This window comes from Cyphomyrmex costatus, unplaced genomic scaffold (assembly GCF_001594065.2).
Source record: "Cyphomyrmex costatus isolate MS0001 unplaced genomic scaffold, Ccosl1.0 scaffold55, whole genome shotgun sequence".
NCBI classification, from domain to species: domain Eukaryota; kingdom Metazoa; phylum Arthropoda; class Insecta; order Hymenoptera; family Formicidae; genus Cyphomyrmex; species Cyphomyrmex costatus.
The window spans coordinates 1079815-1151903 of record NW_017279708.1 but is presented as its reverse complement, the minus strand read 5'-3'; the positions used below and the strand labels follow the sequence as shown (position 1 = coordinate 1151903).

Genomic DNA, 72089 nt, shown 5'->3' with positions numbered 1-72089 from the left:
CTTATTCAATTTAGCCAAAACTCGTTCTTGATGAGCCTCGTATTCGTCTCTGCTCGGATAGATTTTTGAAATTAACAAATCAAAGTTTGGATCAGGTCTGAGAGATCTTTTAGAAACCAATTTCTTTCTGCATGTAGGACATTCCTGTAATAATGCAAAAGTTTAAAAACAATTTAGTACAGATAACACAAACAAATTCCTTGTATTTCACTATAAAATACTACTACATACAGAAAAATAGTATTTACTTTTATTGAAGATATATATATTCAGACTAATTAATATTTCATTTGTCACGCAACAAAAAAAATTTCAAATATGTATGTTGATTGTATACGTGGTTATAGGATAGTCACTGGATAGACATTGAGTTTCTAAAAATTCTGTATTTTATAGCGAATGAATTACGAGAAGAAAATTTGTGATACAACAAATGAAATATTAACCTTATATAAAGTAAACACAGTTGTAACAAAAGTACAGCTTTCCAAATAACAAAAAGTGAACTACTGGCAGACTACATACACATGCATACCGTATTGTATACATGTACGAAAATTGACAGGTAAATGACATTGCATCTTGTAGAAAAAATATGAGATAGTATTATTCGCAACGTTTTAAATATGAGTTAGATGTATTATGTCAAGTACATACTTTATTACCGCTCCGTAAAGCCGTAATAATGCAGTCGGAACAAAAACGGTGGAGGCACTCCTTGGTGGTCATCGTCTTTTTCAGCATATCCAAGCAAATGGGGCACATAAGCTCGCTGTGCAAACTCCGCGGACTGACTGCGATCTCCGTGTTGTCGGTGATCGCGTCCTGTGGAGTGCGATGTAATTCATAGAGCGATAATTCCCATGTTTTGTTGAGGCCGACCTGTTCCGCAGATGCCATCTTGGATTGTTGAATTCGGTTGAATTACATATGACGTATACCGATATAAACGTACATCGATAAAACTGAAGAGACTGACGACGACTACGACGAGTCCGACGACAACTTGACACGACTGTACCAAACCTCTCTGACCAAACAAAGATCAGACTGTACACAACATGACGATTACAATTATTACTCCGTAGCTCCGTAGCAGTCGGTACTGTCGGTAGCAGACTATGACGTTAAAACGCGGATGAAAACGGAGAGGGAATAAACAAGCGCAGACATATAATAAGTTCCACCACTTTCCATGATATTTTTCATCACGAAAACTGCATCGCACATGCGCTGATATGCGCGCACAACACGTGATTAGATAGACTTTGAAATCCGTATTTCTTAAATTTATTTTTACGCATATATTAAAGTAAATTTTATTACATTATATGAGAATTTTACCTTCCTCGATCAAATTTGATTCTCGCTGTACATTCCTGATGATAAAACAGTGATCAAATAAGATAAAATTTTCATTATATATATTATCTTCGGAACAGCTGAAACGGCAGTTGATAATGTCAGCGTTCTTCAATTTTCGCCAGGTTACTGAGGTGTCTCGCACTATACTCGCCGATGTCACCATCGACACCATAAATGCATTTGAAAATCTTTAAGTATGTATAATATATTAATATATAATGCGACATTGACGAGTTGGAAATCAAGAAATAGATCGATAGTTTAATTAACATAATAGACACATATCAATTAATAGTATTTCAAAGATAGGAAATCGCATCCTAAACTTGAAAAAAAGTGTCGCAACCTGATCATTGCTTTTCTGACTGTACACATAAATATATTATTCACAAATAAAAAATATATAAATACATAGATATATATACCTATACATATATTATATGCGGTAAACGTACTTTATATGCCTCTTTTACGACTATTTTATATCAGGGAGGTGAAGATAATTTACGGTCCTTTTTTACAAAGTTTTAAGACAATATCTCATATCAATTAAAATATAGCAGTCTAGTAGTGAGAAGCCGGGACGAAACGCCAACTTGTGATATTCTTCACAATATTATTTTTCACCGATTTTAATTTATCATTAATTTAACATTACATGTTAAAAATTTTAATATGTCTTCCAACATATTATTAAGATCTAATAAGATGCTATAAGCATCAAAAAATTGTGATATTACTGCGGTAGTTAATTATAGAGTTGCGTTATAAGTCTGAAGGATTTTCGGCACGCGTTTGATGGAACTACATACGTGGTATATAAAATTCACTCTATAACATATATCTTATATATGATCGCACCAATAACAGCGAATTACTCACATTAGCCTTCATATTCTTGTTATTTGTAATCTCACATATTATATTTTGTTTTATTCAAATTCTCTTTATTTACAAATGGCATGTAAGAAATATCAACAACGTGTTATTTCTTGATTTACAAATAACGTAAAAGAGGTGATCACACACATGAACGTCCAAATCGAACGTAGGTATGTATAGTTTTCATATCGCTAAAATGAACTTAACGTTTTTTGGTACGTTGGTGTATATGTACTACATTGGGATTTTGATCAGACCTCTGATGATATGACGAAAAAGGTCGTAATGACTGCTCTCAGAATTCTTTCTGACTGATACGATTATTTTATCTTTTTTTTATATCTCAGGGATCTTTTATGTAACGTCACTCTTTGCGCGTATATGCGAGAACTAGAAAGTCTATATGTATACAAACAATTCCAGTAGTATATGAGCTAAGTTTAGTAGTTAAAAAAAAGTGATTGTTGGCGGTATAAGTAGCAGTTATGCGTGGGCAAAATACGTAAGCAGGTATAAATAATGTAACGGTATATAATTCCATGTAAGATGGGCGTAGGCTTGGCCATTTACTATATAGATGCATCTTCTCTTCGAGAGCGACTGGAGATAGATCCATTCTATGGATCGAGCAGATCTAACACAGCAAACTAGACCGACAAGACCCTCGCGTGCCTTTTTCTATTGACCCTAACTGTAAGAGAGTGTAATTGCTGCTGTCCATGCAAGGGGGGTTTCATTGCTCATTTCTGATGTCCCATTTTTCACATGTTTTCCATTGTAAAAGTATCATGCAAAATCAACTTTAATATCAACTCCTTTTTCGTGACAAAAATAAATCTATACACTATATAATTACATTAAATATTATCGAAAATATTTCTGTCTTGTGATAATATAATTATAATCTACTGTGTTAATCGTATGTATTAAATACAAATTAAAATTCAAAGAGAACGATATATGTAAGTATGTTTTCGCGATGATTTTGAATCCAATTATCGCATGAGCAAGAGTTTGTCGTTTCTCGTGACTAAATCATTATCTTAATACTGCTTTCTAATTAAAAAAAATTATAATTAACTACTAGAATTTTACAAAATAAATATGAAACAATTAATATTTTCTTGTAGGTCGTACCGTCGCCGATTGCAGGGCGACATCTCGTCCCACTTAACGACGATGTTGCTCCGACAACTTTTTAAATCCGTTTAATTAGTTGCCTACGGCAAAATGCGACATATCGGTCATTCTCCTTCTTCACATTCCGCTCTTGTGATCATATTCAATAATATCTATATTTCATACAAGATTCGAATCCTCGATAATTTTGTTCCTTCATCCTTTATTATAAATAAAGCACATACGTATTTATCACAAGATTTAGTTTTATCTTCTACATAAAGCGCGCTTCCTTTAACTCGAGCATTTAAATTATTTCTGTTTTTCATGTATCTTGTTTTTTCATACGACAAAATAATAAAAGAAAACATTCAAAAAGGTAAATATTATATAAGCATAAAACATTGTTTTAAAGATTAGTATTTTTTGAAATTCCGATATCATTATTTATTATGAAATTATATGATCTTTTTATACAATATATATGATTTCACCAATTATTCTCTGTATAAATGTATTAATTAGAGTTATCAAAAAATTATAATTCCATTTCTTTTAATGGTGATGAAATTTGATAAAATACGATTTTAAGCAAGTTTTACTTTTACTTACTATAATATTTATCCTTTCAAAACAAATAATTTTTTCTTCGATATTATCATATCGTTAAAAACAACGATACACATTTGAAATGTTAGAGGAAACAACTTGTGTCTACAACATATACTTTGCTAGTATAGGACATCGTTTGATACATCTATCTACATCGGCGTCATGGTCCTTGCCAGATGCTACGATAACAGCGAGTAAGTAAATGTAAATCGGAGATAGGTATAGCTTATATATGTTGCGTAATTTACGTCTCAAGATGTAACTTTCGCTGAAAATCTGTAATTATAGTGTAAACACAACATTAAGTGACTTAGGCAAGATCAACTAACGACCTCTCATGCGTGTCTTCCATTTCACTTGATAGAGAAGCGTTATAATGTTCACCGCGTGTGCAGTAATTTGAAAAATCGACAATAAATCGAGAGATCGCATCCTTATTATTTTTCCTTTCTTGTTTGGTGACTTTTTTTTCTATGGTAATTTTTCAAGACGATTGAACACTCGCATATATCATAAATGTATCTCCCGTGTATTAACCTAGTTCTCTGCGTATTGAAAAAAAGAAATGTGGAAAACAGGAACTGGATTACAGCCGTGACAAGTTTTCCGGTAGACAGTTTTCCCACTGGAAGGATATTACATAATATGCATGCGACCACAATCTCGTATGCTGCTGTCCATAGAGAGGTATCGTAACCGCGCGTTCGCATGGATATTATAGGCATTATACACGTTTTACATTCCTTTTTTGATCATCCGTTTCTCTCACGGAATTACATACAGTTCTGTTTTACGTAAGATCGTACGACCCGCTTTGTTAGATAGCTATGTACATATACATTAATCCTTTGTTATGCACAATATCATTTCAAGCGACAAAACGTTGCATCTAATGGAGTTTCTGTACCGCGCGCGCGCATACGAGAAGTGGTTCGAAAAGAGAGGAATATACATACATATATGTTAGATAGATTTGATATTTCACTAACAAACCTGTCTATATTTATCTGCTTATTGTTTGCAGATCATTGCAGACCGAATATTATTAAGTAGCAATGTACAATTATACGAAGTGTTTTGCTGTTTTCTTCAATATGTATAAAAACAAATGACTAATAAATAGCCATTTATTGTTAATTATAAATTAAAGTGGCTTTATATTTTTCCTTCTATAAAGGTGAATCAATTATTTTTCTCGAAAGCCATTCATTATGATTTACTTGACTGACTTTTTGTTTCTCTGCAGTTATCAATTCTGTTAGACGTCGATAATTATCATTTCTTTCGTCTTACTTCCCTGTTCCCGACATTGCACAAGCATCCGGAAGTAGCGGCGTTCTTACCGCTTGATACATGGTTACATGTATCCGCTCAACCCAGGTCAAGCGTGAATCTAACCCACTGGTATTCCCACTGTCGGGGATCTTATCCTCAGGAATCACTCTGAATTTTTACTCTTCAAGGCTGACGGAAAACAATTGCCTCTGAATTGTGACACGGAGATGTCGCAATTTCTATCCTTTATGCATCGATTTTGTACTATCGCGTCGAGTCTGTTTACAATACTACATCACAAAATATATTTTATTAGATATATAGTTATACAGACGCGGCGCATGTGTCAGATTTAGCATGAATCATTTTTCGCTCAAAGACTGCACATATTGCGCAAATTATATTAAGCAGCTAATCGGTGTATACGGCGGTGGCAATCAATTTAATTAATATTGAATCCTATTTAAAAATATATAGTTATACGCGCATGCATCCTGTGCGATATGAGAATCATTATGGAATCAGGTCTTATGTCTCATTACCATATTCTTCACGCTACTTCCTTATTCTCAACGTTACTTAGGCACCCGGAAACGACATAGTCTTTTACAGGGTGATACACGAGTGCAGACACTTATCTCGGGTCAGACTATATGGACCTGATATGCTCCTTGAGATTTTATTTTTTTCTGTTCAACAATTAAGTAATACGAAGGAAAATCTCTAATTAAAATGAAATTCTGTGACGTATATGTAGCTATGAAATTTGCTAACTTTCAATTGATGAGTTATACCATCGATGTAACGTGGCGATAAATTCAATTTAAACCTGTTCAACCCGTTGGAAAATTTACGTCATCTATCGTATGTAGTCGGTAGGTACTTATTGCTCTTATATAATATCTTAATTCAAATATAAAATACGATCTGCCATTGAACAACAGCGGTGTATTATGATTCGTAATTATACACAAATTAGGTAATATATTGTCGATAAAAGATGAGAATTTGATATGTACATATTTGTATTCATCAACTATTTTACTATGCACATTTAATAATAACTTTTCTTATTATCAAAATGTTTCATTTTTGATATTTTTAAAAGAAGCATGCTTCTATCTTTTTCTGACTAATTATTATCGTGTTTAAAAATCGATCGATCAAACGCTGTATTAGAAAAATTGTAGATGTTTAAAATGTTGTTCGTTCATTCCTGGCAAATACATATCTTACGTTTCTGTCATGTTCTTCATTAACGGTCTCATGATTAGAAATAAGTATGTATGAAAATGACGTTTCTTGTGGTTCTATCTGCAGCGGTACTTGATTACCTTTCGTTAAGAATCTTTATTAGAGCCCGTAGCGAGCTGACCTAGTAAGATTGGCAGTCTGAGAAAATAAAAATACACGCAACTCTTTTATTATAACTCTTATAGATGAAAATATACATTCAAAATTCACAGACAAATTACATTTACTTCAAGATTACAATCATTCAATTTAAATCAATTATACTACGATCAGTCACTAGAATGAAAGATTTTAAAAAGAGGGACTGCCTTTTTCATCTATCAGAAAGTCGTAGACTTTTAATGTATGTAAGAATATTTTCTAATAATATTAATAGATGCGTATTATATATACAGGTGTTAGTGCAATCAAATTATTAATTACTTTGTTGTTCAAGATAAATAGAACGTTCCACGAAACTTTTTCACTTTGTACTCTGTATTTTATTACTGTTACATGTAATATAAGTTATACCAATGATATTTAAAAATTATCAAACTATTTTAAGTAATTAAATATCATATTTTCAACTTACAATATAAGATAAGAAACTTTATCATGTTTTACATATACGTTGTCTATGTATATATAATGTATTACATAAAAATTTAGAATAGTAATATAGACATTTCAAATTTGTCAAAATATTTGTTTCGAGAGAACCGTTTATTTCCGTTCCACATAACAAGGAATTGTGATACATTGCGTGTCATGTTACGCCCAACGTTGGCTCGTTAGTTCTTAATCGAAATCGCATCCTTCGATCTCTCGTCGTACCATGTGTCATTATGTACTCATCCAAATTATGCCAATTAACCATCGCTGGAACAAATTTCGCTTTTTGCAACGGAGAAAGGGTCTGTAAATACTACGGTGCGTTCCACATTACGTGCGGCTTAGATATTTAAAAACGCAGGCTTGGAATGTTCGCTGACGATGAAATAAAGATGAAATAATGATTTCTACGTATAAAGGTAAACTATAAACATTTCTGCATACTCCAGGAAAAATGTAAATTAAAGTAAATTTCTAGTTGTTTTTATAAATTTTTTCTCTATATTTTTATTACTCTATCAGGCAGAAGATGAATGTTTACTATAGTTGGCTCCGAAATAAATTGTATTATACATACATTCAATGTAAAAGCGGTGAAACTTAATTATTATCTTATATTACTGCAATCTCTATTTTTGTAAATTCTTGCTGATGATGTGAATTAAATTTGTTCATAGAAAGTGTTAAAGCAAATTTAATTCACTATTAAATAATAACAATATGTCTGTAATAGTTAGATATATTTTAGTGTTATAGCGAAACATAACACCTTTTAAATTAAGCAAAAAAATTTATAGATATTCGTAAGAAATCGCTATCAGGAGATGTATAATAATTAAGCATTTAGACAGCACAGAATACGCAAAGTAATTATAATTTTGTAAAATTGTAAAACCGACTACAAGCTGCGGTAGAAATGTGTAAAATTAACAATAAAAGATAAGACTATAAACGAAGTGTCGCGTTGAGTGGCAAAAGGCGATTGAACCTGACCCAGTGAGGCGGTCCCCTGGATTCCGCCGCGGGTATTCAAGAAGCGGATGGGCTCACGATATATCAGCGCGCCGTAGGTCGCGACTTGACCCACAGTCTGAAACTGCGAGCCATGGTCTTTCTCTCGTCAGGCTGAACGCGAGTTATGGCGCACCATGGCGTTATACCGCGCCGAGGAAGAAGACGAGGACTCGCTGGAGAGGCAGCCGAGAGAGGCGACGTGCACACGTGCACCTCGGGGCATTCGCGGGTTGGCAGTCGGCTCTTGTAAGCCGCCCGGTGAATGCCACTCGCGGCTCTCAAACGCGCGTTTTTCCCAACCTCTCTCGGTTGCACCTAGAGGGGTTCGTGTCTAGCGACTGTGCTGTACAATTTCGCACCAAGGGATATATGTTACCGAGAGGGAATCTCACGCAAAATGGGGGAGGGATGTAGGGGAGGGCAAGTGCCCCGATATTTTTAACTAATCATTTTCACGGTGGTAATATACATCAGTATTGAATGTTAACGCGAGAACGGAAGACGAGAAAGAAGAAGAAGAGAGAGAGAGAGAGAGAGAGACAGAGAAAAGTGCGAGGGCGCGGGTGTGTGATTTTTAACAAGTGCGCTCATCTCTTTTACTCCGTAGAAGAGAGTCAGCTCCGTTTCGCGCGTCGGCGTGGTGGTCTACGGGTTGGTGTTAAAATTGGGATGAGATAAACGACTTCTACTAAATGTTAAAGAAAGAAAGGGAGGGAGAGGAAAAGAGTCAGAGAATTCAATAGGATTGTCTACTTGGAACATTTGAAATCGTTCTTTGTTCCAATCTTCTTACACAAGAATCTTACTGAATACTGTAGTTGCGTTAATAGTGCTTCGTATAGATGTGAGTAAAGTGTTCCGTAATTATATATCGAAATATTATAGTAAATACTATAGTACATTATGATGTAATTATATTCATCAAACGCGTTATTGAATTAATGTTAAACTTACACGTTTTATCTTAAGCTATGTATTATTGTTACATAGAGAGTTTCAAGGAACAATTTCATTATAAAATCCACGCGCACATATTATATGTATATTACAGTAAGAAAATCTTTTTTTTTAAATACAGTATTACAATCTTCACGAAATAGTAGGTATAATAGCAATGATTCTACAAATTTTCTATTTTGCTGTCGATCACATTAGGTTGTTTTACAACAACGAGTTTCCAGTAGCATACTTTCTTGACAATTTCAAATCGACTCGTTGGTAATGCGTTACGAGAACAATTCATGAAATGATACCAAAATACATTTAATTTAGCCTTAAAAGAATGAAAATTTGACTTTGATTGGTATATAATCTTTCAATTTGTATCGGGTAATTCCCTTTATTTAAAATTATATACAACATACATAAAATGATCGAAATCGTTTAGAGATTAATCTTCATATATTAAACAGTGGGTCAAGTTTGTGTTTGAAAAGCACATGTAAGTAACGACAGGTTACAGATTGATTTACGAACGAATAATAGAAGGAAGATAAATCGCTGTCGCACTTAGCGGGTATAACATCGGCGAGTCACTCGAAATAATCGCGAGGCTCCGTTACGCTAATAAAAAAACGACTACAATTCTTTGAGCCGAAATCATGAAAATTGTAAATTTTTTTGAAATATTTCATAAGAATATCACGTTTTCTTCATGCGGTTAGCCACATTACGCGCAGTGAACAAACGTGGGAATTTCTGAGACATCAGTGACAGTGACACATCCGCAATCCAAAGAAGAACTAGTTATACGCTGTCACATACGTAAACGATCTTATAATCGTGGGAAAGCGTAAATAGTGCGATATAAATAGAAAACATGAATTCGATAATAAAAATACAAGTATAGGAAACCAAAGTGAAAATTATCTAACTATATTTAAACAAGGATATTTGGTATAAGCCAGAAACGCAAATGTTCGTACAAAAATGAACATTCATACATAACTTAAATATTGAATTTAATTCTTACTTAAGATTCTCTTCAATCTATATTATACGAATGAATAACATTACATTACACTATATGTTTTTAATGTCAATATGAAATCAGAAATTCTGCCAATTAGAGTAATTTTGATAACGCATTCGATTTTATAAATATACTTATTTTTATTAGAACGGAAAATATATACCTACGTGTACATTCAACATAAAATATTCTCACATAAATGTCGCGAGTATAATTTACGAACATTCTGCGGCACGAGATCGTACAATTAATGAAGTTGTATCATAAAATCACGACTTTAATTCCCTTGCCATTTAAAGAAATGCAGTACGCAGCATCCATTCTATAAATGCTATTTTTGACTTGCTTCCTCGACTCGTAATTACGCAAGTGTAAACACAATGCGAGTAATACAGCAATTATATGCGCATTCGTGATTTAATGTAATAGTTATTCCTAATGGGTAAACAATTGGAACAGGAAGTAAAAAACCTGAAGATACTGCCGTTGAAAAGAAAAAATTGAATGCGTTGAAATTTACAATGTTATATAAACTTTTGTGTGACATAAATATTTATTGAGGCATTTGAATTGATATATTTGTTATTAATGATATAAACCTCCTGTAACTTTAACAGTCATAATTTTATATTCTATATTCCAAAACAGAACAAGTAAAATTTACTTTATTATTTATTACTTAGTAGGATAATTTAAAGAATATTGGAACATATATGATAAATATGTGGTTTTTGAGATTTTAATTATACATGTATTATATCTTGATTATAATTATTATTTTGAATCTGCTTAAGATGACAAAGTAGATACAGAAAGTAGGTTCAAAGACAAAAGTTTTAAAATTTAATACAACAATGAATAATTGAAAATAAACGAATGTGATTAAACAGATTCAACTGCAGATTGTGTGAAGATCTATCTTTTCTGCAAAGAGTTCTCCATACCATCCGAGAAGGAAGACATAAGCTGTTACTTAAGCTGTTACACGACTCTGACTGAAGGCCAGGGTCGTGGCACGCGAGACTTATGCAGTTCAGAATCCCACGGTCCTGATAGCCGGTCATGCAATCAAACACGATCTTCGCGCTACAAGTAACGCGGAAAAAGTATCTCCAGGGAAAAAGATAAAAATTCATTCATAAAACGTATGTATACCCAATAGTAACAAAGTGTATTAAATGTAAAAATTAAAAAGTTCTGTGTGCGAATAACTTGTGTAAAAGATGCGGACAATAATAATTTAATTAACAGACATTATATATGCAACCCGTTGATAATATATTTTATGAAAGTGTGAAAAAAACAGTGTGATTACGAGCAAAATTGTTTCTCTTTAATAATTTATTTTAATTTAGTGTCGTGTTATAAAAGTAAAGTCCAGCGATAAATAACAATGGGCAATACCAGATCACAACCCTGCGGACGAAGCAAAACTCTTTATTTATTCTATCTTATCCACCGAACATGGAACGTCGTCATAGATCGGAAGGATCAAGATCGTTGTGACGATACCGATAGAGAAACGGACTTATCATCAAAATGCAGCACTTGCAACGTATGCGATTACCGACGGGACAGTCTGATCTTCGAAAGGTAACTAAAAACTGCAATATTTACGATCGATAAATTTAACACTGCATTACCTGCATTTAGTTATTTAGATTATTATATCAACTTTCGATAATGATATCAACTGTTGAGAAATTTTTATATCAACATTCGATAGTGTCCATATTCTTCACTCGCTTTTGATCCATCAGACCTATTTGATAATCATAATAATTTACCCAGAGAATATATTACGTTATCGTTTCTATATTAAGTTCATTTGTCACAAAATTAAAAGTATAATATGTCCATTATTATAATTTTAATTAAAGAGCATTATAGAGAGAAAAATGCTCTCTCTCTCTCTCTCTCTACTCTCTCTGTCTTACAATTGTTAATGTATACATATACAATTCTTTATAATTTACTTCTATTTCCTAATATTCTTTTTTATTTTAAAAAATTACTATAAAATCATATCTATAAATAAATGCTTTATAATGAATGAATATATAATATTTATTTTCACATAAAATTGTAATAATAGTGTTGGGTAATACAAACGATATAATGGAATATCGTAGTACATAAAAGTTTTCACAAATTAAGCGTTGTTTTGTTACAGTTTCATTACAAATATGTACATGGAATATATATAAACTTTCATATCCGTGAAAACTACCAATTTTTGTCGTACGTGTAACCGATAGGAAATTATCCGTAGAAACCGTTTCAACTTACATCAAGCGTTTCACCTAGATTGATAATTCCAGTTTTAAACGACGCATCCAATGAAACAACATTGCATCTATATAATTGTACATGTCACACACATTTTAGACCCACTTTAAAGGATCTAGTTTGTATGATAGACTTTAGGATAAAACTTTATTTATAATTATATATATATATATCGAGTATATGTTTTTTCGAATATTGTTACTTGAATGAAATTTTATAAAACTGGTGAAATTTATTACAACATATTTTCTTTATTTAAGAGACCAACTATAATAGTAAGACAGCAAATATATATTGTATATAAATTGGTAGATAAAGAAAAAGAAATAAGGAGCAATAAGAATTTTAAATTGTAACTGACGTTACCGAGGAATATACAATATAAAAATTCTTGCAAATTACACTCGAATAGAAATATTTCTGCGACAGAACAGACTTACAAAATACAAGAAAACCTATCTTCTTGTTTTCTCGCGAAGAAATTAAACATATAATATTTATTTCTATATATTATCTATTAATTTGACAATTTGTTATATCTGTGAGTACAGCTCATTTTGTTTTTGATTATGCGCATAATATAAATCCAGATATACTATATTTATTAATTAATAAAATAAAAGGAGATTTCTTCGGTATATATTTTTTGTACAAGTTGATACACTGTTTTACTGAAACATATTTCCATATTAATGTATTTTGCAAGGATCGTGAGTGTGTATTTTCTCGCTTCTGACATCACAATCTGAAGGAGTAGGTATAGTGGCGAGTGAACGGGAGCTTTAACTCATGCGATATATTAAGTTTATAATCGATTTTTCTTGCAACTTGTAAATTTGACGAGTCACGTTTATAGAGCGCTTTGATTTACCTATATGCGGCGATTTAACGTTCCCGTTTTATGCTTATTCTGCACGTATGACGAGAAAACGGTTTGATTATCGGCTACACATCGGCGTATACGTGTGTCCCTTCCCTAGCGCGCATGATGTATCGCGAGATAAACTCGGATAAACTCTGCTTAGATTACGAGCAGGTGAAGGCGCCTGAACGCGCGATCGGCGCGATGCTTCTCCGCGTTACGTCGCGTCGCGTCGCGTCGGCCGTCCGTGCCGGTCGTGCCGCGCCGGTGTCAGTAAACCTCCAACCACCTTACGGTGCGGAGTCAGAGCGCGGTCATTCCGGCAGCGCGATGCCGATTGCTTTGATAACTGTTGGGTGATCGATGCACCGCGGGTCGCGATTAAAAAGCCGAATAATTCCTCCGCTCAAGCACGGCATAGACTGCAAACGTCTAATTAAGGTAAATTAATCGCACACACTTTAATTCGTGTCAAGTTTGCAACACAGATTTTTTTTACGATTGATTTACAACGAGACTAGTCTTTCTAAATCTCTGAACTTTTCCTTCATGCATTTAAGAATCGTTATAGCCTGCAGTTTATAATAGGATTTCAATAGGAAATTGTTCGGTCGCAAAATTGTGAGAAACGGAAGGTTGCGGAAGATGCAGTTTTAATACAATAGCAAGCGCGATTGTAACTCTCTGTTATTAAACTCGCAAGTTTCACAATTCGGCAATATATGTTATAAAGATATATTTCTATCACTTCCTGTAATCTTGCTTTGCGACAACAGTGTTGTCGTTGCAACAGAAATAATAATGAATGAAAAGTGGAAGTTCAATATATCAATTATCTTAATATATATTAATGAGACTGATATGAATATCTCGTTTAACTTGTCATTACCGCCTGTCGTCGAGAATCCGAGAATTATTGACGCGCGGTAATATAAACATGCTGCTCTCGCTTCACGCTGACGATTTTACTTGAACTTTTTGCTCGCGAAAAGCCAACGAGACGACGGTCTCGTTCAAGCTTGCTCAATATAATTACTAACGGCACATATCTTTCTTCTTTATACATATACGCGCATGAACGCGCGTCTAACGAGACGAGTAATTTAATTTTCCCATATGTAACGCGGGTCATCACAAAGTATGATAAAATGTATATAAGTGAATCGTGTGATGAATGAAACGAGATCGTATTCACGAGCGCGAACGTAAAAACCTGGTTACTTTCGTGCCAATTACCACAATTGCACAAAACGCCCGGCTCTTAACGCGAAATCAAGCCGGTACCTTATGACTGGCATGCCGCAATTGTTGCCATTGTCGCGTTCTGCCGTTGCATTGAACGAGACGCCATTGTTCTCTCTCTCTATCACAGAAATTACGCGAGTGTGGGAACCGTAAAAAGAACTACGAACAATTACGACTATAAGTGCACGCGCGTTCTGTCTACACTTTCGATAAGTACACTGCGAGCTAGATAATGTGTAACGAATTATGTGCACACAGACGCGCGCGCGCGCGCGCGCGCACCTCTATGTAGAGATATTTACATGGTTAGTTTTCTATATGTGTTTAATACGAAAATTGCAACCCCCAACGCAAACGTAAAATGAAACTGAAGCGGCAGTATTTAACATCGGATGTGCGCTGAGAATACAAGAAAACTCAATGTTTTTCTCCAATATAATCGTGATTGATACATATACTTCGTTACACGTGTAAGAACTAGCATAACTCGAATCCTTTTAATATCATGCTACTAACCTTGCTTTTTTTTTAATCGCAAAAGTGCATCTGTACGAAGACTAAAAGGTTGATCGATATCGTACAAAAGGTTCTGTTACACTTGCAATATATATCGTTGAGATATCTCATCTTTTATCCTACGTATGTGTATGCGCGTTCACACGTATAATGTTTATGCAATAGCATGTAAAATATTTTCATAGCAAGTTTCTTTACGTGAGCATATAGTTAAAAGAGTTAATTACTTAACGAAATTTTAAAAATGTAAATTTAAATATCATACAATTTTTGTTTATTTAAATTTTTATTTTTTTCGTCCGCATCTGAATATAATGCAATAAATAAACAAAAAATACGTATTTTAATGAAATGGATAGAATTTTAAGGAGGATATATAGGTATCAATCTTGATGGCCACTTCCTTATTAGATTAATCAAGTCAAAAAAACTTGCAAAGAACATTTACATCAACCCACAGGATTTTATGGTTTCGGTATAAGTCTTCACACGTAGCGTGCTTGTTTCAAATTTATTATACACCTACATATCGTATATGCATACACAAATATTTTGTTCGAAATGGAAAACACTTGATCAAAATCTAAATAGAAAATTCAAACTAAAACGATAAATAATATTATTCGTGGAGACTTATATTCGTTAATTAAAATAAATTTTAGTAATTTTAATTTTTCATTACGACGTGACATAAGTCATATAATATATATGTCCAGTAAATAACTCCAAATCTCATAATAATAAAGAGTATAACAACAACTGCAGTTTCCTCGAAGAATTTTATTACAATATCGCGTTCTCACGTATACCGGTTTATTGATAAACACGTACTAGTTCATCGATACCACAAATACGAGTTTACCAGTGCATGCAATCGCATTCTGCTCATATCAGTCGATATAATCCGGTGTTTCGAGTCGCACGTATACGATGTGACCGTCTTTTCTCAAAGACGACTCTTTAAATGTGATATGTAACTACTCTGTTCCAATTTACGTTATACACGATGTTCCGTGCAATTTAATGCCATTTAATGCTAATAAACCATTTCCATGATTGTACACGCACTTTATCGAACGTAACAATCAATTAAAAATTAAATCAATGCTGAAATATTCACCACAGACTATTATAGGCGTTTTTATGCAGATGTTCCTATGAGGTGATGTGAGATAATTCTCTTGTTTACGAAAAGTTTCTACATTATTTATAAAGAAACGATAAAAAAATAGTACTCAAAATTTTATCTTCCGGCTGATATTTTAAATATTCGAATAATTAGTTGTTTATAATATAACTATTGTTTTTACCGCTGACTCATATAAGAAAATACAGTTGCATTTTTACACATATATACAAACATATACATATCACTACTAATAAAAATATATTCGGAGATGTGAAAAAGGTTTCATTTCAAAAATTCTTTAGGAAAGAGAGAGTGAAGCATGTTAAATGACGTGCAGAAAATATAATGCAAATTATAATTAAGTAACGCAGAGAAAAAAAAGCTTAATAAAAGAATCAAATTTAAAAATGCCTTAGATATGAATTGTGCGAGCAGTCTATCACTTTGAAGCAATTCTTCGCACAACGGGATAAGTCATTAATTATGTCAGCTGCGTATTTTGTTGATTAGAATACATTTCTCGAAACGTCGGGAAACACACGGACGTTAAACTCTTTATTATAAATGCGCATTAATCAAAATGCATTATTGTAACGTTTCTTTGTTAATCCCAAGCGACATGTTGCTGCAGGTGAGAAACGTCGAAGCATGATTTGCAAATGATCTCGCGATAATCATATCATCGCGAGGCCATAATCATTCGTATAATAAAAAATTCCGTTCTATCATATAAATATCTTTACGTCATCCGCTTTCACCTAACGCGAAATATAAAATTGCATTTATTCTGTAAAATGTTAACACTCAGCTATATATTGAATTGTTAAAGTAAGGTATTTCATTATTTAGCTTTCCAGTCATAGAAATACGTGTTTGTTATGAATAAATCTAATCTGTTGTTTCGCGTTAGAAATTATTTTGTTTTTTCTAACGTACCGTGACATATTTACGAATACCTTGCAATGATAGGTGTAGTAAATATACTTTGCGTTTATATAATTTATGTATGTAGCTCTAATTTCTTAATCCGTCACTTATTACACGTAATGAGGTAGAAAAAAGAATATGCGTTTTCATGGTGAAAATAATTGTTTTGTATGATTTAAGCAGAAACAGTTTGTAATCACTTGTTTGTTATTCGCTTTCGACACTTTGCTTAATCATATATCGCCGCGAAAAACAAAAGATCGAGAATTGCCTAATTAGACTCGTACTAAAAGCTAATCGTCTTGAACTCAATTGATGCTGTATGATGTGTTTTAATTACACATACAGTTATACGAATAGCTTTCACAGACACATAGCGCGCGCGCGCGCACATACAAAAAGTTTGAAAGTGTTAAATAAAAAACATATAATGTTTTATGTGCAGTTTAAAGTAATGTTATTTTATGCCGACTGTTAATTCTCTTGAAAAGAATCTTAATGTATGTCAATACTCTTGTACTTAATTCGATATCTGTTTAGATAGTTAACGTGTTCTATATATTTTGTTATTTGCTAATGAGTGTTTTATCAAATTGAGTATTCGACTTTCCAATGCCATAGAAACTGCTACATCTGATGTACATAAGAGAGTACTTTCTATCCTAAATTGATTTAAACACCGCGTGAATTGGTTGTTAACGCGGCGATATGTAATGATAATAATTATGAAGAAGATTAGAAATTGTCGTGCAATTCCTTATGCAGAGCGTGACGAATTAAAATCTTAAATCCAACGCGCGGATTCTTTTTCATGCATGCGACAATTTCTTCGAATGACTTCCGCGTGTACTTGCATGCAAATTTCTCTATTTCCGATCTTTGCGAAAGTTGACAAGAAAGTTGTCGCTTTTGATGTCAAAAATAGATTCGTCATATCTTGAACTACCTGCATGTGACAGACACAATGTCCGAAATTAGTCCATAATTCTGTTAAAGCAAATACTTAATATAATTTTCTCTTTTCTTAATAAATGTTATTCATCAACTGCACTACTTTATAAAGATTAATTATATCTTGGAACATTTATAATACAGACGGGTTATACATATACAAAATGAATTAAATTAACTATACATACATGAATTCTAAATTAATATAATTTCTAATACAAAATGTCCATGTTATAAACCTTTTCAAACACTATTGATATTTAATAATTAATTATTACAAATAATTATAATAAATAATTATAAATTAATAGTTTACATAATAAACGCATTTGTTGTTGCGATTCAAAACGACAATATATTAATTGACATTGAAAGGCTCTATTTGATTTCTCGTGATATGTCTTAAAAAAATATATTAAAAATGTGACATTTTTTTTTAGATCGTCCTCTGAACTTGATAAGCACACTATATGACATTCATTCATCATCATTAATTTCTAGTTAATCGCGAAGATCCAATTACGCGGTCGACTTTTACATATTTTTCTCAAGTGTTACTGCGGAGTGTTTCTTATTTTAATGCCATTCGCCGTTACCATTCCGTTTCTGTTCGTGCACGATTCATCTCTACGCATCCTGTGCTTAGAACAACGACGATTATTAAGCATTGCTTTCCGTATCGCGATTTTTCCGTGGAGTTGATGCAATATCGAGCAAAACCACCGCCGCCGCCGCGCCGCCTGATCGTACATCATTCTAACTAGTAGGAAGCTCGGAACTTGCTGGCAGCGATTTATGAATGATGCTGATCCAATTACTCATAGAAACGCATAAATCAAATGCTAAAATTAATTAACCGATAAGTATATAAGAAAAGTCGAGATCGTTGTGCGAATGATTCTTTAAAACATCATAATCAATTGACATATAATCTAAATGATTACCGTCGTTTATATTACAATTGATATTAATTATAAATTCAGCGTATACCATATTTTAAAGGTCAGAAATCTTCTCGCACATCACGTTGTAAAATATATATCTGTGCTAGCTTTGTATTTATTAACATACAATAAATGTGTGTAATATTCTCAGAGCACATAATTTTAGTATGATTATTCAGCGTTTATATGTATATATATTGAAAAGTTGATTTTTCTTTTATCAAGTTCCTTTTATTAAATTTCGATTGAGTCTCTCGTCGACGCAGTTTCTCAAGGTATAAAGGGAAAAGAGAAGATGGTTTTGTATAGTAAGCGAGCAAATGGCCTGCAACCGACCCATTAAATCGACTTGTAGACGATCGCGCTCCGGCAAGGAGATAACGATTCGTTCACGGTATCTCGGCGCGCTACTGTGGCTAATCTATTCATTGTTCAAGATATTGAGTAACCGTCACAAATGTGACAATCGTGTTCTCGATCGCAATGATACTTTGTTCATCGTGATGTTGTCAGATCCCCTGTTGGTATACAAGACAAAGTTTTAATCCTGTAACGCATCTCTATGAAATGCATATACTAAAATACAGTAGAGCTAATGACTTGTTCATTTCATGAGAATCTATTCTCTTAGCCCATAAACTAGTTTTTATAATAAAAAGGAATTTCTATACGTTCACACAATAATAAGAGTTGCAATAAGAGTAGCGCTTTGAAATACAACGTGGAATTTCTGAAATATCGTTATGTAAATATTTTTCTCGAGGGAAAAACTGAATTATTCAATGCAAAGTTCCGTTCGCAGGATCCTCACTGAAATTGCATTGTACAATGGTGTGAGTACGTATACACGCATATATGTCATGAGATTTCTTGATACTCGTATAGCATTAGCATTGGGAAATGATTTCTCACGTAACTAATACGTTCTAATCTGAATTCAATTTGTGATATCGCGCTTGCATCGCAGAACTCGAGTTAGCGTTAATACGATGCGACATCTTTCCTGCCTAACGACTATGATCCTCTCATTTTTCAATTCAAATGTGAAAGACGAAAATAAGTCGAAAAAAATTAAGATAATTTAAAATAAATTTGAATTTTGCAATGTAACAGCATTCGTTATTTATAACAGCATTATATAACAAAAACGATGCGCAAGATAAATTATCATTTATTTTAAAATAAATTTTCTGGGGTAAACTAAAGAGAGAAAAAAAAGTAGAAATGGAAAAAGGAAATTTACACGTGTATATCATATATAATGACGAAATATATATGATGCTGGACAATCGCAAGTAGATGTATCCTCTCGTGAGGATCTTACTATATAAATCACGCGAGTCACATCTCGATCCTTAGTGTCGTCGTCCGCGCGATGAGTGTAAACGCGTCACGTGGGTGTAAACACACGTCGTGGAGCAGCAACGCGTTGGATCGGAAATCGACTCGACTCGCGCGCGGCGTGCCTGAATTTCTACCGATGCATATATGCAGACTACCATCTTCGCATTCCATGCCCGTTGCACACTTGGCGCGACTTGGAATTCCTCCGTGAAAGCGATGGAGCAACTTAAAGGACCGCTCACAGTGCGTATAGACGAGTGTGCGGCGCTGCGCTCTTTGTTTCACCGAGGAACAAAGGTATATACCCGCGCGACGCAACTGCGGCCGGCGACTGCAACGCAACGGAAACGATGTTTTGTAAACGCAAAATCGTTTCCTTTGACACCGGATTCTCACGAGCTCGTGTGATTTCTATGTATCTACAACAATGTATGGACGATCAATGGTGCTCTTCAGGCAACCACATTTTACCAAGTCTATTTTATTTTGAATTAGATCGAGTTGATAATTAATATTGCGCATATTAAACATATCTTTCACATATACGGAAGCAGCATGAAATTGTTACTTTCAGAGAAAAGTATATTTATAATATACGTATATGGTAATGTGCGATGTTAAACGTGTTACATAGATGCATTTATTCACCGAAGATTACATTTTATTATAATCATGATTTGACCTTGAATTTTTTATTATTAATCTTTTCTCGTATAATTTACTGCAATTTACGTGAGAATCTCAATTCAAGATGAAATCAGATGTGATGTGACGCTTTCATGAACAAGCTGTCACTTCCGGCACTTGTATGTTTCTGGTTTTTCTATTTGTATGTAATTGACTGTCTAAATCAAGACGTGAATATTTATCGTTTGATAAGAAAATTATACGTATCATGTATGTATAAATGACAACATACCTATACTGATGCTTCTGCAATAGTTATTTTATACCTGTATTATATAAAATGCATGAGATGAAAGAGCAACAACTTCGCTCGTTTTCGTCTCATGTATATCGTGTATTGTTTACTTTGTTGAAGGAAACGAACATCAGCAATTGCCTCGATGTTAATTATTTCCACTAGAAAAGCTTCGCGTAAGATTCGAGCTCAATATACGATTGCAATAATACAGACGAATCTATTGAATGATTAAAGTTATATGTCATATACAATTTAACATCCCACCTAGTGTTAGAACAAGTACCTTTGTCATGACGATCCGCGCGCCGCAGACTACTTGGTTAATTAGTCCCGTCGTTACTTCACTTATGATTTATCGCAAGTAGGTGCATGTTGTGCAATTCGCGCGAAACAATCTCGCAGACTCTAGAAAGCGTTTTCCTCTATCCCGGTATATAGTTATCGCAGTTATAGTTTCTCGTGTGGGCTCAGCGGCACGGTCGATTTTATTAACATGTGTTTAGCCAATAATTCTGCATCGGTGTTAATTATTGCGTCCCGTTATGCCACTAGGTGAATAATGTTGCTACCGCACGTGGTGGTATTCCCGATGCGAGCCTCGCAATTAACCGCCGTTCAAATGCATCTCTTTCCATCATTATCTCTGTTGCTTTTCCACGTGACTGTTATATCAATGAATGCAGCTAGGTAACTCCCATGCGATGCGTATAAAAATATATGGTAATATTATATTGTGTGTCGACTAGAATACTTTTCTATACGTCTAACTAAGTATTCGAGCAGTTTGCTCCGAGTATGGTAAAACCATATAGAGCAGGCAGCGGTGCAATTTCAACATTGTTCCGATGAGTGCACCATGCTGAATTAAATGTCATCTCGCTAAACGAAGTGCATCGAAGTGGCTAACGGTGCAGAGAAATTGCAGTTTCGCATCGTGCCGCTGTAAATTAGATTTCTTCGGTGCGATAATTCGAACTGTCGAGCGCGTCATCCTGTGAATTCGTCCGTCTTCACTTATTTATTTTTTTTTTTTTTTTTTCTTCGGAAAAGAGCATCCTCTCTTTCTTTCTCTTTTCTTTCTTCTATTTCTCTTGTGTCTCGTTGCCGCACGTTCACGCAGATGTTCACGTATGTGCCATGGAAAAGATACAGTTATACACTTTGCCGGAGAGAAAGAGATAGAGAGTAGGAGAAGGGGGAAGAGAAGAGGGAGAGAGAGAGAGAGAGAGAGAAGAGGATGGCACCTCGCGCCAGACGGAGGACCCGTTTTATAACTTGCGAGATTCATAACGGCATACGATCTTACAATGGACACTCAGTTGGCGAGCAGTGACAAACGAAACGGGATCCGAATCGGCGTATTTCACGGGACGTTAGTTTCGCGCGTATTTGATCTCGCAAGTTTATTGTTTGCAGCATGCTTTCGAAACATGCGTGGAATATAAGAATATGGTTTCATGGTCGATCTTATCGATTGTTTTTTTATGAGGAAGACATCCGGACGATATATCTTTCCTCCTCCCTGTTTTTCTAAAGAGTTTTTCTTTATTGAAAATAATACCACGCAGTTATATGATTTTTTCTAAAAATAACGATTCCTCAAATTCTTTTTCTTTCTTGATCGAAAAATAAATCTGGTTCATAGATTGCTGTTAATATCTTTCATTCTTTGATATTTGTTTTAATCTTTCTGATTATTATTAGAGGAAAGGAGAGAGGTATGTGTAAGAGTCTTCGATTGAGATTCCAGTGGAAAGTTTTTGGCCTTTAAGAAAATATATCATGTATATATATGCGTATTAAAATGATGCGACTCGACGCTACTCATATCTCGACCAATAGGGCGTTACTCGTTTCTCTCGGTCGGGCATTAATGACTTCAATTTCCTGTGAGCACACGTGTATCATCAACACATGAATCGTTTTCTCCGCGAAACTGCTCTCGATCGAACTCTCGTTCCAAGAAAGCGACTGTCATTTGCATCACTTTATGATCGATGGAGGTGACATTTACGCATCTTGCATGAAATATTCGGAACATGCTTCATTTTCTATATGAATTGAAATGTTAAAATGATGAATATACAACATTACCTCTATTGGTTAAATAATTAAATTATAACTGTCTCGTCTTTCACCAATCTCTTTGTAAAGAGAAACGGTTTCTCTTGACGAGTGATTATCACATTATTCTATTATCTCACATGATTATTTTCGATAAAATCGTCTTTAGACATCGGGTTTGTGACATGATGTAAGTATAGCATCAAGTATAGCAACTTTAAGAATAGAAATACGAATTATTTCGAACGAATTTGGCTGTATATCTCTCTATTCTAATCCAATTAGTAATTATTTTTTAAAAATTAACATCACAAAATTGCATTATTTAACACGTATATTTACCTGACTTGTCGTCTAGCTGATCGAATTAGAGAGCATTTATGGTACGATATTCAAATAATTTGGATCGTTGCTCGCTCAAGTGCAATTTCATACCGATAAAACAAACGATTTCATACCAATAAAACGACCAGATCCAATCTCACATTTATTATCGCGTTCTGGACTGTAGTCATAGTCTCCTCCTTCTCTCTTTTCCTTCCTCTTCCTTTTCCTCTTTTCTCTCTCTCCCTCGTCACATATTTTTTTCCTTTTTTCTTTTCTTCAGTCGCATCTGCGGTAGCGATTCATCGTAAGGCGAGATCTGTAATCAACATATTATATAGACCGGTGGCTTTTCCCGCTCGAGATCCTGATTTGAGCGCGTCCTGAATCTTCCTCTTCCTAGATCGAGGTCATTGGGCCTTTTTTAATGTATTTTACGATGCGTGACGAACGAAGCGCTTAGATGTATTCGATGAAAATGCGATCCGATCGAAACGATGAAACTGTCATAATATGGACACGTATACGTTTTAAGTGACGTGAAGCACATTATATGGAATAATGATAATAATAAGAAGAAATAAAGACTTAGATTTGGATAGAAATCACATATCTATCGGCATTCATTCCTGATTTACGAAGAAATGTAGCGCGACTTGGAAGATTAAGAAGATTAAGGACTTATTTTTATATTGATTATCTAATAAATATAATATAGATCATGCACGATATCATGATTAGAATTTACGACGATACACGAGTAAAGTACTTAAATGACTCTAGGCAATTCATTATTCATCGGTTTAGAATGTGAGATTATTATACAAATCCCATGACAGTGTTATGGTTAAAGTTAGTATAGTTATTTCATACCGGATAATATCATAATTGTTTTATCATATAAACATCTCGGAGCGCGTAAATAGCTTCACATTAAGCTGCAACAAAAAAGAAAAATATGTAAAAATAAATATGCATAAGAAGATGAGTTGTAAAAAATGTTCGCTGTGTAACTCCGCGAAAGCTCGATACGCGTATACGATAAACATACGCGAAATCTAGTGTTACATTATACCGTGCACAAAAGCTTACGAGCTCCGGCGCGGGTTTTTGCAGCCCCCTCGGGGAAAATACAAACGTATTTCTTTTGCAATCGGCGAGGAATCAAGTATGGAAGACGGACTGCATTTCCGGGCATTGGCTCGGTTAGCATTCCAGCGTGCATAGCTCCCGGAACAGTCATAACGGAAAAATCCCTCTGGACTCACGTGTATTCCGCTAATGGTCGTCAAGATCGACGATCCGAGGTCCCGTGGCGCCCCGAACGCGTTCCATCCGTTCGCGTTCGAGACGTTAATCCGCGCCGCGCTGCGCCGCGGCGATATCTGATCTGCGGTCGACGGAAAGCATTACGAGCATCGTGATGCTTACAATGTCTTCCTCTTCTCCCCCCCCCCCCTCACAATCGCTCTAGCGATGACCTCTTCTTGTATTCAACTGTACCCTCTCAACCGTTGGCGCGCAGTACGACCTCGACTTTAATAATCGTGAAATACATGGATCTGTTTCCACTATATATACATGTATGTACCTACACACTTTGCTGATACCGTTTCAAGTCAGTTGTGTCGTTAAAGTAGACGGCTTTTGAGAGTAGAGTTTTGATAGGGGCTTTTTACAGTAAACACCGTATTACCCGAGCTCAAGTCTTAAACCGCGGTAAAAAATCGACTAATCAGTCGAATGTGAGAAGCGAATAATCGACTGCGGTGGATTGGTCAATTTATTACGGCTTAAGCTTATAGGTAATGGCTTAGAAAGTCTATAAAACGTGCGTAAATATATATATATATATATCATATATATATATATTTGCACTTGTAATTTTTAACATTAAATTCTTTCGTCGATCTCTCAAACGAGAAGAAGGAAATTAAAGCCGCAGTAGAAATTCGGTCGAATTGACTCTCCGTTATTATACGAGTCGTTATTATACTGGTCCGCCGACATTTTTCGTTACGCAACAGTTCGACCAGACGGGAATAATCGCTTTAACGAGTCGCGGCACCTCGTTACGCTCTACAGTACCTATCAATTTTCTACACAATGAACGAGGAGCCCCCCTATACTTTTCTCGATGGCTCTGCAAGTGATTTGAAAATGCCTTTTCATCTCGACACTAAAGAGGAATCGCAATCGTTTGACGACGGCTGAATATTTTGTTTTGAAATGAGATTACTTGGTAAATTGTTGCATTACGAGTGCGTTGAGCCACATTAATTGATACCGAAGTGTCGTAGAGATTAAATTGAGAATTGACGAGAGAAACGTTAGATCGTCGAAGCGAGAGAATTCCATTCTCTCGAGTCGTCGTAACGAGACAGATGAACGACGTTTACATTCTTCAGTTGCAAGATTTGTCGTCGCCTCTTTGCGCATTCCTGCCTGCACTATGTAAAACGTGCGTATGTAACTCATACGTCGCTGATGGCGGAAAACGTAGCGCACATCGCGTGCATGTATAAATGAGAACGCGCATCAATCGAATGTATTAATTATTTTTCATTAGTTAAAAGCTGTGAGAGTGTTTGTGCATCGCACTATTTTGATGTATATAACAGAATTTTTCAATTCTAGAAAAAAAATATACTTAATTTTTCTGCAAAGTAAAATTTTCTTCTCGTTTTACTCTCCACAGAGGATTACAAGTACATTTGTCACACGATTGCATGACAATATTTCGAAAAAATGAGAGAAAGAGGGAGATACGTCATTTTTATTTCCATTAGAAAAGAGATTCCTGAGCAACAAACACGTACAACTCGCGACGATATAAGAGGAGTTCTATCATAGTCTCGTCATAATCTAGTATCTAATCACGAGATAACCGTGGCTTGCTGACAGTCTAATGTACATTACGGAAATCTATGGCTGGTACGGTGGCGAATTGTTTAGAGAGCGCGGTAGTAGCCGCGATGAGATATGGTGGAAGGGGGGAGCGTGGGCCGTTTTAATGCTATTAAAGCACCGCGCGCCGGCATGGTATAAGAGATACGCACATATATCGGGTAATCCACGCGTGCATATGTGTGACTAACCGCTCTCGCGCGCGGGTCAATGCCTCGGCTGTTTCCGAGTAGTAGGCACGCACTTACGCCGCGTACCTTTTCCTTCGCGATATATCTAAGCATGCGTTTCAAGTGTACACGCACGCACGCACACACGCATACGTGTTTCTTCCTTGAGGAAAGCGACATTCAACAGTACAGTGGATATACGTATAATCTTTAAAAAGTCAGCATCCCAGTCTCAGAATTCTCAAAGATATATTAATATGTTGTTTAAAATAAAAAAAAGTTTTGATAATTAAAGTTGAAAAGTGTAAAAGATATCGAAAGACATGGGATGCTAACTTACGTATGTAGTACATGCGACAATTTGTTATTTCAATCAATTTGATTATCCATCAACAGTTCCTGTTATTTAACGCGTAAAAAATTGACTGATTAAATAAATACAGAAAGCATAATTGTCATATTTTGTTTATTTTGCTAAACTAAAATTATGTTACGTGTGACAAAATGTCCGACTAGAGCGTGCGATAAGATTCATATACGTATAATATGTACCGGTTGTAATGTTACAGCGCTAATGTTGCGAATAGTAACCTTTAAATCGAATCACGGGAATCAGTGATTACGGTTACGGTGATTTGTAAGGTTACGACGTGAGCATCAACGTCATAGTAGTAGGTATACATCTCCGATACACTCGGCTTGCCATCGAGGCATCGATGCACGATCGTACAGTTGATCGTGACCGCGACACGATCGTAACTCGTTATTATCATAGGCAACCTACAAAACTAAGCATCCGTGGTCCTCGTAATGTATGTAGAATCATTGCACTACGCAGCATCGGACCGTGAAATGCCAGAGTGCCTTTATCTCGACGGATAAGATTATATCTGCATATCCCTATAGACAGGTGTGTGCAAGTGTGAAACGCAATTACTCGCGCGATAACCAGAATCTTTCGCGCTAATACAATTGCGATTATTACAGCGAGTAACATATTCGCGCGAGATCATCGTGACGTTGCGATATACTCGTATATTACATATTCGAACAAAAGCTTCAAAAGTTAAAATGTAATGGAAGATCCTCGTATATATCAGAGAGCTCTCTTTACTGAATGAATTTCTGACAGCGAATTTTCTGCATGCCTTTTCAAATAAAGTACATTCGAATGTTCGTAAAGTTTGGAAGCTTTATCGAGAAAAATTCATCACAGTCGCGATACTTAGTATATTTTAATCTCGATTATGCGCGTAATGTTTTTCAAGAGAAAGAATAAACGAATATTCCAAAGAATCGAATGGAGTAGAAAACGAATAGCGATGAAATAAAAATGTCCATTTTTGTTACAATAACGCATGCGGAGCTGGTATACGCGCGCCATCGCCTCCGTTCTGGCGGAACGCACCGCGTGAGTAAGGTACCGTTTGAAAATACCACGAAGCAAATTCCGCGGAGTCGTTCTACAGCACGGACGATCGACAGCACGAGTACGCGTGCGATGTGCACGGTTCTCTAATTAAATGCAACATTCTGCGTCGTTTGTGTAAAAATGATAAAGCGATGGTAGTTTTTTCAAGAAGAACGGTGTGCTTGAGATTTTTCCTTCCACGTTTTATTCGAATTCATCGCGCTAAGAATGTCACTTCCGTTTCTTCATTGCAGCCGTTCAAAATTGGAGAATGTCAGAAACAGATTTTTTCTTGCACTCTACACTTTGAAATAAATTATTATAATTCTTCTTGTCACGCGCAGATTAAAAATGTACCAAATATTGCCAGTGGTTCGTCAACTGATAGAAACATATTTAAAAAGGATAGAAATGTATTAAAAATTAAAAAAACATGCTATTTAATGTCAATGCTATAATAATATTATAAAATTGCTAATTTTGGCGTATATATAATAGGAGAAAAATAAATCGCGTTTATTATTTTTTCTTTTTACTCTCTTTTAAGGGCATTGTAACAAAAAAATAAGGACAAGTTTAATATTTTTTTGCAAAATTTTACAACAGTTTTAAAACTGCTTTCTTCTATTGAACGCAGCGAAACTTTGCCTAGTTAATAATGCATGTATTTTGAATACGTTTCCAACAGATGTTTCATTTCAAATATATGTAGGGTTTTTTGTTAACTAATACGATAAAATATGTCTATCTCTATAAAAAAAAAAAAGTCACCTCTATTTAATTTGTGTATAATTTGTGATTTTTCAGCGAGTCAGACATGGCGCCCAATGCGGAGGAAGAACTGCTGGTTGTGAAACCATGGGGACCGCAACCAGAAAAGGTAGTGTCGTATATAGAGACAACGTTAAGTAAATTACTGTGTAACAAACTAACAAATACGTTGACGCGATTGTTCGCGTGTTAGCTTGCCGGCGTGTAAACGGCGCGGAAGCTTTATGATATAACTTGAGTCGCGTTAAACGGCGTTCCATGCATACGACAGGATGTTTCCGATTAGCATATCTTTCAACTTTGAGTAAATATACACAGAAGACAGGCTGGACCGGCAAGACGACCGATCTTTATTTCGCTCTACACCGTGAGAACTCCATCACCTCGACTTGGTTCGCCTATGTGACAAGAAGGAGAATATTAATATTAAGAGAATAGAGTCGGTCTTTCAAGCTAAAGTAGCAAGTCACTTCTCTTCTCACCTTGACCTTGTCGCTAACGGCATACGCGCGCATACATATACGGCTTGATTATATATTGCATATGCTATCTCATAAATATTCTCGCGTGTCTTTCCTGCTACTTATAGTATTTCGCTATTTATATTATGAGACAGTATATCTATCGTACTACCATATATACGATTACATAATAAACATCGATTTCTTTTCCAATTAACCAAATCTACATGTCTTAATATATCTCAATCGCGATCATTACAGCGGATCTTTTAGTTCATAATAATTTCTATATTACTAGTAATAGAGTCGATTAATATATGTCAAGATGGAGATAATTATGTTTTAGCGGTTTATTGTATGTGTTAGTTCAACCAAAAGGTATATCCTGAATACACGTCGATGTATAGTTTCACTTTAACGCACGTGAAAGTCAAAGCTTTTACGAGTGTTAAGATCGAAATTGCTCAATTCGTTGGATGAAAATGGAAATCGTTGCGGACGAACTCGAAATTAGATCAACTGTGACGAGATATCGTGTGCGCAGTCATATACGCGATGTTCCATCGTTGCGGGAAAGTCTCGACGGCGATTTCACTTAAATTGCGGAAGGGATGCATAAAAAGAATAACGTACGTATCGAAAGCGTTGTTATGAAGACTTTCAATAAATCATCCGTTTTATTGAAGTGGCATGCGCCAACCGTGGTTTTTTTCATTCTAATTAAAAAATTTGAAGGAAATGAAAAAATTTATTTCCTGACATATGTAAAACGCGATTTCCGTAAGTTAATTAATAAGCAACTCATATTTATGATCGTAATGACTATAGAACCTTATCTTTCATCGTCACGGTGTCACGTAAAGACAAGCCAAAACGAAAACAACATCGGCACGCGTCGTACCTCGTTGTAACGAGATCCAATCATGAACGTTCCTAGATGTAATAATAGTACCGAGCATGATTGATCGTGCTAATGATCCTCTCACGTATAATAGATTTAAATTTATATTTTCTAAAAGCCATAAAAAAAAAAATTTACATACAAAATTGCATATACGAGATACATAATCATTGTTTTACAGAATATTGGATGGCTGCAATTTTGTTCGTAATACCGTTGCATCCACATACATCTATTTCTACATATAATCTTACAAGTTAGCTGTTGGAATAAACTCGGAAAATTCAATGCAAAAGATAACAAAGAATATTTATCTTTGTATGTAGGAAAAAATAACTGCATCAGTGATTGATCGGGCAGAGACTGATGCATATAAACAACGTTAAGAAATTATATCAAGATGTTCTCATTGTCACATTGTACTCTCCGTTCTCATTTATAAATAGTGTTTATTTACTCGCGTACCACAACCGCGAGTGAATGCAGTCGCTGTGCAATAATACGGTATACGTACAGACCAGATGTATGACCGCAAACCAGAGATATAAGAATATCGAGGGTTTTCTGATTTCCTTTCTATTTTGTTCCTTCTTATATTTTTCTTTCAAACCATCCACAGCAAAATCCGTCTGCATTTTTTACTCATACTATATTTCTCTATTCTATATAGTTTCTATATCAATGTTTGCTTCATTTGTACGAATAAAAACGGAACAATTTTAAGAAATTCTGATATAATTTACTCAACTGAAAGTTTCTGTACATATTCTCCAATGTTATGATTTCTCAAAACGCGCTCGTTCGATTAATCTCGCACTATGTCGTTTAATAAATGTGCCTACATTATATTTAAATAGAACAACCGTACGAGCTTACGGGAAATATTCTGAATGTAATTGACTCATTTGAATAATTTATACATTTATACTGCTTCCGTGTGCGTCAATAGCGGATTGTTTCATAATTTATACATTCTGTATTAACCGTAAGCACGAAAGTAAATTAATTTTACGTAATTTGTTCGCGTGAAGTACAATAATACATTAACAAGGAAGCATCACTGATTAGAATCACTTCTCTCCTGAAACACTTGAAAGTAGGAAACATTGATATATTTTGTTATCATGACTAAAATGGAATAAATTTATTCAATTAATCATAAGTTTATACGATTACGATCAATACATAATTTCAGTTTTGATATCGATGCAAATTAACATATATCATTATTGCATAATAGATTTATTTGTCATATAGGGAAATTTTGAATTAACGACGCGTTTTTTATTTAATTGGAATTTTCTTGAATTTGGAATTTTTTAATCCAAAATACATATTTTTTAATTCAAAATATAAAGTTCAAATATAGTTTAATCTATATTTAATTTATATTTTAATTGACAGAAATCATCTTGTACGAACGATTGGTTTTAATTATCTAGTTTCATCACCATACCTATTCTTCTCCTCTTAGCAGCATCCAGCTACTGCCGCAACTTATGGTTAGCGAGAAAAGACGATAATCACTATGATCCTATCAATTTATGGTTGGAAGCGCCCTGAAATTAACCGTAGATATCTTCCTATCTTTCGACATAAATATTTCATACGTATAAGCGACCAATAATAATTCGTATATGCGCTCTTTGAGATTTATTCGACTAAAGTATAAAATATCGTGAGATGCTAATTCTGCATAGATTAATAAATTAACAAGACATCTTAAACAATAACTACTTTTCATTTCGTCATTGTTTATTTATAATGTTATACTAAATGTAAATAGAAAACGCCATTAATTATATTTAATATTCTATGAAATAAAATAATTTCAAGAGCCTTTTCAATTAGATAATGAAATTGTTCGCACAGGAACGCTTAAGACCACCCACGTATAATGCCGAAGATTACGCAATCGCGCTGAGACGATGGGGAAGACGCCCATTAGGAACCGTTCAAGACTCTCAAGGTACTTTGCCGTCGACAACCAGTTCGAGTTCCGGTTACGCATCCGGAAGTGGTGAGATGACCTTGAGACAATTCACATCGGTCAGCGAGCTGTTAAATAAACTCAGAGCCGATCTCAGGCTTGCCTTTCCCAGGTCAGTGCCCATCAAATTGATCACTTTTGTCAACTGATTAATAATTAGATTAGTTAACAAATAATTCGATCGATTGTTTCTTAATGTAATTATTTACTTATCAGATATTCAATTTTGATGTAAGTTATACAATAATTTTATTAAAAAGTAGCAGTCTCAAAAAACATTATCTATATATAGAATCTGTTCTGAATGTGTGACTTGAGAAGTTACACGAGCAAACGTATTTACACACACATCTATACATTTATCTATATGCATAATATTGTATACATATGTTTATTTATAGAATCCAACATAAATCCAAAAAAGTTAAGTTGATTAAATTAATCATTGTGTGTGTGTGTGTGTGTGTGAAGATATAAATAGTTTTTTATTTTTATAATACAACTTGTTTATATATTTAAATAGATTTATTTGCTTTGTATTTACAATTATAAATTGATTTCTAAATGTGTTATACACGAGATATTAAAAAGAAAAATCAAAGCATAAGTGTTTTCAAAGATTTTTCAAACAGTCCTTTTTTAATATCCTATATATTACGTATTTTTTTATTATTATACGATTATAAAAATAATTCTACAGGAAGTGATTACTACTCAGTTTGTAACGCGGATTAGTTGATTCTCATATTCTTAGAATAACGAATTTCTGTAGATACACGCGAGAAACGCACGCGGAAGTATGAAATATGAATTATTTGCGAATGATTAAAATAACACTCACTGTTCGTGCTCCCTTGGTGGAACTAATGACGAGAGAGATGTAAGATACTATAATCTCGCGAGAATTGCAAAGTATAAATCGAAAGAATTAAGTATTTAAATTTAAAAAAACTTAGATCCTGTAGAAATCCAAATTCCCACGTTTGTGCTCTCAAAATTTTGTTATTTCGAGTATCTTAAGAACGATATTTCCAGAGATGCGATGAGTATCTCCAGAATATAAAGAATATAGATAAAGAAATCATTATCCATTGAATATTTGTCGACGTTAAAAAAACACGCAGAATCAGTTTACTTTTACAGTTGCCTTTTATGGAGAAATTGAAGATGGACCAATATACGAAACGTTCTAGCTCATAAAAATACTTATTTCCTCTTAATCGTGACACTATCGTCTCGCCCGAGCCACGACTTGAGAATACATTTAAAAAGGGCAATGTTCAAAAATAAAAATATCTATTTGATATAAAATAAATTAATTAAAATTAGATAAAAAATACATATCTCGCCTATTATACACATTGAAAAAGAAAAAGGGAGATGTCTGTAAAGAATTAATCACAATTCTAAACTGATACGTCATAAAAATTATTCACACGATTAGAAAAGTGATGCCAAAGGCATAAATGCGCAACCGTGTGCAATGTTCATGCCTGTTAAGTCCGAAGGTGATTAAGAATCGCGCGTTATCGTTAGAATTTTTCTTCCTGCCTGTCAATGCTTTACACCGCTAGTCGGAAGATCGATGATGTTTGTCTCGCGCCAAGACGCTCGAGGCACGTTTATTCATATTGATTTGTAGTGCCTATCGCGGCAATAAGAGCTACCTAATTGGTCGTAATAATGAAATCGCAATAACAATTTTATATCTGGCACAAGTTTAATTATAGTAATTTTAACATACATATAAAAGCTTATAACCGGTAAATCCATTTTTTCTCTTATTTTTCAATATTATATCTATATAAGAGGCGATCGATTCATCGTTTAACCACGGGACGCAATTTCGCGGTTATTCTGAAAAATTACGATGTATCCTGCCGTTCCCCGATTATGAACGATTTACGTGGCGCAAATGATCTGTTATGTGTTCCGCGAGAGAGAGGAAGAGGAGACGGATAGAAGAGCGCGAATCCGTTAACTTGGCAGATGATTAAAGACGATGCTCATAGTATTAAATTCTTCCACAGTCTGTCGTTGGTATACAGCATATGTTTTAAAGGACGAATGTTGATGGCTCTATCCTCCGGTTGCACACGGGCGTCATATGGCGGACGAGAATGTCCCAGATAAATGAGTTATAATATGTTGCGCTTCTCGATGTCGGCGGATAACCCGTAAGTAGCGGCTTCGAATAACCGAATGCCGATATTACGGCTAACTGTATAGTGGCACACCGCTGCAAATCGATCTGGCCGAGCTGCACATCTTCCGTCTTTGCTAAGGCGAAACAGCTAAAACGACAGGTGTATCATTTACAACGAAGCCTTATTAGAGCTCCTAATTGTATTTTCATGGATTCGTTGTTGTACGCATGGCTCATACAGAATAGGTCCTTAAATAGACACTTCCATAATCTCAGTCTTCTCATCCATAACGGTATCTGCTACAAGTACTTACGAGACAATTCTGCATCAGTCAAACTTTTACTTTATCAGAGTATACATTTACAATTATATATATAGAATATAAATACATTAGATATGCATACATTAATAAATTAACGTATTAATCACATATATATTATATTAATTTTATGTACATATATATAATATAATTAATAATATACAACAATAATTGAAGAAATGAATATACGCTGTACAAAGCAAATCTAGTTTGTACTACTTCGCTTTATTTCTTTATACTACTTTCATCAATCACATCGGTCGTCTAAAGTGAAGACAACTTTCTAGTCAATTGATGGTCGACGAGTGTATCGTCTTGAAGGAAGCTAAAAAAATTTTACAATTTGACAGAAGTTAAAAAAAATGGGTATTAAGTGAGGATGATAACATAAAATCATTCTACTTTCTCCTAATAAAATTTATTTCGTCTCAAAAGAAATACTATTTTATTTATAATTTATTTCATTTCTCCGTATGTATGCGCGAAATTGTTTCAAATCCATAATCATAGAAACTTTGTGTGTGTACATATAATATGTATAATTTATGTAATTAATAAAATATATAGAAATATACTTAATAAAATTATATAAACTAGTTATGGACTCTTTTTTGTTAAAAACAAATAAATTATTTATATAGATAATTATTTATTTATATAGAAATATATTTATTACAATTATAATATAATAGAAAAACTGTGAATTAAATTTGCATTTTATTCTTTTAAATCTGGTTTGTTAGAAAATTACACACACACACACGTCTTTCATTAATTAAATTCTTTTCTTAATGATATGTAGTTAAAGCGATAAAATCTACATATATGTAATCCGATAGAGGAGATATCGTAACGCGATGTATTTTTTACGCAGTAGTGAGCACAGAAAGAAAACGCACACAAATGTAAGAAACGAAGGTGGCGATATATTATTATACAAGCAAAACGAATCCGAATCTCTGTTTAGTTTCGGAGAAATCATCTTGATTAATTTAATAGAAGAACCACTTGAAAGTATACGAAGCAAACAAAGAAGAAACAATCTTTCGGCCGTTTTTTCCCCTTTTTTGCTCCCTTTCGCACACGAGCAAGTATATTAGTCGCCTCGAAGGCGAAGCCTCGACCGGGCACCGAACCCGCCGTACACTCATAGTCCACAGGTGCTTCCGCTTGGCGTAATAACGAATGCATAACCGCTTCCTACTACACGCGTGATGAAAAACGAGGAAACTTTTTTTTTTCTCTCACACGATATCAGACACCGCAGTTGCTGTCTCTTTGCGCGGTGCATGTCGATACGTTTGTCATTGTTTGCCGCGTATGCTTGTTTGCCTTTTAAGCGTCTATTCTTTGCTGGTTATATTTCAATAGTTTTCTGCGATGTATGTATCTGCGGTCTCTTCTATTATCCTTAAAAGAGGTCGTTGTCGGATGCACTTTTATATATCTTGTCCATTAATCCGTCATTCAAGTTTGATTATAGTTATAGTTAACTAGATAGAGTTCTATCTGCATATCGTTTGTCGACGAGTTCTCATATATATCTACTTATATCATTTTCATATGTTAAATTAATAAGTAAAAAGTTAATTTTAAAAATAGATATAAATTTAATGTAATTATTTAAATATATTATTACTAAGGCAAATCTAAATTTGAAAAAAGACAACATTACATCTATTTAATTAATACAATTTTATTTAATTTTTCTATGACTTAATTTATTATAATTTCACACAAATTCTAGATCATATATAAAACGGGTTTAAAATCATAATAAAGCGTAACAATTTGATGAAATCAATATTGTACAGTACTTCGAATTAAAAAAATTATGCAAGATTGTTGAAAATAAAATTATGTGAAATGAAAAAGAGAATGATGTGAAAACATTATAGAAAAGGAACTATTACGTACAGGAATGTATCGTAGAGGTTACTTCCATGAATTATATACATACATTAGCATACATTTGTACGTGTAATATTGGGTTTATCCATCGCGATCAAAATATACTGCCGTTATCGTGAATGTTTTATGCTTTATCAATATTCATGCGCCATGTGCTGTTCAGTGATCCATACGTTTTGTCGGCTAATCTTGATACATATTCTTTTGAAATACTTCGAGATTTCATCCAATCAATTTATCTTTTCATTAAGTACCATCTCCCTACTTGAAATGCTAATTGTCAAGAAACTATTCAATATTACGAAAAAAAGAGATGAGAAGATAAAAACTATTTAGAAGGAAGGATTGATATCTCTCTAATATTCAAACTCACAAGTCAGTTCTTATATTTAAGATTGTTTTAAGTACACCAACCAATTAGAGGGCCATATTAAGACGTTACTTAAAAATAAGACTATGAATACCGGCTATAAATTACTTAAATATCAAAATAGCTGATATGTTTGGGCATGACTGTCGCGGCTGCATCATGCTCGTTTATCTCTTTTACTGTCACTCTCATCCTCTTCGAAGCTTTCGTTTTCTTCGCATCCAAACGCGGTCGCCGTGACATTTTTACGGTGCGAGCAACAAAGGCGGATCCTTTGTATTTCGTGCACGTACTGCGCCGTGGTATCGCGATACCTCGCGCATTATGCATAATACGCCGGTAACATAATGCATCCATTGTTAAGAGGGAAGAACCGCGCTGTCTTTTTCTTCTCCTCTTGCCTTCCTTTGTCGTTAAACGCGAGAGACGTCGACCGCAGCGATATAAGAGGCATTTAACACTCATTTGCATGTCCCGTATATTCGATTCACCGCGTGTCACTCACACATGTACATGTGTGCTGTTTATATAGCAATTTCCGTCTAGACAAAGTCCATTTCGATATATTTTTTCAGCGAGTTATGCCAAGTTATGTGCGTCGTAACGCCGGATGCCCTTAAACATATACATATATGTACTGAAACATTATACATTCAAATCATTCGCCTTCGAATATTCTTTAACAGCACTTAATGCTCGACTCTTTGCAAACTCCTAGTGGCTCTGTTGTGTGTAATAATCAGCGATTATACTTTCGTTCAATAGCTAGGAATTGTTTCATGAGATGAGGTAACGAGGTGCACTTCTCAGGATTGTTTTTTCCGCGCGAAAATGTGCCAAGTGAACATGATAATTGAAGGTGTATGTATTATATGTGGAGGCGATATGTTGCGAAAGTTAAATAAAGCTATTCCGTACTGATATTATCTTTTTTTCACTAGCATCTCTATTTATTGCCATACTACTTAATTTTTTTTTTTTTTTTAGATATAAAGTGATTTTAATCAAAGTAGGTAATACAATTTAGGTATAATATTGTTGGAATATATTTTTATTAAAATATATCACCTTATTCTGTTTGATGGTTTATTTGTAACGTATAATACTCATGAGTCGCTGTTTTGCCATATGGAAAGATATGGTATTACGAGAGTCACATGATAAAATCAAGTTATCCAGTCAAAAAGATATAATTTTATTTCACGTTGTTATTTCCACTCAAAATCAGATTTCTTTTTGATTAAATTTTTCTTTTAAACTGTACAACTTTTACATCCTCTCCCCTCCCTCCTAAATTTCAATGTCTTGTATTTAATTATCAAAATATATTTAAGTGAGTTGATTATAATGAGACACTCTGTATATAAATTTGTTAATATCTTTCTCCTTTATACCGTATTATATACTCAGCCATAAAACTGGACCACACTATAACGTTGCATGTGACCGATTTTTTTAACGAGTGTGTGTTGTTTCTCTTTTGCCTGCAAGCATTCGATGCCCATTTCTACCTTCGCAGTTTCTTATTAGCCGAAAAACATGTCGATTGGTTATGGCGGCTCTTAATTTACGATTTATGATGTGTATCATTTTCTTTCTCTCTCTTTCTCTCTCTCTCATTTGCTGATACATGTTGGCGAATAACGGAATGTTGCGCAACGTTTCCGATGCTATAAATGGCACGCGAAGCAGAATGGTCCTTCTTTGGTCCTGAATGCGATGCTTGACAATACAACGGGATATACTCGTGCTAAATTTGGTATAGCATAAAACGTATAAAATTCTTCGAGATTGAATTTTTGATTCTCGATGGAATATCTTTGAACGTTTGCTATCGGTGAAAATACGCGCGCTATTCAAGTAATGCAGAATTTTCGTTACGACTCAACATCTCATGACGAGATAAAGAGAATCGCGCGTGCAGAGTCTTGCAAGAATTAGAATATATTTTATTCTTCTAAAAAAAAAATAGACAATAATCCACGAACTTCTCAGTGAATGATAGAGATTTTCTCCATGAGATTTTTGTCACAGGGTTGAACTTTGATTATTTGTGTGCACAATTCAAGCAACATAACTCTCGTAACACGTACAAAGACGAGAGAGATGCCTCTTCTCTTTTAGTGCCATCTCTTTTATTACGCCATCGCGTGTCTTCTAAGCAGTGCTATTAAGAAAATTAAACCGATCGGAGGAAGTTCGAAAATACCTTAGCAATTACGATAGATTCGATGCGCATCATTTTCACAAAATCAGAAAAAATTGCGAATACTCGCACGAGTATGGACTTGTCACTGCGTGACAGGTATAGCGTGTACTTTCCCGTCCTCACACCTGTTTACCTTAAGGCGTTGCGAATAGTTGTAAAGGGAAACCATCTCACGTTGCTCCTGCTGAATTGTATAAAGACTTTGTAAAAGGACACTCTCGGATCGATCAGAGAAAAACATCGCAATAAGGTTCGATTTATGATATTATACGTAAAATTCAAAACGTGACCGAATCGACTGGTCTTTTCTCGACTTTTTGACGACTTAAAATATCAATTATTCGACAATAAAATTTGTTTTAATTTAAACGAGCGAGATGTAGGTATAAAGCGAGAGAGAGAGAGAGAGAGAGAAAGTCTTGTTTACAGTATTTTCGAAGAAAATGATATTTTGATTCTTACTGAATCACGCGTGTGATGAGAAAGCTATCCCGCAGCAGCTTGAACAGGTCTCTCGTGTGTAATGTCTTTGTTAATATATTCAGGAGCGATGATGATCGATTCCTTCGTTCAATCATGAAGTCGCCCTCTTCGCTCTTGTGGTGACAATCTCGGAAAAAAAACTCGCTGAGCTACACGCGCATAAACCGGATCAGTTTTCTTGTCGAGCGAGAAGCTCCGTAATTATGTAATTACTATCTTTTTTCTTTATATTTTAATATCTTCAACGCTTATGTGACGATTTTTATTCAAAACATAAGAATGTTATTACAACCAGTATTCATTGGCGTAACTACCGGTATGTTAAGTTTAGATGAGAAATCTTCTTAGTCGTAAACATCTAATGTCTGAAATGATGTTATACGCCCAATGGCAGAGTCATGATTCAAATATGCAGAATGACTGAGTTGCTTATATATTTCATTTATATGTATTTTTTTTAAGTATCAGACAGGTTCTTTTACAGTTAAAAAATATTCACCAAGCTCGAGATGATTGATTTCTTTTCTTACATCTAAAAATTATAGTTTCTTAAATTCTTTTAAGTTTTTTTAAATTTATTTTATTTTGACGTGCATATACAATATCGGTGACTTCAATGTTATTAGTTTTATTACTAAAGGAAAGATCCAAAAAGAATTGAATCTGTTTTGTTTTGACTTTTTTAATGAATAATATTGAAATATATTTATTAGAAATTTGTGTGTGTGTTGTACACATTTTTTTATAGATGTCACATGCACATAAACATTAATATTTCTTTTCTTAAGATAATTCAATTTCCATTCTTATTTACAAGAAAATATATGATTGTGTGTAATTATGTGTAGTAAATATAAAATAATAAAAGCGATGCAACACAGATGTTAAGAACGCGGAAGTATTATAAAAATGAGAATGTTAAGAAAGAAATTTCGCTATATCGTTAAGATGTCGAATGTTCTCGTGATGAATTATGATTTTTTTTTTCAGCTTCGTGCAAGAGTTCGCCTCCCCGCCAGCGGACGGAATGACCCTGTTGCTGGAAACTTTACGCGGCGTTCAATTGGCTCAAAGTTCACCACCGAATTCGGGGCAGACCGGACCTAGGGTCGGTACCAGAAGGGCTGCCCTGGACGAATTGGGGTGCGTGGAATGTCTGGCCGCATGCGGCGAACGATGCGCCGATGCACCGCGGCTATTAGTACAGGCGCAACCTGGCCTCCTAGCTCTCGCGGTTTGTCTGACTAGTAGTCTCAACCGGTCCCGAGTTCTGGCTCTTCAGGTAACAATCGCCACTTCCGCTCGCGAAGCGTCGTGATACCGTTAGATAAAAAGAATCGATTACACAACTACTGCGTGTCGCGCGAATGCCGCGCCGCGCCGCGCCGGCACGTTGTCGTGAAATAACGCGAGATTCTTCTTTCCCTTCCACGATATCATTTTCACAATTTACTATTCACAGTTTACATTTCCAATATATTTTTGTTAAGCATATTATGTATAATTAATAAATTTAATTACACGTGTTATTTAACACAATTACGTATATTTAATAATTTCATTTTTAATTTTCTGCGTAAAAGCGAAACACCATGCTCTTTCGAGTAGTGGATCAATGTCAAAAGACAATAGTCTATTTTGATATCTATGAGACGTCGTCGTATCTTTTAATTCTACTACTTGAGGTGTTTACACTTCACTGCGAATTGCGGCTATGAATACAATTATGATAACAGTAACTCGATATACTTATACGAAAATGATAAAAATTCACTCATGAATGAAATAAAGAAATTACAGTTACCAATAAAATAAAATGCTAGTGGGTCACTTCGTCTTTACAACGATAAGTTAACGCTCCCGGTATAATTTGGTCATTTTTTCCCAGTCGTCAAGATGGGGTCGTAAATGTAAACGCATGTTTCGAGCAGAGGAGATACGCTCGACAGGCGGCGCCGTTATTTCGAAGGTGCTCACCGTCGAAACCAGTTTTTATCGTTTATCCACCGAATGTTATTCGATCGAGAGCATTGGCTTCGTTTACAAACTTATATTACCGCATGTTACGTGGATGACGTTGGATCTGTTTTTTATTTTCCGTTTCTCGAGATGTGTATGATATACCTTGCGAGCGGATATCGTGTGATACAATCAGCAGTTGTCTAGTCGAGGCAGACAATTATACACGGCACATGATCACAAATTCTGTAAATCTACAAACTATAATAAGAAACGTCCGTTTATAGTGACGAAATAATAAATAATCAGATTCCAAGTACACTCACAACGTGAATCTTTTGATAAATTTTAAATTCGTCTTTTCTTTAGTAAACACACATTGCGAGTTTTCAATATCTTCTGTATTATATTTTATGTGATAAAAGAATACATTTCATTGCTTTGCAGCTCTTAACGAAGGTGTGCCAAGCACCGGGTGGACACGCAGCCGTTTCGGAAGCGGTATCGACTCTGAGACTCAAATACGGAGAAGGAGGAAGATTTCGATTTTTAGCAGGCGCTCTTTTAGCCCCGAGAGCAGCTATCGCGTTGAGGGTTGCAGGAGTTTCGTTTCTAAACGCTTTTCTGAAATCTGCACCTCGCACGCAAACCAAGTTATACATTCAGGTAAAAGAAATATAGTAAAAAGTTGTATCCACCAGTAGATTATTTTTGTTTAATCCTTTCACGTCCAGTGATAATCGAGAAACTAAAATAATTAACTGTCATCTTGTATTAAGCTGAAAATTGTTTCTTGTTTGACTCTTCCTATTATTTACATTTAAAACTTTTGTTTGATACAATGGATAATATAATATATTTAATAATTTATATATTTTTTTTTAATATAAGTATGATTAATATAGAAAATTTTGGGAAGTATATATACTTATGTTGTCTTATAACATTTGTCTCTATTATTTCGATATATCAAGACGTAAATATTTCGCTCCTTTTAGGCTGAGGCCTGCGAAGCTGGCTTAGAGCCGCAGGTACTTCAGGAATGGCTAAGGGAATTCGATGGACGCGAAGAGGATGCTTTAACTGATTTACTGCACAAGGAAGTTCAGAAATGGGCGCACAACTGTGTCGACGTGGACGCTTTGCAGCGAAGAGTGACACGCGCGGAGGAAACCTGCAGGGTACTCAGCAAAAAGGTATCGCTTTTGCAGATGCAATTAGAGAAACGAAATGACTGTAACTTGGAAGAACGAGATAAATCCACGCCGGTGATTCTCATTGCTGCTAAAAGCCCGAAAGTATCCTCGAACGCGGAGGATGAAGGTATCAGTTCTTCGGAGAGATCCAGCAGTCCTGAAGATACGAAGCATCAATCAAGAACCAATCGACAGAAAGCCTCACCTATGCAAAGCAACGATCAGGAAACAACGATTGATGACGTGATCGAGGAACTGAGGATCATAGTGAAAGACGCTGAAGAAGAATTCAGTGATAAAACTCAGGAACTGAATCATCGTGCTAATAACAATCAAGAAACTGTCCATAATAAAGAAAGGATAAAACAAGAATTGGATAAAAATAAATTATACCGATCGAATTCCAAGGTTTCACTGAATAACTCTGAGAGTTATATGTACGACAAAATACCCAAGATAGACCAATATACGGATTTGAAGATGCTAAAATCGAATACGGGCTCTAACATATTTCAAAATCAGATAAAAAGTGAGCAAGTGACCTATTTTGGCAACGATCAAGATTATAGTACTGATTCGGATGGCACGAAGAAATTAAGTCTTGGGCTGCGCAAAACATCAAAGTCATCGATGGAAGGCAGTGTTAAGATCGTTGTAAAGGGACCTGACGTGGAAGAGGCGATAGTACCGGCTATTCTACATCCACAACCGCCACGAAGAGCACCGCCGTGCTTATCAGCCATCATGTCCGCCAGGCATTGCGACTTCGTTGATCACGCAGAGATGTACAACTCCCACGACGAGGAAGTCGAGGAAGAAACTCTCGGTGACGGCAGCGATTCCTTGCTAAGCGCTTCCAAACTCAAATATAACAGCAAACATCAAATCTATGACGGACAGATGAGAATTATTAACGAAGATCACTTGCAGAAACAAATCAAGAGCGATACTATATTGATAGGCTCAAATCGTATTGATGTTAAATTTAGAAAGAGTCTCGATGATTTGCATCACTTCAAAGATAACGATATAAAAGATAGAAAAACTTTGAGAAATTACGAGGCTTCGAAAACAAATTTAATTACGGATGTCAGGTCGACTAACAAACAAATCGATGTTTACAGACAATTCGAATCTATTCCCAAGGGATTTGAAACATCCTCCGGACGATCGGCTGATCAACGGATGATTCATCGACACAGTTCTAAATATAAAAACGAGATAGAAAAGAGGAAATATTTACGTCGCTCCACTAGTCACGATTACTTCGAGTCGAATGTGTCCAGTCCACGATCGGGGAGTAGAGTGGAGTGTCGTATCAGAAAATTTGAAAGTTTAAATTCTTTCGACGAGCATCGAAGCTTACAGAATTATGAGAGATCAATCGACTCCGAAAATCTTGGTAAACAAGAACAGGTGTCACTTCTGACTGATTCTTCCAGATTTAAAATGCGTAGATCGGAATCTTTCCATCACATCTCCCATCACGTATCGAAGAGGGATCAATGCTCATCGAAAGGGGAAAGCGACAGCGGTCTTTTCTACTTCACGGATTTTAATCTGAAGCCTGTTGTCACGAGGCGACCGCGGTCGATCGACGCGCCAAAGTCTCCCAGTTTGAAAACGAAATCCTTAGACAGGATTGACGAAGGTCTAGACTCGATGGTCGACATTGTTATTACGCAAGAAAAAAATCAATGGAACGGGAATAAACGTCAGACAAAAGCGATCAAATCTCGCACCGAAAAGCAGCCGACAAGATCAAGAGCAATCAGATCTGATGATTTTTGTGGTAATTCTTCAGAATTTGATCAACAAGGAAGGCGAGATAATCTCGTTTCTAGAAACAGAGACCTGAAGAACGACGAACTGTATCATGTTAACAATAAGCAATTAAAAAGCGACGAATTCTACGAGGAACAGAGAACTCGCGAATGGAATTATCATAACGAGTTAAATTATGCAAGAAGCAAGGGCGAAACTAGCTCACCAGAAGATTCACCGATAATATTATCAAAAAATGGCATAAGACACAATTCCTTTTGCCACAAGGATAAAATTAGTAATAAGTTTACCAGTAGACCAAACGAATCAGGAATTTTTGCTGGGCGAACATACGATACATTTGGTCTTGGAAAGAATCGTTTTAACGCGGGCAAATATTCGGGGAATCAGCCAATTAAAGAAAATCTAATTAGTCGAAGAAATACGACATCTTCGCTGATTGGGAAACGTGGAAAAGTAACGGACATTGTCTCCGGTCTTTACTAAACATGTTTTGAGTATAAATTTTATATGGAACTCTAATGAACCAATGACAATTATTTGTACAATTTTTCGTGTATAAAAAATAATTAAGAATTCTTAATGTAATTCATTCAAAAATAATGAAATTAACACCTTATTTTGTAAGTAAAATATATAACTATAAAAAGAACTGCCAAATAATTTGCGGATCATCACTGTATCGTGATTTATTACCAATATCAACGTAACGTGAATCTTTAAATTCCAAGTTAAATTTATGCGAAAACATACAAAAGTAAAATAAGAAGATATGTAAATTTGAGGATTTGCAATTTCTCTAAAAATATTTAAGAAAGCACAAAAGAGAAATAGTACGAAGGAAACATTTTGATAAACATCAATTGATACATGAATACATCATTCTTATTAAACAGAAATCGACTAAGCAAAGAGAATGATTTAGGGTGCAATATTTTTTAGTATTATTATGATGCTACACTTGTAATAATTACATTTACGTCGAATATACACAACGAATACACGCGTTCTTTCATAACAAATAATTCTTCTGGTGATGGACTCTTGTGTGCCTTCACTACATTGTGTGATAAAATTCTTTGTTAACGATTCTTATGCAATAGTAGTGCAAGTGCCAACTAAGACTGTATTTCGTCAATTTCTATGTATTACATATGTACATATAAAGATTGAAATAATTATATATACATCAGGAAAATAATATTTAAGCAGCAGAATTATTTATAGCTTCTAAATTATAAAATTATTTTGTGAATTAAGAATAAAACATTCATTCTTTATTTCTATATCGCTTTTAATTTATTGTTTTGTGTGCTTAATATTATTTAAATAAAGATTGTATGTAACATTCTGTTTAATAAATCTTGTTTTTTATTAATATAAAAATGAAATTTAATTTTAACTTGCAGTTGCGTGTAAAAGTGTACTTGTAACCTCGCTAAGTTCATGGCAGGAACCACGCGCATTTCTGTGAATCATCTCTGAATTATTTAACGTTAATGACGAATGTAATTTGTCATGTGTTTGCTCAAGAAGTTGTTGCGAAGATTTGTCTGGAAATAAGACAATATATCATTTTTTCTTAGATATAAGAATAAACCATTCTTAAAAAATTGTAATATTGTAATACTTATGTTATAAATATTTATAAAACGTAATATCTCATGGATTATATATACTGTGACTTTAATATATGTATATTATATAATAGATGGTAAAATCCTGAGTCAACTTGTCATTCGAATTATATATATATGGAAGATATATGTATATCGAGATATATGGAAAATAGTTCTGATCCCTATAACGCTTTAAAATTTTCTAAGAAAAATCATAAAGCTGATATAAACAAATTTAAAAATGCAAAGATATAAAAAAATACAAAGATATAGATATATTTTTTATATATTATACAATCTTAATGTAAAATGGATCAAAAATTTAAAAGTAAACATGAGATCAAAAGTTTTATCGCTACTTTCATACACTATCAATCCTAATATAAAATTAAAAGTGAGAGGACTTATAAGAGGGTCCATAAGAGATGTATATGTCTATTATCCTGCATTTATAAATCAAAATAGTAAATAAATTCAGTTACCTTGAACTGTCGATAACAGATAAGAGAGCTCTTCCTGAGTGGAAACGTATTGGAATTCATCGCCACAGGCACCTTTCAAAACAGTAACCACATCCGATCTTGGATTGTAAAAATACAATCCCTGTTTGCGACTACTAAATTCATTAATCAATGTTTTCATACCCTAAATTAGACAAAAGCAATAGTTAAATGTGATGCGATTTCTATTTTAATCATATTGTTTTAACATATATTCGCTATCATGTGTGTGTACGTGTGCGTGCGTGTGTGTGAAACGTGTTCGATTTTCATAATGTTAATATCACATATAGCAGCCAATCATAATACATAAGTAATATGTGCAAAGTCTAAGATTTTAATTTATATATTGAGTAATTATTATATCAAAGTAGCTTAAACACAGACAAAAATATAACGCAGTCTATAATGAGAGTACAAAATCTAATGTGAGATGAATATTGTGCTTATTAAATTAAATATTTTCAATTCTCCAAAAAAGTTACCTTAGCAGCCGTAAAATCTGCCCCTAAAATGTATCTGCAATCAACAACAACCGGTATTTGACTAGACCCTTGCTTTATACCAGCATTACCAACTGACTGCTTTATAAAATCGACAGCAGGGAAATACAAACTGTTTCCTGGAGTAACCAACAAGTATTCTGCACCACAATCAGTCTATAACAAATGTAGGATCAATTTTATCGAAACATTATTAGTATGTATTTAGACGCGTGAGCAGTAAAATCATGTATTTTGGAAAAGAATGATCCAATGAGTATTGAGCACATCAAGTTCAATGCTCTTTTATTTGTAGTTCTGCAATTAACAACTTAAAATAATGAAAAAAGAAAAAAAGAGAAAGGATTTCTTTGTTTGAATTATGTTTTTTTGCTACTACCGTGTATTTATCGACGTAAACTGTAGGTCTTGCAGAAGGATACAATAAGAACATCAAATTTATAGCGACCCCTGATAAAATACCATATTCTACACCAATGATGAGACAAAACAAAAAAGTAACAAACATCGGTATGAGATCCTTTTTGCTTGATTTCCACATCAGTTTTACAACCTCGTACTCTATCATGTATATTACCGCGCAAATTATCACGGCCGATAATGAAGCTGAAAAAGAGGATAATAATTACGCCAAATTGGCATTTTTTTGTACATTGCGTTAAAGTGCTTTGCTACCTTTTGGAATGAAATAGAAATATGGCGTGAGTAGCCTAAGGGCTAGTAAAATCAGAATTCCGGTATATAATCCACCCATTGGCGTTTTCACACCACTCGCATGATTTACTGCTGATCTACTGAACGATCCTGTAACTGGCATAGAACTTGCGCAGGACCCAAGAACGTTACAGATTCCGAGTGTCAAGAGTTCTTGAGTAGCATCAACTTTACCTTCATTCATAAAAGCTTTAGCTATGGCTACGTTACCGAGCACGGCTATTATCGGCACTAATATTATGGAAGTACCCAATTCGGAACACATTTGCGTGAAGGTAAGAGTCTGATTATTTATTTGTGTGGAAAAAGGTGGCAAGCCGAATGGTGGAAGACCAGATCTTACTGGACCCGTTAGAATAAATCGAGATCCAGATTCGGACGAATCATATTTATAAGCAATGACCGAGCATGTGACAACGACAATGGCGTTCCGCGCCGTAGAGATCAGCCATATCGCTTTTGCAATTATACGTTGATAATTCACTGACTTCTTACTAATGACATGCAATTTAACATCCTTCATTTTCTGTAAATTTTACGAGACTTTTATCAAGACAATATACCAGATACGATTTTACGACAAATTTAAAATTCATTATAAAGATTAAATATAAAGATTCATTAATTACCCTGAACAACAATAGAATCGTGATGCAAGAGATACTCATCCCAGTATCCCAGAGACTCGTGTCACCAATATTTTGAAAAACTTTAATTAAAGTATCCACAAATCCTTGAGACGAAATTTTTAAACCTAACAATCCTTTCAATTGCGAAGCAACAATTATGACGGACGTTGCTGAAGTAAAGCCCACAGTGACTGGTATTGAGATAAAATCTACTAGTACACCTACAAAATTGTTGTTATGTTAAACACAAACAAATGACACCTATGTCATTCAAGATATTAATATGATCAAATAATACAACAACAAGGATACATGCAAAACTAGTACAAAGTAGCATTGAATTTACTTGGAAATCTTAACTTCCAGTAACCTTGCGCATAGCCTGTATACCTTGCGTAAGTCTTACCTTGCGCATTTCTGAATGGAAAATTTTTTCACTTGTAATTTTATTTTCTATCGCATATCCAATGTTCACTTAAAATAAAGCATTTTCTTATTCGTTTGAGTCAGCATACCTAAACGTAAGCATGCCATTAGTAATTGCAGGCAACCAGATAAGAATGCGAGAAGAATGGCGAAATCAGCATTTTTCCCTTGCACATAGTCATGAGTCATTAACGCCATGAGCGCGGTAGGACCAATTGTAATATCTTTACAGGAGCCAAATAGCACGTAAACTATTGCACCCATAAATGCCGAGTAAAGACCATACTGTAAACAAATACGATATTAATAACACATGCTCCATCTACAGAGGAGATGAGCATTGATAAGAAAAACATGTTTTGCCCTACATACTTGTGGTTCCAAACCAGCCAATGTTGCATATGCAAGTCCCTGTGGCATAACAGTAAGACCAACTGTTATGCCGGCTATAATATCGCTAAGGAATTTTTCCGAGTTATATTTCGGTAACCATGCTAAGATCGGTATGCGTCTCGAGGCTAATTTGTGTAGCCGGTTGATATAGGTTTTTTTCTTCTTACAATCAGCTTCAGTAGACATCCTGAATCGAGCCAGCTTCATAGACAAAACAACGAGCAAGTAAATATTTAAATATTAATTTATTTAACAAGAAGAGGGAAACCAATAACGGTCGAAGCTGGATCACAAATGCTTATTAAAATTATGTGTGAATTTTACATACCGCGTATGTAGTTCCCCTATCGCGTGCCGAAATTTTTTCAGACTTACAACGCAACAACTACCGCGGTAATATCACTTTAGTTAAATTGACAATCAATCTAACAATTTTTTATGCTTATAGCATCTTATTGGATCTTAATAATATGTTGAAAGACATATATTAAAATTTAACGATGTAATATTTAAAGTAATGATAAATCAAACTCTGTGAAAAATAAGATTGCGAAGAATATCACAAGTTGGCGTTTCGTCCCGGTTTCCACTACTTGACTCATCAGTAAGGCATTGTAATGGAAACCTACCTTAGACGCCTGTTTTAGTACATTGTGTAACATGTTTCGCGTTATAGACAATTATAGCACATGAGTTGCACATAGATTTTTTCTTCACGCGTGCACGTAATATGCCCTCTATACCGCAACGCTTTTACGTGCGGTAAATAGCCAATATCTCAAGCCGTTGAGTTATTTCTCTAACCACACGCAAAAGCGTTGTGTTATGAAAAATAACGCAGTGGTAGCGCTCGTACAAATAACAATACGAAGAAACCTAAACCTACGTCGTAGACGCAGGCGCCCGATGTTCGTTCGGGTCGCGCCATTTTTCGCGGGCATTGCATCATCTCTTTGTTTTCATAACTCTTTTTGACTTTTGTTACTCGTCGCCTGTAGCGGCAGCTTTTCGATACTGGCCATGTCGTCCCAGTCAGAAATTTGTGGATGGGACCATTTTACCAGGATTGTAAATGTCCTTCAACGTGTAATAACGTTCAGATGAAATCAGTAAGTATATCAGAAAGCAAAAATAAAGCAAATATGAACAATAAAAAATGTTGTATTGTTAAATATTTATATACGAAATATTTTAATTTCTTTTTCGAGGGGGGGGGGCGCAGCCCCCCGCTTCCTACGCCCCACGCACCACCTCATAAGTCGCACTCGCTTCGCTCGTGCGAATTTATAATTGTATACCATATTACTAACACAGTGCACTCGTGAGGAAAAAGTTATTAAATCGAGATTCTATATATATAGATATACGCGTATCTCAGCACTTGCGAAAAATTTTACGAATATCGATAGACCTCTGATGGCGGATCGACGTAGTAATATTCTTCGCAATATTTATCTAAAGTAGTAATAACGTCTTTTTTCAGAACTACATACGCGGTATATAAAATTCACACATAATTTTAATAAGCATTTGTGATCCAGCTTCGATCGTTATTGGCTTTGACCGTTATTGGTTTCCTTCTTCTTGTTAGTTTATTGTTTATCAATTGTACGGTCTTAAAAAGATTTTAGAGAGAGAGAGAGAGAGAGAGAGAATTTGTTAATTAATTTATTTAAATATTTAAATTTTAAATAATTAATAATGTAAATATAAATGTACAAAATAAAAATAGATAAAGACGGAAATTTCTTAGATTGTAGAAATATTTTTAATATAAATTAATTTTTAATCGTTTGTATAATTTATATTAATAGAAACATATAGATGATTCGATGTCACATGAAATAGTAGAATAAATCAATATTTCCCCCTTTCTTCCGAGTATTTTATACTTGTACATAACAGATATATATTTATATAAAATATTACAGCCATGCTATATTTTAAATAATTTAAAAATTCAATAATTAATTATAAAATTATATATTTATAATACACTACTCAAAAAATTAAAGAATCACTTGTTCCACCCTGCAAAAATAGGCAAATTTCGAGATAAAATCACTTCGTCAAAAATTATCGTATCAAGATTTTTAAAAAAGCATTTTAAAGCTTAAAATCTCTACTTTTTAGGCCTGTATAACTTAAAAAAAATCGTATTACTGATATTTCATAAAATTACACAAACTGAAATGAAGATGCATTAGATCTCAAAACTTTTTACGGCGAAGTTCCACAAGGTCAAGTAAAAATTGTGCAAATGTGATTTACAGCTTTCGAAAGAGTAAATCTTTATCTTTAATTTGCTTTATTATTGAGCTCTGTACAATTTTTTTTCACCGTGTTATTCAACGTTGAAGCAAAGAAATCATTTTTATTTTTGATAAAGTTGGTCTATCTTGAAATTTGCCTATTTTTGCAGGGTGGAACAAGTGATCCTTTAATTTTTTTTAGTAGTGTAATTATTTTACGATTTAAGATACGTTTATATAAATTGAAATATTTAAATATATATTTAAATTAATTTTGAACAAACTTTTAAAAATATTCTTACTATAGTATATGCTATATAGAATATTTCAAAAAGTTCTTATTTAGCTTAATTATTTTTGTATTTATTTTTATTTATGTATCGACCTTCTGTTCTTTTTATTTTTGACTATTTTTAAACATTAAATTATTATTACCAACATGCGTTTTGAATTTGTGTACTCTGTCTTTACTTTAACTTTGATTAGAGTTATAATACATATCTCATTACCATTCTGTATTTCAATCTTATCTGTTATGTACTATAAGTTTTATAAAAATTTTTTGTAATTCTAATCTTACAACAATTAAAATTTACTTTCATGTGTTTTATTCAGTGAATATACTAGTTTAATGACAGGATGCACAATGGAAACTCATGTCTCTCAATATGAAATATTACGATGTAAGTGACAGATTTTTCTTTACAACTTCTATTTTTTAAGAATAAATAAAATTAGTTACAGTTTTTTGGTTTTTTTTTCTATAACAATTTTGTCAAATTGATGTTAATATTCTTACAAGATAGGACACAATCTTCACAATTGCGTAACAAAATAATGTTACGAAATTAGATTAGATGATGGTGTTTTTTTTTTGTACTGAAGAGGACCCAAAACGAGAGTCGAAACGTTATACTAACTTAATAAATTGTATTTCACACACTTATATTCTGTGTAGGCTCTTATAGGCGTTACTTATTATATTTGAAAATAGTACCATTAGCGTTCTATTTTCCGAAAAGCTAAATATAATACATTTTTATGTTTATCATATAAGTAAAAGCCTTTTATCGATAACGAATATCTATGATAATAAAGACTTTTAATAATATTTATAATGACTATGCATAAAAATGTATAACGAATAGATAACCGATTAAATATAAAATTATAAAATTAAAGAAAAATCTCACAATTTATATTATATTTTATGATATTAAATTAATTAATTTAAAAATTAAAAAAATGTTTTATTTTTTATGTAATATTAAAATTTAAAGTTTTAAAATTATGCTACGTAAACATATACATATGAACATAGCAATTAATTCTTTCCAATTGCTATGAATGAATCAGTGTTGTTTTACAGAAGATATAATATGTGATACACGTGTTTAAATATTCACAGGAGCACACACATACACATATACACACGTCACACAATATATAATATAATTTATCATAAACATAACTCTCATAAACGAAAGATTACGTTATATCTCGTATTGTGCACATGTTAAAGATACGTTAAAGTTACTATGGATGAAGAACGTGGAACCGCAATTGCAACAATAAACGATCGTGGATGGAGAGCGGTGTGTGTACACAGGTGGATACTTTCACTGAGAGAGAAACGGGTTTCGCCGAACACTTGTATTTGTTTTTTTTTTCTCCGTGAAGTCACTCTAATTCATAGAAGCTACACTTTATGTACTAACTTTACCCGTTAAATGTACCTCAAAGCTCTGTCGCGCCTACAAATTTCCAGCGGACTGTAGACTGAAAGTACGCGTGTTCCGTCGTGCCCCTTATATACCCGGATAACGAATCGAACTTACATTGGTCGGGGAAAAGTCACTGTTAACCTTCGCACTTTTTATATAGGAATCGTGAAAAATACATTAATCAATTTGGTTACGCATGTCACGGAATATTTATTATGATCCATTCAAAAATTGTCAGCATCATTAATATTTTTTATAGTCATAAAATTGCATTTAAAAAATATATAATTCGAATACACATAAAAAAATTGGATATATATATTTGTTTTCAATTATTAATTCTGTTTGTAATACAAATTTTTTAATAATGTACAATTACATTTTAAGAAAAATTATAAAATTTTTTTACTTCATACATACGTAGAAAAAAATTACATATAATTTATGAAAATTAAACACTAATCTTCAAGTTTTTTTTATTTTTTCAAGTAAAGATTTAATATACTAACACAATTTACTGTTATATACTATTACCACATACATGTTTTCACAATACGTTTTATGTGAGCGCATACATTGAAAGCTATTTATTTATCATTTACTTATTTATGAAGGTATTAACAAATTTTTATGAAAATTATTTGTAAACATTATAGGCATTATTATGCAATAAAATATTTAATATTTATACATTTAGAAATTTGACATAAAATTTAATTTTTAATTCAATAAGAATAATTTAATAAAATAAAATAAGACTATTTTATTTAAAAAAATAAACATTCATTATAATATAAAATTGTTAAAAATTTGAAAAAATAATTAATTTAAATAATATTTTTATATAACACAAATAAAAAAAAGTAATAGGTTAAAAAATAATATACGTATTGTACATAGAATATTAAAATAATGTATAATGTACATAGAACATTAAAGTAATAACATTGTATGTATACGTACATAATAATATATAATTAATATAACTTTTTAAAATTATTTGGAAAAGTTAACTCACAAAAAAACATAGTATTACATTATTAAGAAGAGAGAGAGAATTGGAGATAAGAAATATAATATACTATTGCATACAAGTAATGTGATACTGCAAGGACCGTTAAATTTGATACTGTTTGCTTTTACAAATTTGCATTAGTTTTTATTTAATTTGTTATGATTTTCTGTAAAAATAAATCAACTATCATTCATTGCATTTATTTATTCCATCTTAAGATATTTATTGTGATATAAAATTGTTCGATAAGAAACATAGATAAAAATTATAAATTATGAACTCAGGTGGCTTTCCTTTATAAGAGTTTAATAAATTTCAAGGCTGAGACCGGATTAACCACTGACTATCAAACTATATGTGATACTTTCCAGATAACAAAAAACTTATGTAGATTACGCCGGTTAACAAACACAAGTGCTAGCCTTCAACGTTTCTACATCGGTCGTGATTATGCAATGCACATAAATCTCATTCATTTTCACGCGCACACACATACATGTATATACGTAGATTATAATATATTTTACCTGAATTAAATTTCACTTCCTGATTAAAGATCAAAATCTATTATGAGGCATTCGAACATCGTGTACATGTAGAAGTCTCGTAACATTCTTCGTGAAACATCGTTTATCCGTGAGAAACTCATTGAATTGCGTGTTCACTAGATTGTCTGATTGGGAAAAGGTTCTCCAAACGGGCGCCAATCTATTCGAAAGCGAATGGAACCTTGACCTGTCTGTATACTAAAACTTATAGAATATACAGATATGTTTCCCTCACAACAGTTGTTTTCTAACAAAGTGTAAGCGGTATCTTCTGACGATACATGTGATCTAATCATAGTATTGTGCACGATGCATCCTCTCATGCATTGAAGCGATTAAGGCCTTGTTTAAGTCACGTGCTAACTATTTATCGTACAATATTTCAATAGTCGCAATCGATTCAATTTGAAGCTTACATACAACACATTATCCAAACATTTAGTCAGTTAATTTAAAGGACACGTGATCAATTTTGCATACCAAAAATATTATCAATTGCTTGAAGATTAACCTTTGATCGCTAATATTAACGAAGAGAAAAGGCTTTGTGCCAACTACTCATTGTCTCAAATAATCAGGAGACGCAGTAGTCTCCAGCCATGTTCAAAAACTGAATACTTTTATTAATGATGTTTTCCTTTTGTACAATAATTCTAGTAAGTATTAATTTTGCTCCTTTATAAAATTTAAAATTAAAAAAAAATATGGTAGAAAAGTATAACACCTTTGAACATATTTAAAAATATACTAATTGAGTAAATCGTTTCTTCTTTAAAAGTATAATCTATAATAATTTGCAGCGTAAAGAGCTATACACACTTAATGCACTGAGAAGTGCATTAAGTTGCACAAGGTATAAATGTTAATTATAAGAGTTAAACTAATATGTAGATAAATAAATGTGCCTATTATTTGTTATTTCACTACTTTGTATTAAAAAAATCAATTTTATGTCTGTATTTTTCTATAATTTAACAAAAGTATAATTTGTTTAGGTATAAAATACATTTTCATCAACAACATAATAAAGAACAGTTTGGCATTGTGAAATTTAAGATCCAGGACACTCATGTGAATCATTATTTTAATATTTATGTGATATTATATGAATTTTAATTAAATATAGGAAGTGCTTTTTTATTATATAAAACTCTTGTACAGATTTTATTAAAGATATCGATTATCTGTATCATTTTATTCATATATCAATATCTACATAAGACCACAGCACACACTTTTGCATGACACATAAGAGAATCAACCAAACAAAATGCTTCTCTTCCGTGAAGTGAGAGAAAAAGGATTATGATTTGTTGATTCTCTTATGCATCATGCAAAAGTGTGTGCTGTGGCTATTATATATTTAATATATGTATAATATTATACATCTTGATATAATAGCATAACAATTTCAATATCTTCATATGTATATTTATATTATATCAACTATATCTGTATGTATTATATCTACAGTATAATACTAAGTCACTCACGTGTCTTTCTTTCTCCAAAATATTTTATCGAAACACTTTTATCATGTTGACATGTATTTTTATCTCTTAGCAAAAACTATTATAGTTAAGGTAAATATCCTTTAAGTTTACATAACATTTCTAAAATAAATCACATGAGCAATATATAATGTAATCATCAAGAGGTTTGTTAAAACTAAATAGCTATTATTTTATTTGAATAAATTGTTTTACAAATATATAGAATAAAATAAATTAAACCATTGATATATTTTCAAAGTGATGACTACCCGAATGAATTTATATAATAATCAAGGAACACTTTACTTTTGAAGAATTTCTTTTCAAATAGAAACGACTATCAGGCCATGATTTTCTGAACAATAGCATTGAGCCAATTAATTAGGTTTTCAACTTTTTGCGTTTGTTTCTACAAGTTATAAACATAAGTATAGGTACTCTTTTTGTGCACCATGCTAATGATAACAATTTCTTCTGCATAGTTTTATTTTTATTTTTAATAGACAGAAAATAACAACTATTAGTTCCGACATTTTTAAGTACCTACTTCTACTTATCTTTTTATAAAAAAAAACAGATAAAATAAATAATTAAAAAAATAGCAATACAACTCACTTTATTATATTAAGGGGCCTATTTTGTAGTAACTTATATTGGAATTACTGCAACTGTATATTATATACAGAATAGAATCCTTAAAAACTTACGAAGAGCTGATCTGGGCGAATTTCGTTGAAATATGTTACAATATTCGTGGTTTGAAGCACAAAGAATATTTACATTCCACATGTATTTCAGATGTAATAAACGTATATACAAAACTTAGAAAATTTTTCTTGTTATCTTACAAATTTTTACTATTAAGAAAAACTGTTAAGTTATTAGTGTTACGAATTAGAACACACATCGGTAATTATCTCAACCGGCACTTGCCACGACGATATCGATGACACGGTACACAGTACACACGGGCACGACGGCATTTACAGTTTGTCAACGACACAGAGTTGCCAACTACAATGAATGAAAAGTAACTAGCGTCGGCATTCAGTATGTATACTTTTATTATATCACCCACAGTAGCAACTCGAATATGATTGGTTATAATTTTTGAATTCAACCAATCACATTCAGTTGCTATTTAGCTGCGTCACATAAGAGAAGGTTGCACCACACGACACGCAGAATTTCTAGTAATCTACACAGGCGATCTAGCGTGAAAAGTCGTAATGTTGTTGTATGCGGCAGATTTTACGCCGATGAAAAACTCTACAGAAGACTCCTCTCTTCAACAGCCAATCAGCGCACTTGGTAAGTAGCTAGGTAACTAACAGAGGAATTTTTGAAATTTCCTTACGGCAATTCTGTTTATGGCGTCCGTATCGTCTGTATCTGTATCAGGGCAGGGGCAACATTCTTTCTGGTTCTACTGGGCGCTGCTTAATTCGACGTTGAATCGCCTCGGTGAATATTGCAAGCTGGCAAGGTGAGAGATTATTCTCTTATTGTAATTACTTTGGTCTACAATTTCGTGTGCCTTCGGCACACCAGTTCGCATTGTGTAACGTAAATTCTATCCTTTTCAAAATTCGCAAATACTGGCGGATAGCCTATATGCGTATTGAACGATAATATTACCTGTTTATGTTTACGTTGGAAAACAACATTAGAAGCCGATTACACGAGAATCTGTGTAGAAAGTAGGTCAGTTATAAGGGCTTGGCAGAAAGTTTTTAGAATTTGTTTGTTTTCAATCCACGGAAGAGGTGACTGGTCTAATATTATTCAGATTTCTTGCCTTTATTCTCCATGCTTTGCTATCGTACTAACAGTATTTTGTCATCTTTTGTGGCTGAATTATTTTTTCTTCTAATTCTTATTTAATATATAGCTTAAACCATAGACACTCATAAATACCATATTTATAATAGAATTTGTTTCTTTAATACTATATAAAATTCTGAGTTACTCTATAAGTTTTTAGAAACTGTTTTGAGCTAACTAAATTATGAGAAATATGGATGATAGTTGAATGCTGCATTAAAAATAATGTAGACTTAAATAATTAATAATTTTTACTTCATTATTATTACAAGTTATCTTTATAACCTACAATATATAACCAAAATATTTTTTTAAGCATACTTTGTAAAGGCATCTTAAAAAATATGTATTTAAATTTAAGCATTGCATAAGTATTTAGTCTTATGAATATATTTGTGATAGGTATAATGGATTACGCTGTTGAAAATTTAGAAAAGACTTCCGACATAGAGCGGAAAGCAACACTCAGCAAGCTACATAATATGCAATGGCTGAAAAATACATCTTATTCAGCAAATCCGTATGTTTTAACCCTTATTTCTTTGTTTTAGTACATATTTTTGCATTGTATATCACCATATAGTTTTGTCTTTATAAAATTAATTTTTTTATGTCAAGCAAATTATCAACAATTTGGTTTTTTATGTTAATCTTCTGTTAGCATATATTGCAATTGTAATGTTGCTAATAAACAATCTTGTGCAATATGATAGAAAAAGAAACTTTTGCCTTATGCGTTATATGAGTATATAGTGTTATATTTGAAATATGTTGTAAGATAATTATACAAGTTATATAAATTATATACTTTATAACATATTTATATGCATGTGCAGGATATTTCAGAATGTCACTTTTAGCTATAAATATTGGAGTATAGTACTGGAGCATTTTATTTTGGAACATTTAAGTTAATACAAAATAGACTTAGAAAATGTTAATAAATAAAATTTTCTCTATATTTATTACACTGAATATTTAACATGCCATCTATAGCTCTGAAATAGCTATAGATGGACCTATGTACATTTTCTGTAATTTATATTAATATATGTATTTTTATCTAAATTTTTACTATCTGATATATAAGGAGATGGATTAAAGGTACATTTGGTAAAATTGTATCTGTATTGTGCTTAAAAAGTATTTTTATATTGACTTTTTATTGCAGTGACAAGATAAAAGCTGTTGTCTATAAGCAAATACAAAATCAAGATGAGGAAAAGAAAATAGAAGATAAAGTTACAGAACTAGCTGAAACTATCAAGATACATGCAGTTAAAGAACCTGATAAATATTCTTCATTGAACAATATGCTTCAAACAAATTTATTTAATGATACAATGCCAGAAAAAGATGAGAATATTTGGAACAAAGATATAGATACAGCCAATCTATTTACAAATGCTGATAACCTAACTGATCAAAAGAATGAAGAAGATATGTTAAGTATTGTGGAAAGTATTGTAACAGCAAAGCTAGAGGCTGAGTTTTGTATAACCAAGGAACATAAAGATCAATCAAATGTATCGGAGAATAATACTAAAGATATACAGTAAGTATAAAGATAAATTTTAACTTATTTATTATCAATATGTTACTTCTATTATATTTTGTATTTATGATAAATTAGGGACACAATATGTACAAATCTTTCCGAGTCACAAAAAATTAATGAAAACACAAAAGAGTTGAAATTAATAAAACATTCTGATGGTAATAATAATAATGATTCCAAATCAGTGACGTTATGTATGTCAAAAGTAAACGATGAACAAAATTCAACTTACAAAATAGCTGGTGTACAAAGCAGTAAAGTTTTAACAGAAACAAATGATAAAGGTAAATTTATAATTTGTAAGATATGCGTATATATGATTCATATAATTTTATGCAATATTGTGTAATCAATTTAATATATAGTTATATTAAACAAATTTGTGTATATCTATTAACTATTTATTCTATTTTTAGATGTGCATGTAAAAAATAATATTACAAAAACAAATATTAAGACTGGATGCAATTCAAATTTAATTAAAGATAATGAAAAACCTTCCAATCTTAGTAACGATTCTAAAAAAGCAATTTTCAATTCATCAAAGTTACTAAGTACTACTGATAAAAATGGAAGGGATCATTTTAATAATAAACATAAAGCAAAAAATACTGCTAGCATAAAGAAACAGGAATTTGTAAAACAGCGTCATGTTTCAAGAAATGGAACGGAAAAGGAGGTGAAAAAGTCAAACTTAGTGAAAACAGATTTTGAAACAACTGATATGACATGTCAAAGTAAAAATTTAAACAAAGATAAAATTTTACAAAAACAAACAAAACAATTTTCATCAAAATTAAAAGGTCAAGAGTCTCTTAAAAAGAATCCATCTACGCCTAACTTTTTTGATGATAAAAATAAAACGGAGAAATTAACACATATATCAGGAAACCTCAACTCGCCATTAAATGAATCTGAAAGAAAAAATGATAAGATTGTTAATGAACACAATTTTCAAAGCGATCAAAAAGTAAATCGCAGTGATTTTAGAAAAAATACTACATTTGTTGCGCAATATAAAAATTCAACATTCTCAAAGTCAATGCAAAATGTTCCGAGAACAGGACAAGCTCCAATGTATGGAAGAAATTCATCATATGCATATAATAATCCAAAATTTAATAAGAATCGTAATGATACTGCTGAACATAAAGTTATGAAAAAAGAACTTACACCTACTAATATATTAATAAAATCAAATACAGGAACTGAAAAATCTGACACAAACAATTTGGAGAGTTGCACAATACAGAAGGAAGAAGTAATTCAACTGACAGATGTAAAATCAACAAATGTACATGAAGTAGATACATTATTATCTAACGATAAAAGTGATTCGAAGTCTATAAAAGTGGAGTCATACTTAATACAAAGTAAAGAAAATATGAATTTAAAGAATAAAGACCAAGGATCTATAATGTCAGAACAGTGTTGTGAAGAAACGAATGGTACCTCTAAAGTTGATATTAGCCAGCAAAATAGAGAAACGAATAAAGAAGATATCAAACCACTTAAACACTCATCCAATTTAGTCTCTGATAAGTGTGCTACAAATTCACAAATCAATGCGATGCATCAGTATTCGTTCAAACTGGAAAACGTACAACGCACGAATGATGTAAATCAATTGAAAAGTAGTCAAATTACTTGGAATCAATCATCTGACAACGCTATGCAGAAAGGTGCAACGATTATGAGTTTACAACAATCTATTCAAAATATGCATTTTAATACACAACAGACTTTTACTCAAACAGGAAATTTAAGAGGACAAATGTCGTCGTGGGAATCAGATAATAGCAAATTTTATGATCAACATTTTCCAGTTAATGATGCGATGCGGCTGTCGCAGATTCCAAATACTTTCAACGCACCACCTTATAGTAATACACAAATGTCACATGATGACAGTGTCACTGGTACGTCTACACTAGAAACTACGATGAATAGAGAAAATTCAAATGTTTTGTATAGATACGGTCCAAATGTACAGCAGAGACCTGTTATGGCTTCTGATTTTCCCGGCCATTCCGCGTCGTCGTGTCAGACTAACCAGTCTAGATGGAATTCCTCGATACAAGACAATTTTCACATTGAACATCCATACGTTGCAACGCAACCTACAATGATGCATATTTACAATCCTGCAACTTTTGGTCCAGATGACTTTAATAATACAATGGATTATGTATCTCATCCAGTAATTTACGCACCATCTCCATATATGCAAACATGGAATTCACAATTACAGTATTCAGTGCCCGTTATGTATAATTCCCCGTGCACGAATTATACGTTTCCTTCTCATAATCAGTCAAATAATTTTAACAGCTCTATGCATGACCAGCAACAGAAACATAATCCTTATATGCAAATGAATAATTACGCTAGAGATACATATAATGATACCAATACTTGCGCTGTACAAGCGAGAAATGCTGTCGATAATGTTCCGATGAAATCCAATTATTATTACAAGAAGTATCAAGATAATTGTCGAACAGTTGGTGACGTTCCTCAATATGTAGCACCAGTTTCGTATTCAAAATCACAACATGGTATGAATTTCATGCCTGCAACAGGCATAAATCAATGCCACACATCATATTGTCCAAATCAGAAATATTATAAGCAAAACATGACGAATTACATGAAAAATCCGAAAAGTCAGGTACAAGATTTTGTTTGTGATGATAATGCATCTGAAGACATTCCTCCAATAATATCTCCGAAAGAATTTGTAACAAACAATGTAAATTTTTCAAATCAAAGTGATCAATTTGCGACACGAGTATTTAAACCAGATTTTAAAACGAGATCAAACTCAGGATATCGTCCACCGCCCTCTCTACCAAGATATAATGGCAGTTTTCGCAAAAATACAACTTTTCAAGATTTTCCGAAAGACTATACATATCCTGTTAGTATTGGTCGCGGTACATATAAAACTAAAAAAATATAAAAATACATCTAGACCAAGAGTTTGAACAATAGTATAAAATATAGGTACATATACATTCATGCAAAAAAATTTATTTTAAAATAATTTACCTTTAATTTGAAATCTATTCTACCTGTTTATAAATCTCAGAGAGAGAATCAGTAGCAAAATTTTCCGAATTATTCAATGAGACTATAACTTTATTCAGATTCATAATTTACCATCTTTTTTTCTGTTTTTGATGTTTGTTGAAAGAATATGATTTTATATAACAAGCAGTTATAATTGATTGTATTAAGATAGAAAAAATTCCTATACATATATATTATACCAGATGTTAAGAAAACTATAAGTGTATTATTAAGTTTAGATTTCATATCATATTGTGATGTCGAACCCAAAATGATGCTCTCCTTGCATCTAAAGACTCGCTTTAACTCTTTATAGAGAGCTTGGTATACTATGTTTATAAATATATAAGTTCTGTTTAAATTTGTAAGTTTTCACAGATGGGTTACAATCGCAAGATATGTAAAAATTGTTAGATTTCGAAACATATCAATTGCGAGAAATGTTGTTCAACAAATATGTAGCACGTAAGAGAGATTTTCATATGTTTAATTTCTTATATAATTTTAAGATAAAATATTTCAGAAAAATATATTCTACTTGTACTTTATTTTTCTATCTTATTTTTGTGTTTAAACTGTATTGTTAATAAAGATGATATAGTTTATTTTTTCTGGACTGGTTTTATGAAATAAATAAAATACGTTTTGATATTTCGACATTGCTTAATTTATATTACATTGTTTATATCCCCTTAATAAATCTCTAATTTTTATGTTACTCTTGAAACAGTTTTTTAATAATACAATCAATTATAAATTTTTAGTATATCATGTGATGACAAGGCTGGAAATATATGTATATACACAAGATTTATAAAAAAAATTAATTAAATATTTATTTTACATACACGTCAGATAAAAGAAGCAATTAAAAATAATAAACATTTATTACTCCTTTTAACTTTATTATTATTAACATTTGTAATGAAGGAAGACAAGTTAGCTTGAACGTATAAGTCTCATTATATATGCTTGGTTAAGTATAATTGTCACAGTCAAAGTGTTAATCAATGTATACGTTTACGTACAGCAGACTACAATAAGTGTATACATTTATTACACTGAGTTAACATTTTGACTGTGACATAGTATATACAAATTAAATTGCATGATTTATTTTATACATGTATGTATATAATTCAGGGAATGGAAAGTTACTTTTTAAAAGTAACTAGTTACAGTTACAGTTATCGCTTTTTAAAAGTAACTCGTTACAGTTACCGTTACTTGAAAAATAACTTTTCGTTACTTTTCCGTTACTTTTTTAAAATCAATTTAAAAATGTACTTTTGCATTTTTTTTTTATATGTAATACTGCGACAAATATATAGTTTTATTTAAAAAAAAAAAAAACAATGTAGAATGGCTCAAATAATAAATTAAATAAAAGTAAAATGAGAAGAGTTACGAGCCAAAAATGAAACAGTTTATTTCCGATAAGAACGACGATGACAATGTAATTAAATGTATAAATATATATTAGAACAATACATAGATAAAACAAGATAAAAACAAACGACGTTTCGACACTTATTGTCATCGTCTTTTAAACTGTTTCGCTTTTTGGGTTCATAGCCCTTCTCATTTTACTATTATTTAATTTATTTTTTAATTTTTTTTAAACACAATTTTGTAAGTCTAAAACCTGTAAAATATGCAGCAAACTGAAATATTTGTATGTCCTATGTATTACATAGAAGATAGAAGTGTAAAATAATTACTGAATCATAACGGCCGAATGTCTAAGGGCTTTCAAGTCTTATTGATAAGCGCTATAGATAGCATGTATCCAATCGAACCGTGTTTAATCGTGTGCAAAGTAACGACAAAAGTAACTGTAAATTTCGTTACCGTTACCCAAAAAATGTAACTCGTTACCGTTACAGTTACCAAAAAAAGAAAGTAACGCAGTTACCAGTAAAGTTACCAAAAAAGTAACTTGTAACTGTAACTTCGTTACAAGTAACGAGTTACTTCCATTCCCTGGTATATATATATATATATATATCACAGCCATGTAGAGGCCCGTTCATCCGTTTCAGAAATGACCATATCATTCAGTGTCACGCCTTTGGGTTTTCCTAAAATTGCAATTAAATCGATTTCGTTTCTCGCTGTCAAGATTTGTTTGTCAGATAACGATTGTATTCTCATTAAAATGCCAGGATTGGGTCGTAGTATTATTAATTGGCAGTTGTTTTTTCTGAAGTCATTTATCGTCATATTAATACTCTAAAAATAATACATCAATATTAATATTTTAAGAACAAAATATATTTATAGATCAATCTTTAATATTGCATTGCATTATAATTAATCATATTCTCAAAGTGCGTTTTTCATTGGTATATTTTATAAATAATTGATTATTTCGAAACCTGTGCAGCGGTAAAGTCTATTTTGTCGATGTGTTCACAATCTAATACGACATTCATACCGGAATTCTTCGTTAGATACATTCTCAAATGATCTACAGCAGGGAATAAAATTCCAGTGGTAGGGCGAACTAAGAGGTAGTCTGTTGTTGAGATCTGCAAAGAGAACATTTTTAATTCTTCGTAATTCTTAACATAAAGAACTATTGTTATCTAAATCCAAAGACATACAGTTTCGTTTTCTTACGTTTCTATGTTCAATATTTATCGTTGGGCGTGCATTGAGATATATCAATATAGCCAGATCGAATATCGTACCTATTAAAATTCCCATCTCGATTCCGACAAATAAACAAGCAAGGAACGTAATAAATGCCGGTATTAAATCACGTTCTATAAAGAAAAATAATATTTCATTTGTGTTAACTTCATTAGTATATATTTTTAATTTAATGAATTATCACAATAAACAAAGTATTTCAATAGTGTGCCCTCCTCCCCACCAGTTTAACAATAGATTTAAACAAAACATTGTTGCATAGATTAATATTAACTGCGTCTGCAATGAAACTCAATGAAGTTTTACCAATGAAGTCTATCAATATCATCTAAAGTATAATTCTTCAGAAAATCTTAAAGATATCTTTAAGATATCGTTTTAACGCATGTTATCTAGATTAATTATTCACTCACTATTACACTTCCAAATTGGAAGTATTATATCAATTTCTACCATAAATATCACCGCGCTAATTATAACAGCGCTCAGTGTTGCCCTCGGGATGTAATAAAAATATGGTATCAAGAAACTTAGCGCAAGTATGACTAGAAGACCTGAAATTATTTATTATTTTTATTAATATTTTTCCTTTTTCTTTATTTGAAGAAATTTATGTGTTATTCTCTTTATACTAATAATTCTTAATTTATTTTAGTCTAATTGTTAATAATTAACCTGTGTAGAAGCCACCTAAAGGTGTCTTAACACCAGAAGCGTTATTCACTGCACTTCTCGAGAAAGATCCTGTAACAGGCATCGACTGAAAGAACGAACCAACCACGTTACATAGTCCGAGAGTCAGCATTTCCTGCGTGGCGTCTAAAGACTTACCTTGTGCTTTAAAAACAATGAGAGAAATCAAGAAAATTTATATATATATATATATAAAAACTTGATAGCATTATATGTACATAATGCGCACGTCTCGACTTAACATATCCGAGATGAATGAAGTCAAATATAAAATCGATAAACTCATTTGTATCATTAATGTGTATACATGCATATACGCGCAATTTTCCTGGTCGTTATCACCAGAACGCGTATATACATTGTATATGTATACGCGCATTCACATTGGGTTAATAATGCGCGAATAGACGGTCTGACATATGTTACGTGGTGACAAAACGAAAGAAAAGAAATTTTGCGAAGAATTCTTACTTCGTATATTATACAAACTAGTTAAAATTTTACTCTTTCGACAGATCTTTTATCTTTACTTATCAAATAAAATCGCGTTTTTGTGAAATAATCTTATATAATATTAGATATATGTATATGTATAAAAAATGTCATACAAAAAGCCTTTGCGATGGCGACGTTTCCAATAATAGAGATGAGTGGCACAATCAAGATGCCAAACTTTAAATTCTTCGTTATATCGATGAAACTCTCAGTTTGATTGCCAATTGTTCTCGAAAACGAAGGTGGTTCGACAATTGGGAGACCGGCGTCGATGTGACCCGTAAGGATATACGGTGCTCCGCCGTTCATTTCAAAAATATAAGACGTAACTGCGCAAAGGATCACCACGAGGGCATTCCTAGCTGTACCAATCGTCCAGAGGATTTTTTTTAACGTAGTACTAGCAACTTTTTTATCTTTCAAATACTGAAAAAAAATAAACCGATACGCATCTTATGATCGTAGAGTCTGTTTCCGCTTTAAAAAAGTTCTACCGCGTGTATACCTTCAGAACCAGTAAAATTAGGATACAACAGCATGATAAAATCAAATCTGGTATTTTCGTGTCAGCAACGTTATTTATGAACTCCACCAAAATTTCGACGAACCTTTCGCCGTGAATATTCAAGCCTAGCAAATTTTTTATTTGACTGCAAGCGATGATGACGCTCGCAGCTGATGTAAACCCAGACACCACCGGTATCGATATGAACTCGATTAAAAATCCTAAGCGTAGAATGCCAAGTAATATCGTGGTACATCCGGACAGAAAGCAAAGCAAGGCCGCATACTCGGGAATTCCACTGAAAAAAAATCATCAAACTTGGAATGTAAGTGCATTTTTATATTTTATACGGCCTTGACGCAAACGACATTTTCTCAAGAGACACGGCTTATGAAAAGTGCTTTTAACAATTCAATTACGTTACTATTCGAGTGATCTCATTTGATTAGCACTCTCTTTCACCACACGACCGGATGAAACTTTAAGCGAGAACATTGTTATGTCGATCATGCGTATAACGACGTCTTCAATACAAGCAAGATTTGCTGATTAAATATAACTTCCGGTCAATTGTCCTAAAATTTGTATGCTATTCTTAGATATTACTGTAAAATTTACATTTTGTATAAAGAAAATTATAGTAACACTACAAATCTGAAAACTACACATTTGTCTAAACAGTAGAAAAATTTATTATATAATTAAAAGACCAAAGCGAAAATTGATAATTTTTATAACTTCCTCTGCTATTTTATTATTATTTTTAGAAGCTTCAATAATGTACCTCGCGTATGTCCAAGTCAGTAAAGATATGATTGCTGTAGGACCGACATTAACTTCTCGACACGTGCCGAAAAAGATATAGACGAAACTTCCAGCGAACGCACTATAAAGTCCGTATTGCGGCTCCAAACCCGCTAAACCTGCATAAGCTATGGCCTGTAATCGCAAGTATCACGTTTTTTTAGTACCGAGTGAATAATAACGACAGACGTAATAACGTCAGACGATTAAACAGACATATATTATGTACCTGAGGTATCAAGGTTAATCCTACGGTGAGACCTGCAACCAGATCACCCAATGCATCCTTCATTTTATACTGCGGTAGCCATTTTAAAATAGGAATTCTTTTTTTAATCATTTTTTTGAAATTAGGATTGGCCATTGTTATTCACCAATTAGATCATTTGTTCTTTTAAACGTCCTAATAAGAGAATTGTAGCAAAGATAAGAAATCTGGAAAGGCGATGTCGATTGTCATTTTTCACTGGGTAGGTAGTACAAAATTACATGTCATAATGATAATGCATATCAAATGCATTATTATTGGAGCAAACAAATTATTATAAGTAAACGTTTAGCATATTTTTAAAAGATTCGATTTTTTTAGACTCTTATCTACATATTTCTTTTCTTGTTTTAAATCTTTAAAAACGAAATTTTTATTGAAAGGATATAATAATTAAGGTTTGCATATTTAATACTTTTCTTATTATTAATCGGATTTACGTACCTTAGTTTTTATTTATTTGAGATTGTGTTTAATTAGTTATAAATAAAAATTTAATTTTACCGAATAAATTAAAATTTGTAATATATTGTTATGTATTCTATATACGATAATATATACAAATATTCAATTTGTGCATTTGTATGCAAGCATATTAGCTGACATATCATCCGATAACAATCACGACTCACGTAACATTGTGTTTATATCTTCCGCTATATGTATAATTAATTGCGGGAATCCGTTGCGTTTGATCATATCGAATCGTTTAATGTGTCATGTGTTAATCACATCACAGATTTGTAACTCAAATATAGAAATTTAAATATGTGGAACTTTTTGATTAACATTTTTTCACAGACTCTTTGTGCACAAATACTTTACTATGATAATAAGACAGCCAGAATACGATATATATAGCTTATCATGCAGTTACGCAAAAGTCACGAAGCAATATTTTACACAACAATTATATACAATTACCATGAAAGTCCAGAAATATAGCTTCTCTTATCAGTAGCCAACTTTATTGAAAGAGAATACGAAGAGAGTACCACTGTCTTTTGAGAGTAAAATTAATGGACATTTTTTTCCGAAAAATTTTTCTTGATCACGAATATATATAGTTAATTCATATATTATTACAATTGCTATCTGTTTGTCACACCAGTTCTTATACAACCGTTTTTCACACACTGTGAGCACCTTTTTGCCTCTTCGCTTGGTCGCAGTCCACACGGCGTTCACGTGTTAACGCATGCGTTTACTCGATCCTTCCTCTGTATGACATCATCACTGGAGATCAGGCTTAGATCTCCAGTTTATTTAACAAATTGAAGGTCTTTTTCATAGTACCTTATTATCTAACGAGTCTTTTGGATCTGATGATAAATCTCAAAGCAACGTCCTTTAATTCCATATCTTTTGATATATACCACACTCGCTGTTTTCAGTATCAAATACACCCGTAACAAGTATCCATAACATGCATCTATATATTTCGTGAAATATTATATTATATAGAAATTATTTTTTATATATTTGTTTTTATATTATATGAATTCCAATATATCTAAACAATTGCTAACAATAAAGTATAACTATAATAAAGTATAAAGTAAAATATATATTGAAGGATTATTATTATTATATATATAGATAAGAGTGGTTGAAATACATTAGCGTACCTATTTACGTAACATCGTAGTTTTTATATTTTCAGATAGACTTTGAATATAATTAACAATATAGTAGTATGGAACGCCTTGTGAGGGGATGCCGCGAAGGTCTGTGGAAGAGCAGTTGAAATTGATAAATTTCTTCGCTCTCATTTTTATCCTACATATAAATTTTTAATTCATAATCTGTATAAAGTGTTTCTCTGGATGTCTAGATTTAAGGTGATGCTGAACCCGCCTCTGTATTATCTATTAAAAACTAGCGTTTTTAACATTTTCGTTCCTGTCTAATTTCTTCATAATAGTTTTGCAGAATAAAAATTCCTTTTCCACGATTTATAAATATTCATGCTAATGTATCTGCCCTTGGTCTATATTGTGTCCAAAGCTAAAAAAAATATGAAATTACAGATTTCTTACCTATTTTTATCTTCAGCGTTGGTCGCCATACTGAGGTTAAATGGATAAAGAAATCTATGATTTCACATACTTTTTCCAGCTTTGGGTACAAAATACACCAGGGGTAGCCTAAATATTTAAATCGTGGAGAAGAAAATTTTATTCTGCGGAACTATTACGAAGAAATTAGACAGAAACGAAAACATCAAAAACGTTAGTTTTATCATATAGATAATACAGGTGGCTCCAGCATCTCTTAAGACTGGGTGCGCGTATGGCTGACACTACATGTGAAACAATTATTGCTGCAAATATTTATAAACATTCATCCTTAGAACAGGCCAAGATTCATCTAACCCTAAGAATTGTGGAGTCAAAAGTCGATTGATTGATCGATTGAATTGGCAATATACATGGATAAAGTAAAAGAAATTTCCGCAAATTTTATCGCTTAAGTATAATTTGAATAATCCGGAAAAATCTTTTTATGATGTAAAAATATGTCTGTACGTACGTGTGCGGACGTGTCTGTGTGTATATGTGTGTGTGTATAAATATAAATGAAGTAGTCTTGTACGAAATATTTCTTGTTTGGTACGTACCGTCGGTTTTTTAGTTCAAACTTGTCGTTTAAATTCGTGACTTGTAAATATGTACTGGAATGTAATGTACATAATTCATGAGGACGATGTATAGCATACTGCCACAACATATGGAACACATTAAAACACATTTCGACAAATGCACTAATACAAAAATATTTAAATAACACTTTTTCTTTAGTTCTTATATATATAAAATTTACAGAAAGTCATGCGTTAAAAATCTCATTATATACATGTTTCTTATATTTTAAATGTCTTTCTGCATTGCATTAAAAAAAAAACTAATATGAGACCAAAAAAATTTTGTTTTAACGATTTATTAGATTATCTCTCATTACAATAGCAATAAAAATTAAATAAAACTTATTAATAATAAACGTTAAATTAAAATTGTTTGACAGTACATTAAATATATATTAAAAGAATACACAAAAGTTTCAAATAATAATTATACATGAATGCATATTATACGTTTAAAAAGCAATATTTAATGCATCTTCATACATTGTTTATGACGTTAGAAATATACGCTATGATTTCTACATCGTAATTTTCTATCCAGTTATACCGCCGGGGAATTACCTGTAAAAACGTGTCCTTGTCTGTTTCCACCAATTATAGCAATTCGACTTGTTACCTGTAATGTTTAGAGAATTCATAGTTCATTGCGCACGAATACGTAACTTATGTACTACATATATGACCATGATGATCATATGATAAACTAAGTTTAATTTTAACAAGTGTCCTTGTCATTTTTATATTACGTCATGCGGATGTGAAAAAGAAAAAATCAATTATTAATGAATATGTCACATAAAAACATATTTGTATTACAAATTACTTTTTTAGAATATATTTATGTAAAATAGAACACAATGATGACAGAACGTTATAATATAAGTCATAATATATGAATTTCCATTAAAAATATGTAAAACATAAAGAGAGGAGCATACTATATGATAATCTTCCTCTGAAGATTAGTATAACATAACATGTAAAAGCTTGAAAAGTTTTTCTTTTAATGTAATATAAATTAGCTACGAGTATATAATTAATTAAATACACAACATATTATTAAACAATATATATGTATGTATAAGTACATTGGGCAAATTTTTTATAATAATGGCTCGCGGTTTATAATAATCACACTGATTGATGTTATCTACCATT

The 72089-nt window shown here is 32.9% G+C and overlaps 5 protein-coding genes across 5 annotated transcripts in view; 2 read left to right on the top strand and 3 right to left on the bottom strand.

The window, feature by feature from the left end:
* Sce (E3 ubiquitin-protein ligase Sce) overlaps positions 1-929 on the bottom strand; it is a 2021-nt gene extending 1092 nt beyond the window's left edge. Inside the window, exons 1-2 of the mRNA XM_018546440.1 lie at positions 658-929; positions 1-144 (exon numbers count right to left, since the gene is read on the bottom strand). The exon at positions 1-144 is cut by the window's left edge and continues 232 nt beyond it. Coding sequence (XP_018401942.1) covers positions 1-144; positions 658-900 — 387 coding nt within the window. The 5' untranslated portion in view covers positions 901-929. The remainder of the gene's footprint in view (positions 145-657) is intronic.
* Positions 930-11480: 10551 nt separating this feature from the next.
* Positions 11481-45118, top strand: mwh (multiple wing hairs). Its single transcript, XM_018546407.1, has 7 exons — positions 11481-11680; positions 28903-28975; positions 32101-32330; positions 40648-40939; positions 42064-42282; positions 42615-43929; positions 43996-45118. Exons 1-7 carry the CDS (start codon positions 11481-11483, stop codon positions 45081-45083), a joined length of 3417 nt encoding a protein of 1138 aa, XP_018401909.1. The 3' UTR covers positions 45084-45118.
* Positions 45119-45890: 772 nt separating this feature from the next.
* On the bottom strand, positions 45891-57354 carry LOC108779078 (sodium-independent sulfate anion transporter). The gene is made up of 10 exons (XM_018546432.1): positions 57121-57354; positions 54900-55080; positions 49361-49582; positions 49078-49273; positions 48563-48783; positions 47895-48459; positions 47599-47825; positions 47202-47375; positions 46699-46861; positions 45891-46150 (listed from the first exon to the last, which is right to left on the bottom strand). Exons 3-10 carry the CDS (start codon positions 49565-49567, stop codon positions 45996-45998), a joined length of 1908 nt encoding a protein of 635 aa, XP_018401934.1. The 5' UTR covers positions 49568-49582; positions 54900-55080; positions 57121-57354; the 3' UTR covers positions 45891-45995.
* A 1290-nt stretch (positions 57355-58644) lies between these two features.
* Positions 58645-62771, top strand: LOC108779025 (uncharacterized protein MAL13P1.304). Its single transcript, XM_018546356.1, has 4 exons — positions 58645-58757; positions 59409-59792; positions 59871-60105; positions 60253-62771. Exons 1-4 carry the CDS (start codon positions 58645-58647, stop codon positions 62755-62757), a joined length of 3237 nt encoding a protein of 1078 aa, XP_018401858.1. The 3' UTR covers positions 62758-62771.
* Positions 62772-64874: 2103 nt separating this feature from the next.
* LOC108779101 (sodium-independent sulfate anion transporter) lies at positions 64875-68383 on the bottom strand. Its single transcript, XM_018546458.1, has 9 exons — positions 68249-68383; positions 68000-68154; positions 67216-67513; positions 66824-67136; positions 66198-66359; positions 65936-66076; positions 65490-65635; positions 65246-65398; positions 64875-65099 (listed from the first exon to the last, which is right to left on the bottom strand). The coding sequence occupies exons 1-9, from the start codon at positions 68381-68383 to the stop codon at positions 64875-64877; spliced, it is 1728 nt and encodes a 575-aa protein (XP_018401960.1).
* Positions 68384-72089: the final 3706 nt, after the last annotated feature.

Coding starts and splice junctions, on each gene's coding strand:
- mwh (XM_018546407.1), top strand. CDS start 11,481: ATGGGCAATACCAGATCACAACCCTGCGGACGAAGCAAAACTCTTTAT. Junction 11,681..28,902: donor GACAGTCTGATCTTCGAAAG/GTAACTAAAAAC, acceptor GTGATTTTTCAG/CGAGTCAGACATGGCGCCCA. Junction 40,940..42,063: donor CCCGAGTTCTGGCTCTTCAG/GTAACAATCGCC, acceptor ATTGCTTTGCAG/CTCTTAACGAAGGTGTGCCA.
- LOC108779101 (XM_018546458.1), bottom strand. CDS start 68,383: ATGGCCAATCCTAATTTCAAAAAAATGATTAAAAAAAGAATTCCTATT. Junction 66,077..66,197: donor TTTAGGTGGCTTCTACACAG/GTTAATTATTAA, acceptor AAATAATTTCAG/GTCTTCTAGTCATACTTGCG. Junction 65,399..65,489: donor TAAATATTGAACATAGAAAC/GTAAGAAAACGA, acceptor TTCTCTTTGCAG/ATCTCAACAACAGACTACCT.
- LOC108779025 (XM_018546356.1), top strand. CDS start 58,645: ATGGATTACGCTGTTGAAAATTTAGAAAAGACTTCCGACATAGAGCGG. Junction 58,758..59,408: donor ACATCTTATTCAGCAAATCC/GTATGTTTTAAC, acceptor TTTTTATTGCAG/TGACAAGATAAAAGCTGTTG. Junction 59,793..59,870: donor AATAATACTAAAGATATACA/GTAAGTATAAAG, acceptor ATGATAAATTAG/GGACACAATATGTACAAATC.
- LOC108779078 (XM_018546432.1), bottom strand. CDS start 49,567: ATGTCTACTGAAGCTGATTGTAAGAAGAAAAAAACCTATATCAACCGG. Junction 48,784..49,077: donor AATGGCATGCTTACGTTTAG/GTATGCTGACTC, acceptor ACAATTTTGTAG/GTGTACTAGTAGATTTTATC. Junction 47,826..47,894: donor TTTCTATTTCATTCCAAAAG/GTAGCAAAGCAC, acceptor CCTCTTTTTCAG/CTTCATTATCGGCCGTGATA.